The following is a 66,584-nucleotide window of genomic DNA, read 5'->3' as shown; positions in this document are numbered from 1 at the left end:
CGCAAGGCCACACTAATCTTCAATTATTGTAGAGTCAATGTCAGTTTAGTCTAAGAAATTTAGCCGTTATTTTGTTCATGACATCTGATTCTGCGTAATGTACAACAACTATGGCAACTATGGCAAGTGCATTCACTCATCCATCTACATCCAGTGAGAGTCAGACTTCTTTTTTAAAGGGAGCCGCAATTAGTAAAATTTTATATATAATATATGAAAATTATTAGAGAGGAGATGAAAGTTTTTAAAAGTCAGGGGTTTTTCCCCCTCTCCCAGGCCGTATCTATACCCTTTTTGAGTTCGGAAATTTAGAGTTGTTTATGAATAACTCGAGTTCAATTTAGAAAAAGACTTGTTTGTGTTTGACTGTTTAGCAAACAAGTCAAGCTCAATTTCAAACCCAATTTTAGGCTCGACTATTAAACAAGTTAAGTTCAAATATAATAATATGTTTGTGAATAAGTTTGTGAAGTTAAAACATTTTAGTTATGATTTTACTATATATGAAAAAATAATAAGTTAATCAAGTAACTCGTCTTGTTCAACAAAAAAATGAACTACGCTTGAATATATATCTTGTTTCGTGGTAAACTCAAACTCGTCTCATATTTGGCTAGGCTTGCTTAAGGTCTTAGGGGAAGTATCTCTTACCTAGTCACATGAGTGAATGCCATGAAATTTTATCTTACACAATTTTGCTGGCATTGGTTCCACCAATTTCTTATATGGTATACACTCATTATATTGTTACATAAATGATTTGGCATAATGGTTATAAGTCTAGTCACAATGTAGTAAAATCTCTTATAGTCAAATAATGGAACTAAATTTAAATTCTACTTGCATAAAAAATAATATTTTCTTGGCTAGCAATGAAGAACAATCATATATATAACACACATTAAAAATTCAAATATTCTTTAAAAAAACAAAAAGAAAAAGCATATTTTGGAGTGTCCATATCATAGTCCATATCGCTTTATCCATTGTCAGATTTCGACAGCCCTCCAATCTTGAAGATTTTCAATAAATTGGCCACATATATGAAAGTTGAATTAAATTTTCCAAATTTCTAGACGGAGATGCTTTATTTCCAGTGGTTCTTTTCAGAGGTTGCAAATGAAAGGAGATGAGGTTCTAGGCAAGTCTACAGGGCTCTGAATTCAATCTTTAGAGCACTTGCAGCAGTGGAGCTAAATAGCTATATAGCTATTTTAGCTCCACCAAAACACCAAAAAGAAACATGTAGCAGTGGAGCTAAATCTATATATTTTTATCATTGCTACAGTGCACATCTATAGATAGATGTGCACTGTTCATGAGAGCTAAAAAAAAATTAATTTTTTATTTTGTGTTCACATTACCTTTTTATTGTGGTGTTTTTATTGTAGTGAGATGTATTATTTTATTGTGATAGATATATTATTTTATTGTGATGTTTATATTATTTTATTGTGTTGAAAGTTAAAATAGATCCACTGCTGCAGCATGTGTGTAGGTAAAATAGATAAAGTAACTTTTGGTGGAGCTAAATTGCTAAATTTTTAGTTCCACTGCTGTGGATGCTCTTAGCCACATTGATTGTGGAATTGTGGAAAGTAACAAAGCTTGTAGTTGTGGTGGCCCGCCTATTTCATTAATATGTGCAAGTTCGTTCTAATTTGTGGTACACATCTTAGTCGAGCAAATTTTCTTCTTTTCTGTATCACAGAAATTTATATTATCCTTTTCTGCAGCTACATTTATTTCCATACTCAATTTAATTTATTTTATCTTTTCCCTCGTGCATGCATTAATGGTATGAAACGCTACTCTTGCATGCACGGCCATGAGCTATTTACATTTTAGATCACTCACTCACACTTTCAAGAACAATCCTTCATCTTAATGGTTTTGAAACAAAAAAACAGGTTAAATCCAACAATGACTGCTATAGCCAGCTAGATGCTACAAAATATGGCTAGCAATAGAATATACTTATTAGCTAGTATTATCTATATAGGATTTTACTAACGTGTGCCTTAAGAACATACAATAGTATATTATTTTTAAAAATAGTCTTATCCGGAATTGAAAAAGTTTTACAGTTTTTTCAATTTTTCATAAAATATTCCAAAAATAGATAGATTTGGGCACACATTAACCGGACCCATCTATATAAGATAATATTGTTGAAACAGTATTTAAAATACACCACATGAACTTGCAAATTCCATGAATATAGCTATTTCCCTCTTGACACTCAAAGACAGTTTCTTTTCAACATTGCTGGGAAAGTAATGGAGCCCGAGCCGCCTAGCACCATTCTTTGCTTAGTGATGATGAAGATGATGTTAATGTGGCGTGATGTGTGGCTTGAATTTTGCCACAAGCCCATAAGGCCAAACCAAGCCCAATTCGGTCATAGGAATTGACCTAATACTTGTTGTATTAGGAGTCCAAGGCAGCCGACCTATGACACACACACACACACACACACACACACACAATATATATATATATATATATATATATATATATATATATATATATATATATATATATTAGGTTTGTGTTGAATGAAAATAGAGACAATTCCAATTAACCTAGTGAGCAGCAGCTGCATAAGAAGAATAGAGTCTTCTTGTCTTGTGGGTGAGAGAGAGTTAGGGTGTAATTGAGATTTGGGCTTCTTAAGAGTATTCTTGTGCACTATTGTATTTTCTAATTTTTTATAGTGAAATTTCTCCGTCATCGCCGTGGAGGTAGGCAGTTTGCCAAACAACGTAAATTCTTGTGTTCTTTGTGTATGTTTGTTATTTAATTTCCGCTTATTTACTATTATTGATTTGAGTCCTGGGGTGCTATCCGCACAACAAGTGGTATCAGAGTTAGGTTAGGATTCAATCCTTTGAATATAGTAAAGATGCCAAGCACAAAGTATGATGTAGAGAAGTTTTGTGGTAAGGGAAATTTTTCTCTTTGGCAAAGGCGGATGAAGGATCTCCTAATTCAACAAGGAGTTCATAAGGCTTTGCTTGGGAAGGAGAAGAAACCGGAAACAATGAAGGATGTAGAATGGGTAGAGATGGATGAGAAAGCAGCTAGCGCTATTCATCTCAACCTAGGTGATGAGGTCATTCACAACATCCTAAAGCAAAGACTGCGAAAGAGGTTTGGGAAAAGCTAGAAAGTCTTTATATGAGAAAAAATCTAACAAACAAGTTGTACGTGAAGAAGCAACTGTATAGTTTGCATATGAAGGAGAGTTCTAATCTATTGGAGCATCTCAACACGTTTAACATGTTGAACACCCAACTGTCAAGTTTTGGAGTGAATTATGAGGACGAAGATAAAGCGTTACTTTTATTAGTGTCGCTTCCTACTTCTTTTGATCATCTAGTGACTACGTTGATGTACGGGAAAGATACTATAGTACTCGAGGAGGTGACTAGTGCTCTCTTGTCACACATAAAGATGAAGCAAGATGGTGATGGTTCTTAGGCTAATGAACTTATTGTAAAGTCTGAGTTAAGCAATAGGGGTAGAAGCAGGTCAAGAGGATGGAACTCTAACAGGAACAGATCAAAGTCTAAATCACGTGCAAAGAAATATGTAGAGTGCTTTTATTGTCACAAGAAAGGGCACTACAAGAATCAGTGTAAAAATTTGAAAGAGCATTTAGAGGAGAAAAAGAATGGAAAGAAGCCCCTAGAATCAGCAATTGTTGCTAAAGAAACATCAGATGACAGTGAAGTTGATGCAGATTTATTTTCAGTTTCATCAAGTAACAATGTTCTATTCTAATCTTGGGTTTTAAATTCAACATGCTCATATCATATGACTCCATTGAAAGATTGGTTTGACACGTATAAGCCTTACAACGGTGGTATGGTCCAAATGGGTAATGATGCTACATGCCCAGTTATTGGGATTGGTACCATGAAGATCAAGATGTTTGATGGAGTTATGAGAGTTCTTAGTAATGTCAGACATGTTGTAAATCTTAGAAAGTATTTAATTTATTTAGAAGTATTGGATGATTTGGGCTATTCATACTCTTCAAAGGGTGGAATCATGAAGATTACCAAATGTGCTTTAATGGTAATGAAGTGACCAAAAGTAAGCACGCTTTACAGATTGATTGGGAACACAGTTGTAGGAAGAGTTGTAGTCACCACTCTGGTGGAGTCTAGCACTGATAACACAAAATTATGGCATATGCAACTTTGCCATATTGATGAATGTGGTATGTTAGAGTTGCACAAAAGAAATTTATTGAAGGGGGTGAAGAGATGCAAGTTAGACTTCTGCAAGTATTGTGTGTATGGGAAGCAGCATAGAATTAGTTTCAAGACAGGCTCTCATATAAGTAAGGGTGTTCTTGACTACATTCATTTAGATGTTTAGGTCCAGTATCAGTTTTTTCTCATAGCGGTGCTCAGTATATCGTCAGTTTTATTGATGATTACTCTAAAAAGGTGTGGATTTATTTTATGAAGCATAAATCTGATGTATTTGGCATATTTAAAAAGTGGAAAGCATAGGTTGAGAATCAGACTAGCAGGAAAATAAAATACCTTAGAACAAATAATAGACTAGAGTATAGAGATAAAGAATTCATAAGATTTTGTGAATTAGAAGGCATTACTCGTCACTTCACAGTTAAAGGAACTCCACAACAGAATGAGGTTGCAAAGAGAATGAAGAGAACCTTAGCAGAAAGAGCCAGCAGGGTTGCCCAAGGTGTTCTGGGCAAAGACCGTTAACACAGCAAGCTTCATTATTAATAGATCTCCATCATTAGCCATAGATTTTAAGATTCCAAAAGAGGTTTGGTCAGGTAGACCAGTTGATTATTCGAGTACAAAAATCTTTGGTTGTCCAGCTTATGTGCATGTGTAGAGTGGAGAGCGTTCTAAATTGGATTCAAAGTCAAGAAAATGCATATTTCTTGGTTTTGAAAAAGGTGTTAAAGGCTGCAGGCTTTGGGATCCAATCTCAAAGAAAACGGTGACTAGCAGAGATGTCGTATTTGATGAAGCCTTTCTATTGAAACAAAATGAAGCAAAGACATGTGACGATAGTCTATAAGAGAAATTAACTGTTGAGGTGGAGTTTGACGAGAATAGTTCACCCAATGATAAGGGTGATGCTGAGATTGACCCACAACAAAAACAAGAAGAGTCTTAGTCAATTGCTAAAGGTAGAGAGAAGCGGGTTCACGAAGCACAACAGAGATATGGCTTTGAAGACATGGTTAGCTTTGCTCTCATAACTAGTAGTGGAGATCCATTGTCTTACAAGGATGTAGAAGAGATGGGGTCACTACAGAAGAATAAAACTTGGGAATCCTCTAGCATGTTGACAAAGGCAGTTCCAATAGATAAGTTCAAGGGCTACTTGGACTTAGTTGATTTTTGCAACTTGTGAGCCCTTAAGGGCTAAGGTGAAGGCGATGAAAGAGTTTGCTCGTGTAGCTTAATCAATTCAAGCCAAGGTGGAGATTTGTTAATGTGGCGTGATGTGTGGCTTGAATTTTGCCACAAGCCCAATTCGGTCATAGTAATTGACCTAATACTTGTTGTATTAGAAGTCCAAGGCAGCCAACCTATGACATATATATATTAGGTTTGTGTTGAATGAAAATAGAGACAATTCCAATTAACCTAGTGAGCAGTAGCCGTATAAGAAGAATAGAGCTTTCTTGTCTTGTGGGTGAGAAAGAGTTAAGTTGTAATTGGAATTTGGGTCTCTTAAGAGTGTTCTTGTGTACTATTATATTTCCTTATTTTTTATAGTGAAATTTCTTCGTCGTCGCCGTGGAGATAGACAGTTTGCCGAACTATGTAAATTCTTGTGTTCTTTGTGTGTGCTTGTTATTTAATTTCCGCTTATTTGCTATTATTGATTTGAGTCATGGGGTGCTATCTACACAATAGATGATGATGATGATGATGATATAAGAGCAAATAAACCTTGTCAAATACTCAAAAGTTACCTTCCAATGCTCTTAATCCTATAGCTATAAGAATAATATTTTATGGCAATTGGGGTTCATTCTTTTTATGCATTTCATTTGGAATTTCTTGTTAAATATTAGGGTCCATTGGAATTTCTTGTTAAATATTAGGGTCCATCCCTTGATAAGAAACTTAGGTCTCTTTTGGATGTAAAAAGAGTATAAAGTCTTCAAATTTCCAAAGCAACTTGTGGTACAAGCAAAAAAATGCAAAGCAACAACATGCCGTTAACAACATTCAATTTGTGGTGATTCTTGATAATTCTCTTTTGGTGCTCCATTTAATCTTCCATCAAGCAAAATTTCCAATCAGCTGCCTGAAGTGGCTGTGGATAAGCATGTGCCTAATTTTCTTGTGGAAGCAATTCTTTCTTCCAAAAAACACCCATACAACAAATAATCAGTTACAGACAAAGTTTAACTACAAAATTGGTTATAGGTTAAGACTACAAAATTGATTGTAACTTAAAACTATAACATTACTCAATATCTTTTTATTGAAGGTGAATTTTGACAAATCTACAATTGAATTACATCTTCTTTTTACGTCCTTTATGCTTGCAAAATTTCTAAAAAATTAAAAATCAATAGCTATACCATTAACAAATTGTTTAAATTGCATGTTTTGTAGTTTAAAATTATGCATAAAATTTAAGCTTATAAATAATATAGTAAACAATATCCGATTAACACAAAATTTGACATGTGTATTAAGAGCATAAATAACATGTAATTTAACTGTTAAAATTTTAAAATATATAGTAATATTTATTTTATTGAGTAAGATTGTGTTTTTAGGCTACAACCAATTTTATAGCTAAACTCTGTCCATTAAATATTTAATAAACTTAAGATCCAATAAATTAGTTCCAAATTGGTAAAACTTCTCCATTACTAATAGGTTATGGTTTCAGAATTTGTACTAACTTAAAATTAATTTCAATATTTCCTTTTTGTTACTATTTTTTTTTATTGCCAATGAGATCTTATACTACTCAAAGCTTATTATGTTTTAGTGGGTGCACATGGTTAAAAGAGAGAGAGAAATAGGGGAAAGAATTTTTCTTATATTTCTATATGTTTTTATGTACAAATAAAGACCTATATTTATCGGCACACTTAAAAGCGATGAAGAAAATATACGAGTGTTGTACAAATAATAATATTGGGTCCTTTGGGTCGACAATTAACCAAACTAATATTCTAATAACACACACTAAATATATCCATGCAAAAGCATCCTCAAAAAAAAAAAAGATATATCCATGCAAAATGCTTAATTTAGCTGGCGAAATATATATATATATATATATATATATATATATATATATATATATATATATATATATATCTCACAAGTAACTGCAAAATCTATTTTAAGGTTGTAGTATCATGTTAAGATATCAAATTGTAGCTTTGGATAATGGGATTCTTATATCTTGTGGTAGATCAAAATATTTAAACTGGAATAAAGAGGAAGATGAGAAGTCCCAAAGTATTGTACTCCACCCTTAATTGGAGCATATTAGTAGTGTTTTCATTTCATTTTATTATGAGAATGGATCTTCTTGTTTTCTAAATGTGATTTATATACGTGCCTTGATTGCGTTAACTTCATTCTACAAATCAGTGAGTGCAAAACTACAAAGGGAATATATATGTTAGATATGTTATAGTCAAGTTCTCTTTATTAAATAAACCCATTGTAATTTCTCAAAAAAAAAAAAAATTCATTGTAACACAAATATTTAATATCAAATTATGGCTGTTCAAAGACTTTTATATTGTGGACGTAAGCCATCAAACCGAACTACAAAAACTTTTATATTCGTTCTATTTTTTATATTTCCGCTCATCATTCAATTACCCACTATCACACAACAACTTTAACAATATACATCACAATATAGAGCATGGAAGGAGCTCGAAGCTCGTAGCATGGGACCCTAATGACTGAATTTTGGCTCAATTCAGTGTCACATGAAATTGTGGTGGTTCAATACAGACATATACATATTCGCATTGCATTCACACGAAATGAGAACGATCACTCTTTTGAAGTCCCATTTGGGTCCCAATTTATAGCGTATATTTTTCGTATCTTACCTAAAAAATGTTAACGTCTTGGAAGAATCATCATTGCCGTTGTTTTCACAGGGAAATTATAGTGAGAAATTGAGTTGATTTGGTGTGGACACGACAAGACAATATAGGAATGGACCAAATCATGTTACTGCCCATATCTTATCTTATTATGGCACAGTGTACAATGGATTTAAATGACAAGTGCATCGAGCTTCAAAACAAAAAAAGAAAAAGAAAATCACATGTGCATTCAGATTATCTCTTTATTTGATTGAAAACAATGGCAATGAAAATTAATCGTGTTTTGGAAGACATAATGATCATATTAGCATATATGTGTGTATATATATATATATATATATATATATATATATATATATATATATATATATATATATATGTGTGTGTGTGTGTGTATCAGATTAATAAATACTAAATGATACCATGAACCTTGGATTCCATTCCAAGTATTAATTAATCCCCTTAAAATATTATATACTACAACAAAGGAAAAGAAAAAAGAAAAGAAAAAGAAAGACATGCATAAATGTCATGCATTGGAGATGGTATCTCATGACAAGAGCAGCTCAATATACTTTGAGATCTAAGACAATAAATTTAAGTGAATTTATTTAAATATTAATTCATTTAATAATCATTAGTCTTTTTTTTTTTTTGCAATTCAAAGTTTTTATTATTTAGGTTTTATATAGTTAATCCACTTGAAATTATATTATGACAAGAAGATAATAAATTTTAAAGTTTAATTAGAACGATAAAATCTATTTTATTAAAAGCATTGTAGCAACTTCACTTAATAATATAATCTACCATGTACGAGAATGATTTACAAAAATTAAAACCTCAAGTTGTTAGGAAATATAAATTGTCAATGATTATTAGGCACATTCATAACAAAAAAAAATTTCAATATTTTTTTAGTGAAACTATTTAAGGTTTCAATTGGTTTGAATTTTTATTGACTCAATATTTTGAAGGTCTTCTTAGTGGTGGGGGAAAAATAAAAAAACCCACCTATATATTTTTTTCTTAAAAAAAAAATCCAATTATCATTCTACAATTTTGAGATTTTTGGGTACAATTTTGAGGGTCTTTTTGTTTATGTGATAAGGAGTCATAAGATCCTTTCTAAATTTTGGGGGGAAAAGGGGTTCTTAGGCCAGGCCTTGAGCTGGCATGTCCCATGACACCACTCTCTTACAACATAAGAGACTCACATATATTATAAGAGAAATGTCATGTAAGAGACTCACATATATTATAAGAGAAAGGTCTCGTGTGATCATTTCATATATAATTTTCTAACAATGTAAATGACACATTGTTTCATATATTAATCTAACCATGTAAAAGACATTTGCAAAATAATTAGGAATCTACTACTTTTTTAAAACTTGACTTTCATAAACTCAAGTTCCATAAAAAAATAGCCACTAATTTTTTATGTAACTAGAGTTCCATAAAAAATAACACAGCAAATTTGCAGGTTATTTTTTCAAAAGACTCAAGTTCCCAGAACTCAAGTTACATGGCAAACTCGAGTTTCACAAACTCGAGCTCTAAAAGAATGGTAAATCTATATATATTTCCAAAGCAGTAATAGATTCCTACATTTTTTGTCAAATAGTGGTATTTGGCAATTTGGGCCAACAACTTACAACAGCAAACGACAAACACAACAAAAGGACCAGCGTCCTTCTCAAGAGCACCCTCCAAGCAAGGAGGGCAAGAACCAACGCCAAAAGACCCCACAAAATTATAGCTCAACGACCATTTTACAAAACAATGAGCCGCACCATTTGCAACTCTAGAGACCCCACTAAAAGATACGTAAGGAAAATATCTTGAACAATATTCCTAATTCTACAAGGAACAGTAGAATCTGAAAGGCATAAAGCCTGATAGCAAATGAGTGAGTCTCCCTCCAAAACAATTGAGCCAATATCAATTTTATGGGATGAAGATCTAATTTGTTGTTGATTTTATAGGTTAAAATGGCCAAAAAAATAGAAGCCCACATGCCATGTCAATGTTAATTTTTTTTAAAAAAATGGACTTATTAAAAACAGAAAAACAAAAGCCCAAAAATAAAAGCATGCTCTATCTAATAATTTATTGATGAAAATTTTGGGTTAAGCATTATCTAGAATCTCTAATTCGACAATAATAAATTTTATCAATTGAGTTAATTAGATTTCATTAAAATCATAAAATTTTGTAGTACTCTTTGTCTTAGTCAAAACTCACAAGCGACAAAGTAAAACTTTTTGCTTTTTGAGCACAGCCACAAAGTAAAATTATTGTAGTCTAATATACTTTATCTAGAACCGCAGCCTCAACAATGACATCGGAGCTAATTGGTTTACTTCTTTTTTTTCTTTGTTGATAAAAAAGCTTTGGTTTTATTTATTTAATTTTATTTTATTTTTATAAAAGAAGCTTTGGTTTTCAATAGCACGTGATTGACTAACTTCTTCTCAAAAAAAAAAAAAAAAAAGTGATTGACTAACTAACAAATTAATATGCAATAATCATCACATTATTATAATCAAATATCAATATGCAATAAAAAAAACAATTACATATATATATATATATATATATATATATATATATATATATATATATATATATATATATATATATATCTATATCTTTGAATTTCAAGTAAATATGTGATAGGAATTGAATGCATAATCATCGCATTATTATCTACCTATTGATTTTAGTCGAATGAAACTGACATTTTTATTCTTGTTTGTTGAGATTAATAATGGTATTTTTTCTTGAGAAACAATTAATAATGGTATGTTAAAAAGGGAAGCATGATGGAAAACATTTTTAATTTTGTTTGTTGAGATTAATAATGTTAGATTTTCCCTTTTTTAAAGGTTTGATTATGTATTTAATATTCTAATCCCTAACTTTTACTTCATGTTTCAAAATGATCTTCATCCATTGAAATGTTCCATTTTGGCCCTTATACTTTTAAGTTTGGGTAAAAAAGGTCCCAACCATTAACTCTTATTCTAAATTTCTCCATCTCCAAATAGATATAAGAATAAAAAGAGTAAACAAGTATTTGAATAAGTAATCTCTTCCCTCCTTTGCTGCTATCAAAATCCATGAAATTTCGTTGAGCAATCTCAGTCTCAACTCAAAATCATAGCAAGAATAAATGGCAAGGACCTTTTTGACAAAAAATTAAAAGTATAAGGACTGAAATAAAAAATAAATAAATAAATAAAGGATAGGGACCATTTTGAAACATGAAAAAAAAGAAAAGAAAAAAAGATGCAGACTAAATATGTAATTAAACCTTCTTTTTTTTTAGAATTTAATATTGATTTATGCTTTTGGTTTTACTAATTTTCATATGCCATAAAATCTTATGATTCTCAGTTCAATTCTGAAGACTTCTTTTCATTCGAAGTAAGATCCTGATTTGTAACAACCTTACTTTTATCTGATAATGAAATGAAATGCTACATGCATTTGATGCTGCAGAACACAAGTGCACCTCACACAATATTAAGCTCACCTCTGCTTTGGCTAAAAAATTCAACAAAAGAGATTCTTCCCACTAAAATTTTTACTCCCTTGGTTTTGGATGAAGAAACGCCAACAATGGAATCTTGAGTAGGATTGAGAACATTGAATCAACTAATTAATGAAAAAAGAATCATTTACAGATTGAATGGGGGAATTTACTCGAGGGTAAGATCACCTAATTATATGTACAAACTATGTACACAGACTTCTCATCCAAAAAATAGAAGAAGAAGATGCATGTACAGGTACTACAGATATCTAACCATCTGAAGAGGAGAAAATGAACAAAGCAATTTAGTTGCTGGCATCAAAGTATTTTGGGTCTGAAGGAAAATGATATTCCACATGTAACTGCAATGTAAAAACAACAACAACAACAACAATTGTCATAAGGACATGCTAAAAGAAACATTCAACCTGACATATATGTATGTATAGTCAAGAGCATTTGCTGTGACTCTTTATTCATATTTAACTCTCAATAAATTTTTATTGAATTAATATTTTAAAAATTCCACTTTTTTTAATATATGGATAGTGGGGAAGAGGGAAGAAGAGATTCAACCACATACATCAATCACCACAAAAGATGTTACGACCACTATCAATTGAACTTTGTTCTTATTTTATGTTAATCAGATGTTAATTACTATTCAACCCATAATCTCATGTTCTATGTATAATTTTAAAACACAAAAAACTTGAAATTTAAAAATTTTATAGATGAGATAACCATTCATCACTAATCATCTTAGAATTTTGCAAGAATAAAGTACAGTGGTGGATTTTTAATATACATATCTAATAAAATATTGGTTGGTGTAGCATTATTAAAAGTTGCACTAAGTATATTTGAACCTAATCCTATATATAAATGTATATATGTATGTTTGTATGTACGTATATATGCATGTATGTATATATATAGTACCTTGCCCTCATCAGCATCTGTATGGCGTTGGGGGAAGACCACCCTCAAATCATTATACAAGTAGAAGCGTCGCTCTACTTCGACACTCATATTCTTCATTTGGCGCTTTTGGACTGACCTTGAACATTTCTTAGGTAAAGGGCAACAAATACGGAGCTGCAGAGCATAACGCAGAACACCAGTACCAGTGGCATTGTCATTGATCTTTGGAGGGCTGTGTTCAGATTGGCTTTCAGTTATGTGATTTCTATTTGATGGAAAATTGTCCTCCCTGCCAGTCTTTTTATTTATACCACTGTTAAATCCACTACAATGCAAGGTCACAGCATCAAACCCATTTGAATTAGCATCACTGTTGCTAAGCTGCATAGTATAACTAGTGTTTTGGATCAACGAGGGCTTGGCATCATTTTTCGAGTCAGGACCTTTAGGTCTTCCATTCACAGACACAGATGTTGGTGCAGAAGGTGCTAGAGAGATCTTTTGCCGCAGGAATGTCTTTCATTTTAATCAATGTGAAGAAGGAAAGGATCGTCATAAGAATGTTAAGTCACAAATAATAAATAAGTTTAGAAAGAAAAGGCATATTCCACATAAAATTTGAAATGAAATTTTAGATTCAGGTTTTCACCCTTTGTTTTCTCTTGACAAAGAAAAGAGAACTCCTCGATTCTGCAACCATGAGGATGCAGATCTATATTATAGTCTAAGCATAATTTTATGATTAATGAAAAAATGCAGAGAGTGGGCTATTTATGGTATGGAAAATTTCAGGTAGAGATCTGCTCAGGATCAATGACATTAGTGATACATCATATATCCTTTGTTAAATTACGAAATATGACATGACTTTATTCAAATCCACGTAAAAATTCCAAATACCTGTCAATATAGTTGTTACTTAAACCCTATGAAGCACGGGTGCGGGTGCGGGTGCGGGACTCGGCAATTTTTGAAAAAGGTGGGTGCGGGTGCGGCGGGACTCGGCAATTAAAAAATTATTAAAAATATTTTTATTTATATTTTCTATATATTTTTACTATTAAAATATTCTTAAAAAACATATTACTAATTTATTATGCCTTGATTCACAAAACAAAGAAAGAAAAAAAGTAAGAAACACAAAACACAACACAAAACCAAAAAGAAAACACAAAAGAAGCAACAAATATTCAAAATAAAATTAAGAAAGGATAGATTTAGGGTTTTTGGGTCTCATTTAGAGCCGATTTCGGCTGTTGAAGCATGATTTTCGGCCTGTTTCGGCCATTTCGGGCATGTTTCGGCCGTTTCGGTCGCCGGCCGATACGGCCCGATATGGCCGAAACAGCCGAAACAGACCGATTCTGGCCGAATCGGCCCGAATCTGCTCGAATCGGCGCCGCGTCGGCGCGAGTCGGCTGGAAAAAAAACGAAAACACGTGCCCGACGCGGCACCGACGCGTGAGCAGCGGCGTCCCTCGCGCGTCGCCGCGTCGCGCCGCGTCGGACGCGGGTGCGGCACCTCCGGTGCCGCGTCCGTGCTTCCTAGCTTAAACCATATGAAGATAATGGAAAAATTCAATAGTAACTGAGTAGAAATCACATTGCAATTTTTTTGTTTGTTTGTTTGTATTGGAAACTACCTTGGTACCAGCTGGCATGTCACTCAAATCATAATTGCATAAGAAGGTGTGGATGGGTGTCTTTTCCGGGTTGCTGAGAACCTGCCATAAACAATTCAGTTCAACAGTTTATGATGGTTTCTCTTAAGCTGTACTGTCATCAGATATCGTCCATTCTATGCATTAATGCGCAAATAACATAAAGAAGTCATGATGGTAATCAATTCTCTTATAGTTCGAATCTCATGTGAATAGCCATTGTCTTTTATGAAATACATGGACACAAGTAGCTTGGCAATATATCTTGCTGGCAGACAGTTTTGGGACCAATTCTTGCAAATAAAATCCTTGTGTAAGAAACTTCAATTTGGTGGGACACAAACAAAATAAGTGAGTTGCATTTAATCATATAGAAGTTCAAGCATTGGCCACAAAGAAGCTGACAGCATACTCAATACCTTTACAATCTATAGACTCAGAGCCATGCTAACCAGCCCATGTATTGTAATCAAGCAAGTCCTACATGTGTCAGCCTCAATTAGAAATCTTCGAAACCTCTATGCCTAGGTATCCATGTTCATTTCCTTCTGAGAGACTTTGTTCTTCATGCGCGGTTTTTACATACTATTTCCATTTGATAACTGTTTTTCACACATAGAAGTCAGAGCTCCATGCAGAATTGACAAAGGTTTTTTTTAGGGGGGGGGGGGAGCAGAATTGGAGGGATGAGAAAGTAATTTTCACGTCATTAAACAACGAAATTTCAGATGTAACCTAGGATTATGGTGGGACTTAATACAAACCTAAACCCAATGTTTCCAACACCGAGACTAAAAGTTCCCCGCCCTCTCTGCTGCCAATTATAAATATAATTGTAACTTTCTGCCAGATTAGGAACATATAGCTCAAAACAAAGAGATCAAAACTCTCTATGCCACATTGTCAACTATTTCCAATTTCCTAATAAATCATAGAGTATCAAAACTATTTTAATGATAAGGAGCAATTGAACCTAATTTCAACGCATTACTCGGAAATTATAACATTTTGAGGGCTAGCCACTTACTAGCTGTATACATCCTCTGATTGGTATACGTAGGCGGCTCTTTTCTGCTCGTGGTTCATCAATGTTAGGGCTCCTTTTCATTTTTGTGCTTCTGCACTTGTTTGCCGCTTTATTAGCAGCAAGATCAATTGTTGAATAATACAACAAATAGTTATCTCCTTCCACACTTGTTACTGCAAACGGAAGTTTTTGTGATTTTGGTGAGAAGTTCCCTCCAGTAACATTCAGAACAGCAAGGAAACCATCGATCTTCTGAAATTATAAATGAAAAACAAGGAACTAAAATTATAAACAGATAATGCTAAGTTATAAAGTATAGTAAGTCTAATATGAATCAAATGCAGAAATAAGGCCATATATTACAAGACTGAAGGTACCGTAGCCAACCTGACTAATTTTTCCAGATAATAACCGACCAGACAACAGAGACTCCTCAAATGAACCAACCAAAGACCTTCTAACCGGCTGTCCACTCAAAGATCTAACCAATTTCACATGGGTAAATTCAGAATCCTGACCCCAATGCTGTCCCATGCCAGTGGTGTTCTGAGGAATAAACAGGTCAAACTTCTTCTGCAAATTATCAAAATCTTGTGATGATTTACTTGGCACCCTAAAATAGTTTTTCTCAGAAGATAAACAGCCTAATACAGTTCCGTCAAGTGACTGTTCCATGTCCTTTAAAGTTATAATGCCATCATCTATCTCTGTTGTATTAACCTTACATCCTCCTGCAGATTTCACTCTTTCATGGAATTTTGGACCAAGGGGAGACAAAGACAAGGGAGGTGATATCCCCTTTTTTGTATTTGGAACTATGGCTATTGCCCCAGTTTTGGACTGGACCTTGGTTGATTCTACCAGGTAATTAAGCTCAGGAGATGGTATAAAATTATTATGACATTGTGGCTCCTGATTTTCTAGCAACGGACCATCAGTGAGTAAAGTGGAGTTTGCTCCACAATTATCATCCAGTGAATTCTTCCACTGGGGGAAGCATGACAGAGACCAGATTGGAGAACTGAAATAATCAGAGTCGCCTTTATGAGCTCTCTTATGCTCTTGTGACATGGAAAAATTATAAGGATCATTATCACTACTGAAATTACTTTGATAAACACCACTGCCAATGTCTTGAGAATCACCATTGAATTGATCAGGTAGAAGCATTCCATTCAGAGGTGACAATAACCGCTTCCTGGCCACTGACCCAGTGGTCTCACTTAGATTATTATTGACACTAGCCACAGTAGAACATTGGTTTCCACCAAGCACATCAATAGGAGAATTTACAGCCCTTGATTCAAAACCAACAATCCTAGGAACAGGTTTCTGAATTTTCCTTTCACTTTTACCAGGAAACCAGCCATGTTGTTCCATAGAATTAATCTTCAACTTATGCATGCTGCTTCTACTGTCTTTATGCATGTTTAAACAATCCAGCTCCTTTGGAAGGTCCACAATAGTTCTCCTTTGAGCCTCTCCAGAAGAGGCGCATGGAATATCCACTTGCATTCGATTTGCTCCATGCATCCCACTCAAGTCACAACTTCTCATGCCAACAATTCTAGGTTGACTTTGCACAAATGTGCTCAGTGATGCTGCCACTTCCTCAGCAATACTGCCAGAGGACACTTGAGGAAAGCCCATTCTACAGTTGAGTATATTTTTCTTCTGAATATTCAAGATGGTCTTCTTTTACTTCTCCTTCCTACTTCTACACTCATGTATCAACTTCTACTTTCAAGTTCCAGTTAACAGCTACAATCAAGTTGCCTGAAGCTACCGATGCCAACAAAGAAAATAAAACTTCACATTTCCTTATCCCCACTAATAAAATAAGCAAACTTTGACAAATTTGATTTCATTTCTAGGATACCTGTGATGGAGACTATGAAATCTATTTACCAAATGCATCTGATTTCAATCATAGCATTTTGATCAGATTGTATAGATTGGTCAAAAAACCAGGAATCCCAAAAGTACACTTGGGAATCTACATTTTGCCTCCATGCCCGGAAGCAAAGAGCAAAGTTTTGTTCATGGCTTTCCAAATATCAATGCACCATGCTGCAATAATAGTCAAAAGGAAATCAAGTCCGTAAGTTTATACCGATAGACAAAACAAAGACAGCATGAGAAAAACTTAAGCAACTTCACTATCTATTTTTAAAAGATGGATACAGAAACTGACATCTTCTTTACCTTATATCCATGATTACAAAGATGATTTAATAGAACTACAATAGTAATCACATAATTTTACATAAATGCTAAATGATATTTATTAGAAGCAATTGTTCATCATGCATTTACTATTAATAGGAAAATCATCAAATTTGATCAGTTTGGATTCATAAAATGCAACACCCATCTACTAGACTACTATCTCTAAACCAACAACAAATTGTGAAACACTTCAACATAATGGCTGTTCAACAACAACGTGACTATCTGAAAACACATTTCATAGCAACCTCAACAAACGAAACCCAGATCCCAACAATGCTCCTGACACAAACACCAACCACAAAGAAAATTAATTGAATCATGCCATTAAAGAACCTGATCCTCCCCTTTTCAAGGTACCTTTAAACCAATGTAAATAACAAATATCCAACCAACTCCTGCCAGAATCTCCTTCAGGTCCTTTTGATTGGTTAGTAACTGTAATAAACAACAAAAAAATAAATGTTCATTTTTTTCAAACTAACACCCTGCCCCCAGTCCCCACCCACTTAACTAAGGTTATTACAACTATTAGTTTTCACTTTGAGTTGTTCATTTCTCTGAAACCAGAACAAGAAGAAGGATAAGACCCAGTTTCCATTTCCCTTCTTTTCTTAAATTTCTCCCCAACCAAACAGATTGCAACATTAAACAAACCATAACCATAAATTCGCTACTTAACCAAATAATGTCCATGACATCAAAGCTGCTTAATTTTCATTCACAAAAACAACAAAAGGGGGTGTCTTTGTGAAATTAAAAAAAAAAAAAAATACGCACCCGTAAAGCTTGCGATCATACATAAACATAAACAATTATCAAGCAAAATCAAAAACCCATTTCTCTCTCTCTTTGTTGCTAGTCTAAAGTTTTCAACTTTTCTTCTTCTTCCTTCTCTTTCCAGTCTCTTCTGTTCCGATTGAAGTTCCTCTCATTTCCATATCTCTCTCTCTCTCTCTCTCTCTCTATCTCTATCTTTATCTAAAACTCTGTGCGTTTGTTTCTTTATATGCAATGAATGAATGTTCAATGTTTTATTGGTATTGGGTATTGATGGATGATTTGTTATTATAATATAAGCCTTCCAAAATTGAAAATTTAAATGAAAGAAAATGGTGGGTCATGATTGTTTTTCCTTAGCTAGAATTTTCTGGCTGGCTGCGTTCGAAGTTTGAGTACCACACTTTGCTATGGGAAACATACATGTCCCCATATGACAACATGCGTTTCTATTTATTGTCCCAAGTTGCGGCTCTCTTTTCTTCTTTTAACATTTTCCCTGTCCACGTCAATCTCTTTTAAAGGCCATTAGTTCACTTGCCCTTGCCTTCACCTAAAAACAACAACATGTAAGTAATGTTAATGTACCCCTCTTTACCTGTCTTCTCTATTACTTTTACTTTTTTTTTTTACTTGTTGGAGAATCAAGAAAAGGAAAAAATTACTTTGTGGGTGAAAATTGCACTAACATGAATGTTAGGATATCTACTAGGTATGATTGCTTTTAGTTGAAAATGACAGTTTGTCTCTACTGTCAATTTTTTATGTACCATTTTCCGCTTTCTTGAAAGGATCATTTATATAAAAAAAAAGGTATTTTTTATACTTTTTGACAGATTATTGTTAAATATAACAAACTTATCCAATATGAGTATATATGGAATTTCAAGAGTCTAAGGTGTGAACAACTAAAGGTGATACGGTTTTTAGTTGACTCAATTTGTAAAAATCAACAATTAATTAGTATCTTGGATAACGATATGCATTTATATCTTATCATATTATTTTAAGGGTGGCAATTTATCTTCATAAAAAAAATGTAGCAATTTATCCCACATGAATAAAGCTAAACCCAAAGTTAAAGAATATAAAAAATAAAGTATATTCAATTTTAAGTCGGTATAAATATTCAGTTAGACAAGAAATAAACAAGTGTCTTGAAACTTATTTAATTTTTTTTGTTAAGAAAAAAGTCATGTAACTTGGTGGCATTGCCTAGTCTTTCTCATACGGAGAACAAAAGTTCGAATTCCCCTTTTCCACTCATTGTAAATTGAGAGGGGATAAATGGAGTAATAATTAATGACTAGTTATTATTTTAAATCAGAAAACAAGAATTGTTATATACTAGAATTAATATTGAAAAGCAATTGTTCTCAATATAAATATAAATATATATATATATATATATATGTTGCTTTTTTCTTTTCTTTTTTTGTATAAGCAACATAAATGTGTTGAAAAGCAATCCATCAATTCAGACCAATGCCTCGTTCAACTTGCAGGGTATAACTATTAATACCAGAAAGCAAGCGATCCACCAACCCGGTGCGACCCTTTGGTTGAGCCACCCTTTTTCTTGGTGGAATTTAATGAAAAAGTACAACATGATGGACCTAGACACTTGAACTATTAAACTATTTAGGTTCCAAAACATTGAACCAAGTTCTTTTTAATCATGTGTGCAAGCTTTCCTTTAGGTATAAGCAAAACACCTAAATGATTGTGTTTTTTCCACCGTTGATGGATAGGGCTTAGTGTGTTGCTAATGAAAGATTAATTACATTCATTTCGAATTAAAATCATAAAATAAAAGTCAAATTATAAGGTTACTTGTACCGTACTAAGTAATTGAGTCCATCTTTAACAAGCAGGGTTGTAATGCATCGATTGTATACATCCCTCTTATTTGTGTATGCCCCAGAATCATATGAGATCCGCACGCCAAGAGGGAGGATACATATATGTAATGCATGAGATAATTTCCCTCCTAAAGGAAAACTCCCAAAGTTAGGTATTTATCTAGCTTATCATCAAATCATTAGTTTATTAAAACAAGGTGCTGAACATAAAACTTCCTTCTTGAATTTTGAACACTTCAATTGCACTGATAGTTATGGCAACTTACAGCAAACGTTGCTTGACAATAAGTGAGTTGCGTTACATCAGAAAATAGACATGTTTGCAGAAACATAGTATGCAAGGAATTAAAAGACAAAAAAAAGAAGTCCTAGGCTAGATGAGGCAACTTAGAGATCCAAACTAAACCTTTGTATTTGTATAAATTCCAGCAATACATGGTTAATGGTGCATAAAAGGTTGAGGAGCACAACATCAGCACCTGGTGCACACACTAGCTAGAGATCAGCTTTTCAAGAGCCAAGTTTTCATCACCACCAACAGCTTCCAGAGCACTTCTCACATGAGGTTCAGCAAAGCCCATCTCCACAAGTTTTTGTACCTGCAGCTTATCAAGTTGCCATTGATTAAGAAAAATTACAAGTTGCAAATGCATTGGTTCAATTCAAAAGAAAACTACAGATAAAAGTACCAACACGTGTAATACTAAAAGCGAAATTCCACATCCAAAACCTTTTTCACTCATGAATATACTGACAGAAACTCACACAAGTATATGCCTTCTCCATCCCATAAAAATATTTAGTGAGAGAGAGAGAGAGAGAGAGCACCACACCTTTTCCTCAACTCCAAGAGATGATGCCTTCGCAAAAGATTCTGTCCAGTAACGAGCAGTGCCAAGAAAGGTTTGATATTCCCTAATGTACTGCATTGTCCACATACAGACTAATTTAGAATGGGACGAGAACCTAGCAAAACTAAGAAGCATTAAGGCAAGACTGACAACAACGAATTAGCCACTGAATATTAGATACCTGTTGTGCTACCACGGCATCTTGAGGGTCATCAGGTTCAGGGGCAGAGAGCAGTGCTTGTACTGAAAGAAGTGCTGTCTTCAGAGTTAATGCTGGACTCCATTGGTCCTTCAAAATGTCAAGGCAAATTGCTCCACTTTGACTGCTGATATTGGGGTGCCTTAACAGGTAAACATCAAGGATAAGTTATCCAGGCATTAATCATCTTGGATATGCACTGGGGAGCTGGATAATACACTCCAAGAAAGATAGAAAAAGGAAATAGAAAGTTGCAGTAGATAACATCAACTAGCACCAAGGACTCAAGTTTCACTTGAAATTGATGATTATCAAGTTCGACGCCAGCCTAACCACAGATTTAGATACTAAACTACAACAGATACAGAGTTTTACATCTTTTTTTCTTGTTTTGAACATGTATTAGCAACAATTAACTGCAAATTTGCAAAGAAGCACTGTACACTATCTTAGTATTAGCATTAGAAAAAAAATTTTGATAGCTGAGTTTTTTAAAAAACACACACAAAATGCATGGATGCATTTGAGATCCACACTGACTGGCACAAAGCAATGGATCATAAACCAATTTAAGGATCATTCACAAAGAGAGAGAGAGATGTTCTACATTGGGAGTGGTTCTACGTAGCCCATCTAAGAACTACATGTGCCAATTCTCAAAACTTGTATTATCTTCGATAAACCTTTGATACAGTACTTTAATGCAGTACATGAGGTTACTCAATTAGATTCAAATGCATAGCTGCATTGAATTGTCATTGAAAAAGATAAACATTATTTGTCTTTTATAGGTCAATGCAACCATATATTTGAATTTAATTGGAAAACCGAATGTAATGGACCTAAGGCACTATACCTAAGTTTTATCCTATAATATTCTATTCCTGGTTTACACAACCAAAATTGTACTCTCCTTTCATAAGTAATAAAAATTCTAAGAGATGAGATTAAAAATTTGTACAACAGGGTGTGAGTATTACATCCTTCCAAGAGATTACAAATGAAAATTTATTGGAGCAGTGATTCCAAGAAAGAATTTCAATGGACACTGCCCAAAGCATGTAGACAATTGAAAACAAAGAAAGTAGGAAAATGGATAAAAGAGTTCCCATTAAGATTTTTGTAATTCAAGGTGCACAGCCAACATGCAGTTTGTTTTGGTGCTTCCTTGGTTCTTTCTTCCATATCAATGGTAGATCTAGATGTCTAAAATTAAGTTACAGAAAATGGAAAAACCCACACAGACAAATCATTATCATATATGGTCGTGCATATTTACTGTTCAGTAATGCATGAGATCCTAGTATCTATACTAAAGAAAATAGCACACAGTCACAAACACACACACACACATACACACACACACACACACACACCCTTACTAAATGGAATAACTTGACAATTTTCTTCAACCTCTGCAAGCTCCATGAAGATATAGAAGCAGAAATATAGTAATTAAAAGCTGACATTCCAATCAAATGTATTGCTCTATTTATTAATCTCATTCGGTTTATTGAGTATAGATGTTAAACCATGGCATAAATAAAATATTCAACATCTAAATCCTAGGGTTTCCAATTTTCTTTAGCTTGTTGTAGAACAATTTCCAAAAGCACCATTCACTTCATTTAATCAAATACCCATCATTGTAACATTCCATAACATTACATGGACAAGCTTGTTTGAGAAAAAAAAAATTGCATATAAAACCAAGTGCCACCAAATGAATCAAGAAAAAAACTATAAATATTGAACAGAGAAGATCAAACCACATAATAATTTCCTACCAAACTTTGGTTGCAAACTGCATTTTTGGAGGCTCAAAGGGGTACCCATCTGCGAAAAGAAACCCACCATCGGCACAATGCAAAGTTAATAAGCAAGTCCCACATCCTCCTCCATCATTAAAACACAACTAACAAATAGTCAAACATTATCTTAAAAAATAATCAATCCCAAAACTTTTAAAAACTTGTACCCTACACCTGTACATTTAGATGAGCTTATTTGGTGTTTATTGCATTCTTATCTAGGTGAAACTAAAGCTCAAAAACTAAAAACCCCACAAAGCAAACTCAAAATTCTGTCTTTACCCTCAACACATATCAAACCACAAAGACCAAAAAATATACATATGACAAATTTACACCTCTTTTTTTTTTTTTTTTTTTACAATTACCCCCAAATCACACACTAATTACACAATCCACAGCCAAATTAAAGCTTCAACCTTTACAAACCCCACAAACCCAGGTCAAAATTTCTCACTTTGCCCACTAACCTAACCTGAACAACAAACAAAAAAAACGACCCCGTTTATGAAAACAAACCCTAAAAAAAAATTACATTACAAAATTGACAAAAAATTGAAAATTTACACAGAACCAAAAAAAAAAAAAAAAAAAAATTGGGAAATTGGGACCTGGCAAAGAGATATCGATTTGGAAAGTACCCCCTTCATAAGGAGTACCAATGGGTCCAGGAATGGTTCCAACAAGACGAGCAAGATTGTCGCTTTTTGGGCTCACTTTGATTCCTGATGCTGCCATGTCTCTGCTACATTCTTGTAGCTCCTTTTGCACTCTTCCAAAGTCTATCATCTTCAACCAAAAAATCAGTCTCTCTCTCTCTCTCTCTCTCTCTCTTTCTTTCTTTCTTTCTTTCTAGCTTTTTCTTTCAAGCAATACTAATAAACACACAGAGCAAGACAGGGAGAGTCACACAGAGAGTCACAGTTTTTAAACTTTTTTTTAAATGAATAAAAAAAACTAATAATAAAGATAAAAACTTTTTTGTGCTACAATCTCAGTCCCACTGTGATGCTTTTGCTTTTGCTTTTGCTTTTGGATTGGAGAGAGAGTGGGTGTGAAGGAATTTCGTTTTCAATAGGTGGGAGAGAGAGATACAGTGGAGTAAGGAACATAGAACATGGTGGGGTTGCTTTTTTTTTGGGTGAATCTGAACCGTTCTGGAGAGTAAAAGTTGACTCATTTTTTGATCATCAACTCCGATTTGGCGCCAGATTATTATTATTATTATTATTACTATTATATTGATAGCTACGTTGTACATGACATCCTCGTCCATCAGCATTGGAGTACTCTTCGTCTTTCATGGAAAATTCTTGTGCCACGTTACGTTACGGGGTGTTTGGGAGAGTAGTTTGAGTTATGTTGTTTTGATATTTTTGATATATGTAAGTGAAAAAGTGTATGAAAAAAGTGTGTAATGTTGTTCAAAATGTAAAAAAAATTACTAAAATTAATCTACCAAACAGGTTATAAGTAGCACAACATTAGTCATAACTCGCTCATGTAGCGAGTTGTGGTTGGTGGAGGGGTGTCTCCACCTAGATTCATCACACCTCTCCACCAACCACAACTCACCACATGGGTGAGTTGTGACCAATGTTGTGCCACTTTGCGTAGCACAAGAATTACTCTACTCTTCATAGTCAGTTTGATTACTTTAGTTTACTACTCAGCCAAGTTTCACATTTATCTAATTACAAAACTTAAATACGGTACTTTAGGTACTGTTCGTTAGATTTCTCTCTTAAAATTCAGTTATGTAATTATATAAGTAAAAAAATATACTTCCATCTCACGAGGAATAATTCACATGGCAAAATCTTAAAAGGTAAATATAAGGAACGGCACCTAAGTATTGTATCTAAATCTTACCCTTCATTTAATACATTTTAGTTAAGAATATTGTTCGAGGTGTTTGTTATCGACAACTATAAAACCCCCCATGGGTTTAATGTCCAATTATGAAACGCTTAGAAAAAAAAAAAAAAAGGTGTTTGTTACAACAACCATAAAACCCCCCATGGGTTTAATGTTCAATTATGAAACCCTTAGAAAAAAAGGAGGTGTTTATTACTGAAAACTATAAAACCGCCATGGGTTTAATGTCCAATTATGAAACCCTTAGACAAAAAGGATGAATCGAAATTATATAGCTGATCTAGTGGATAAACCAGGATTGCAGAAACAAAAATAGCAATTGGAGCAAAGAATGTGATTGCATTATAAGGTCGCAATTGAATAGATCGAGTAAGTTCAAATTGACATAACATGAATACTATTAATCTAAACGCTACTTAAAGAAGAATAACTCTAGTACAACTGAAAAAGTTTTATTTTTTAATTATCTTATATGGCAGACTATAATTAGTTGTAAGTTATTTTCACATTGATTCATTATTTTTTTCCCATTACTTACTGTTTGTCAATTGATAATTTATGTTTTTTTTTTATGTGGTTTTTGAATTTTTGTTTAAATATTATAAATTTATAAATAAACTTTTGATTATCACCTTACATCTTTTGCCGAATAATTATCACCTTATTTAAAATTTTGAATATATGTTGTCTATACACACACACACACATATATCCAATTAAAAATATAAGAAAGAAAATATTAACAATGAAATGTGCTATCTTTATTTCAATTGAAATTGAGGGATTTTATTTCCATGCGTTTTGTCTTCAAACAATCACTTTACTCTATAAATTTCATGACTTCGAAGTTTCTTTAATAGCCAAAACTTTGTTTCTTTTCTTATTTGGAAGCTTCTTTGTATTTTTCTGTGCATTATTGATTGTGTTAATTTAGATTATGAAACTGTCAAAATCACAAATTGTATTTTCTTTGGATTGTAAACTCTTGTATTAATAATTATTAAAGTTACTTATAGGATGGATAACTCAATCTTTAAAGCAATTCAAAGAATGTAAAACTATCTTAAAAGCGAAGCATGAAACAATCCCTTTATTGTAATTTTGAACATTATTAAAAATTATATGAACTAAATTGACACAATTGATGGTTTATAAATGAAATTAAAAATTTCTTATCAAAGGAAAAAAAAACAAATGAAATTTTAAATTTAAGTGCATATGACTTCTTTCTTCTTCTTCTTTTTTCACTTTTGATATTTCCACACAAAAGCTTAAGCAATAAGCCCTCATTGCAGGCCTTTTTTGTGTATCTATTGAAAGAAGCTTCTTGTTATTGGAGTAGAATTGGGTTAGGATTATGCATCCTTTTGATGCACTGCAGCAAATATTGTTATAAATATTTGATGTGATGAGATTTTTTGTATTTCGTAGAACTTGTAGTCACAGTTTTCTAGAGCAAATAACTTCGTTCTACACCAAGTTCCAATTAATTGATGAAATGCACACTAATACGAATGTTTTTGTTGCATGGTTCTTGGTTTGTTTAGTTTGAATCAATTCATTTTATGACCTTTGTTTGACATTTGATTATTCTGGGTAGTAGGTTTGGAGTGATTTAGATTGACCTTCAATGGCTGACAAGGATTTTGCAGAATAGAATAGATTTCACCTGCTTTGCATATTCCTAATTCTGGATAATGTAATGTATGCTTAAAAAATAGATTATTAAGCTGCCTCAGTGCTCACAGAGTCACAGTCACAGTGCATTTTGCTTGGACCATTCTACAAGGCTAAAAGTCAATACGTGTGGAAAAAAATACCCAACCTTTGTGCATCATATTTCATGCTTTTGGGTCTTTACAGATCAGCCATTTAATAGCTTTGGCCACATTACCTTGCCGACATCAATAGACCATTGGAAAACATGACTCTCAGACCTTTTATTTATTAGACAAAATATACAAAAGGTTGCATCAAATAAAAGGGTATTGACAACCCTCTTTAAATTTATCATTAAAAAAAAATCCATGATCACATTGAGCACTCAACTACACACACACACGCACACACACAAAAAAAACCTATGCAGCAAGAGCATGCGCAACAATGATACAAGGGGTCCAATTCCAATTCAACTCTAATCGATGTATGAGTTTAAACGAAGAAGATGTGGAGTGTTTGAGATATTTTAGCAACTTCCCAATCCACACATCAATGCTCTTCTCAATTCTCACTCCTTCCACCTTTTTTTTCAACCATCTTACACATTGAAACCAAAGGTGAAAAAAAAAAAAATGAAAGAAAGAACTGTGATGGGCAGCTCCATTTTATTAATTGAATACACAAGAAAATAGATATATGGATAACTATAGTAGAAGCAATAGTACAAACTATTTCACACTCTAAACAGCATAGTTTGTTGAAAGGAACGCAATTTAAAAGGAAGTAAAATAATAATAATTAAGAGCAATGGTACATAGTTACTCTTCTTGAAGGAGGGGGCTGACAGATTGCAAAGAAGACCATTGCTAAGACCAAAACCAACACCAACCCTAGCAGCATTTCATCACTAGAGTGTGAGCAGCAAGACCCCATTTTCACTTTTGGATGTCCTTACACAATCTCTCTCAAATTCTATGTTTAATGACCAAAAGTGAAGGTAGCTATAAAGAACAATGGACTACAATAATTCAAGAGCCTTAAGTGGTTGTTAAGACTCGGACTCTCCTATCCACAGAGCTGTTAACAACAAATGGGAAGCTGACACTTCAATTCCAAATGTGGTTCTTTTACTTGCTTTAGTTTTTTTTTTACTTATTTTGGTCCGTCTAATTGCTTGTGGCTATGATTTGATAGTAAAAAGTTCATAAATTATATATGTACTTATTTGGTAACAGAACAATAGATTATACATATATATTCCTTCTCAGAAAACAAAGAAAAAAAAAAAAAGTATACATGTACTTTGAGGCCCAGCCTACTATTTTATTTTTATTTTAGAGACAAACACACAAATAGGCCCAACCCACCTGGTCCAGAGGGCCTTTAATTCCTGTGCCGAAACAGTTATAGAATCTGTGTAGAGGACCATTATTAAATGACAATTTTGCCGTGCAAACACAACTTGATCTGTAACAGTCCAAAATAGAAGCAACCAACACAGAATTGGGACCATACTGTAGAGGTACTTGGTGTTGGACTTGTTTGAACCACTTGTCAAGAGCAAGTCAGAAGGGCCTAAAACTTGTAGCCTAACAACTTATATGAATCCATGTACTTCGGAAATGTTAACTAGCACCGACCAATGCTTGTTAAGATGTAAAAAAGACAAAAAAATGTTAGAAAAAAGTAAAAAAAAAAAACCAAACAGTTTGTATTTTTTGAAAATACGTGTGGGTGAAAAAGTGTGTGAAAATACGTACGTGTGGGTGAAAAAGTGTGTGAAAATATGTGTTATGTTGTTTAAAAACTGAAAATGTTGCTTAAAATGTCATACTAAAAGACCCCTATAAATCTGAAAAAATGAGATACGGCTGTAAAAAAAACTAAAAAATTATCAGAAGAAATTCAAAAAAGTTGTCGTTAATGGGCACCACACAACCATACTGACATGTTGTGTGGTTGGCCTAAAATCTACCACTCATTCCTTTAGGACATGTTGGTCCTATAGGGCATGTCATAATAGTGGTGGGCATTTTATTTTGAAAGAGAGAATATAAATGAATAATTACCCTAGCTATTAAGGGAATTGAATTGTGTGACAACATTCCTCTAATATTAGGGGGGCTTGAGCTTTCTTAAAAGCTGGGGCTTGTTTTAGAAACTCCACCTACTTTGAATAACATTAATCCTTAACTTTATAACAACGAAAGGTTGAGGTTCCTTTTGCTTAATTACTAATCGACTTGCAGGTAACTTTAACTTTCCAAATGATTGCATGGGGTCACAGGGGTGATCATAAATTGTTTATGGGTGAGGGGTTGTGGGGGACTCGTAGACCCAATAAAAATAGAAAATTATCTTATGAAGCGACTACACGAAGATACTGCGGAATTTACATATTTGTGGATACAAATACAATTAATCTTATGAAGCGATTTTGTAAAATCATCATCTCATAACATGTGAAACCTGCACATTTATAGTTTTTAGATACCATAAAATGATGGTAATGGTATTATGAAACTGTTCCATAAGATGCTGCCTTGGAGACAAGGGAAATAATTGAGTATTATGGGGGTAAGTTGACAAGTTATGTGTATGTCAAGCTTTTGGTACAGGGAGATAGATATGCATTTAAGAGAGAGAAAGAGAGAGGTCAGCACATTAAAGAGGAGACAGGTGAGAGTAGTAATAGCAATGGAATCGTAGTATTAAATTTCAAAGCATTCAAACTATATAAACGTGTTGTGAGAAGTTTTGACACACTAGAAAAAAATTGACTAGTGTTTGTTGAAATTGATCAATCTGCTTTGCTTTTCCCCCAAAAATCAAACACACAAGTCATAATAATGGCGTTCGCATTTCTTCAACCGTTAATTCATGCAAAGTCATTCTTATTGCCTTTTAAATCACGCCATTTTTAGTAGCTTACTTTGACATTTGGATTATCTTGTCACCTATAATATTCTTCATAGGGTGCCTTTATAAACTAGGCTTGGCTTTTGCTTAAAACTTCGAATAAGCCACAAGGAAAGTTGGGAAAGCAAATATATTTTAATAGAAACGGTCCTCTAAATCTAATCCCAGAGTCAACAACTTTTTAAGGGGGAAGAATGGTGTATCACTCAATAAATTATAGCAATAAAAAATAGGGTTAAAAAAAAAAAAGTTACCTTCTCTTTTTATTATTGTCCACTAATGACTCTATCCATGTGAAAGAATATAAGCATCCTTACAATAAAAGAGCCAAGTAAAGGATCAAAGTATCTTCTTTTTTTTTTTTTTTTTGGAGAGAAGGATCAATGTACTTTTAATTTAAGATTTTATTTTAAAAAACTATGTTTGGAGTCTTGAGAATTTTTTCCTCATTCAATAAGTGAGAGAGAGAGACCTTTGAACATAAGTTTCTCCTATGAAAATCTCTAGACAATATTACTAAATCAAAAGGATTTTAATGAGAATTCTCTAAAGGTTGAATAAGAGATTTGAGGTTTAATCTCCGTCTACATAAAAAATTGATTGGTGTCTTAACCTAATAATAAAGAGCTATCATTAGGAGCGGATGCCATAAATTAAAAATCTCTCAAAAAAAAAAAAAAAACTACAGGATGCAAATATTGTGCATATAGTGCCCAAAGAAAGAAAAATGTTAAATCACAAATTACATTATCTAAGTTAGACATATTTTCATATTCACCACTAGAATTTCAACATTTTACAATTTAAACCCGTTTGGTAACGTTGTTATAGTAACATTGTTTATATTTTTTGAAAATAAATGTTGATGAAAAAGTGTGTAGAAATACATGTAATATTATTTAAAATTTAAAATTTAAAAATTATTTCTCAAAATCTCATACCAAATAGTCCTCCGGTCTTTTAGCTTTGGTTTTGTTTTTAGTGTTGTCCTTTTGTCTATCTCCGTCCAAACTTTGCCATTAATAAGTCCACCAAAACTACATCACTTTGCTAAAATAGATAATTTCTTTTATATGATAAATCATTGATTAATTTATGTCCAAATATGAAAAATGATGTGGCCTAAAACTGGCCTTCAACCGCTAAATGCCGCCACTCACCATTGCCCACTGAAACCCATCATTCTCACCGGGCCGAATGCTAGTGCCACACCATCCTCTTTGGAGGGGTTACATTGGAAACATATATGGAAGTTGAAGAATTTAATTGAGAAAATTGAAGTTATAAATATGGAAATTAATGAAAACATATAAAACTTAGAGTGTAATTTTTTTTTTTTATTTTAAAAATTGATTATATAAAATCTAAAAAAAGAATTTATGTTCTTGGTGGTAGATATATTACGGAAAAAAAAAGTCTTGCGTGTGTGGTCACCGACTCTATCTACTTAAACTTGAAGTCAACATGGCATCGAACACCCTTGAATATGTTAGGGCTATCAACATAACAACATGACATTTTTTTTTTTTGCTGAAGTGTATGATTCGAACGAACACACCTCTAAAAACATCACGTGATAGCAATCCGAAACTCCAATTAATTGACGCACCACACCCTAGCACACCTCTAAAAACATCATGTAATGCCAATTTGAAACTCCCACCAACGGATTGACGCACCAGTTTGAATATATTGTCAATAGCCATCATTATGATGATTAAATGCTCATATGCTCATAGTCATAATTTTTTTTTTTAACAAGTCAACAAAGACTCAACAAAGCCATAATGAAAACCCAATCATAAACTGCACTACCTAATGAAAACCAATGGTACTTAGGATGTGACAAACCATTATTTTAGCTTTTTTTAGGGTGTTACGTTAATGCAAGAATCTGAAACTGTGTTCAGCTTAATTTACCTCATATTCTTTCACCCACCCCACCATAGCATAGCTAGCTAATTAACTCTAGTATTTATTCTTGTCCTTCTCGTTTCAAGTTGGATTACTTTGAATATGAGAGAGGAAAAGTTTCACTTACGCTCTGTTTGTTTCAATAATGATATTTTCTAGAAAATGAGTCATTTTCTAAAAAGCATTTTCTATAAAACTATCTCATTTTTCAATGTTTGGTAACAACTTTAAATAAGTTAAAAAACAACCTCTTAACTTCCCTTATTTAGCTTACTGTGAGATAGAGTTATTTTCAAAAAAATTTAATGGAAAACAATCTCTAAAAATAAATCATACTTTTTATATTGACCAAAGATAATTTTCCTTTGACTCATATTTTTTTATGCTACCAAATATTGAAAAATAAGGAAAAATATCTTTACACGAGGTTTTCCATTGAAACAAATGGAGCGTTAAATATGGCTCAATCAACAATAATCAAAATTGACATCTTATTTTTGTTCAAAGATTGTATTTTTATGGACTAAATAGAACAACTAAAAGCCTTTTTTTTTTTCTTTTTTTCTTTCAATATATTATATAAGGCAAATACAATGACCATTGACAACAAAAAAGGGACTTTGAAGTTTCAAAGGTGTGCGTTGAAATGTGACAGACTAGTAATTAAACTCTCTGTGATTAGCAAGTCAATCACGGAGATGAAAAACATGACAGTAGCTCCTTTAATTTATTGTCTGCGTTGAAAAAACACGAAGCATTGTTGAATGAGGGCAAAGGACATAAAGATAACAAAGAAAATATATATAATGACAAAATATAGGCTTGATTCATTAGATTGTGTATTTAAGTTTTTTAATTAATTAAATTTAATAATGTGGTTGTATTGATTAATGCGAATTTAATTGTTTTTTTAAATAATATATATAACATCTTTTATGTTGCATTAATTAATATAATTTTATGATTTAATTTAATCACAAATTTTAAGATATAATAATTAAGAAAATATACCTAAATCTATCTATTAAATTACTTTTGTAGATATGAAACAGTTCAAATTTCTTAATTTACATTACCTTAATTTATTAAGAAACTGCAATCAAATATATATATGTTTAGGTGAACTTAATTTATCATAAAATGACTTATTTTTTAAACTATTATTTTTACCATTTTTTTATTAGATACGATAGAATTTTAACTAATAAAATTCATTATTATTATTATTATTATAACAATAACATTCATTTTTACGTTACTCAATTTATTAAGAAATTGCAATCAAATATATTTATGCGACTTTTTTTTTTTTGAAAATCAATTTATATGACCTTAATTTACCATAAAATAATCTTTTTTTAAATATTATTTTTACTGATATAATAGAATTTTAACTAATAATATTCATATTATAATGATTACCTTTTTTTCTTAGATTAAGCAAGGCATCAATTAATTTGACAAAATTTAAACACCTAATATTTTATTTCTTTTGATGAAAAAAAATGGGTAGAGGGGTGACCAACATGGCACTTTTACCTACACGTTACTATAGTAGCACTTTACTTACTGAGTCCGAGGTTCTATTGAAGTGCAAGAGAACCACAGTGAACCATAGGTTCCCAATCTCACGAGAGACACTAGCAATCCTAAGCTCCTGAGAGAAGTAACTCAAATGCTTCCAAATTCAAAGTCATACTTGGGACCACGTACTTAACGTATCTTATGCATCACCCAATATCATTAAACCACACGCTCCGGTGATACACCTAATATTTTATTTGACTATAAATAACTTTGCCAATTGATTATTTTTATGTTGTTGTTATACACTAGGATAAAAATTTAAATTTGTTGCTCCCTTATTTTAAGACCCCAATAAATGTGCAAGTCAGATCCCTTTCTGAGTTTTTGCAATAAATGAAAACCATGCCCTTTTATTAGGTTCGGCGTGGTAGTTGTTAGATTGATATGATCCACCTGACAGTTTATTTTTTCACCATTTTGTATACCCACTACTTTTCTGGGAAAAAGGACCATCCAATGATCCAATTGCACTTGGAATCCAAAACTTTACGGTCCCAATTAGTGAAGAGTAAAAACAAGTAATAAAGGAGACTTGGTTTTGTTTCTTTTATAATTGGCATTTAATTCCAATAAGTGTAGTAGCGATACAAAATTATTAAGGACGCTATTACTGCATTTTTAATCAACCATATTAGGAAAGGAAAATTTCGTTAAATACTTTTATAAGAAATAAAATAAAGTTAAACATTTGTAAGAAAAAGGATAAAGTTAAAGCATTTATTAATAAGAAAAAAAAGTTAATAAATGCTCTAAGAGAATTAGTTTAAGAAATATTTGTCAAATTTTTTTATAAGAAAATATAAAAATAACTAATTTTTTGACAAATTTTTATATTTTTCATAAATTTTTTTCACAAAAATAGTAATTTAAGGACACCTGTTAATAGGATATTGATAATATAATATGTTGCTATTGATGTGATTTCAAATTTATAATTATAGCAACATTTTTCTAATATGAAAATATAGCAAGAATAAGTACGCATTCTCATAAATGTGTTTGATCTGTCATGTTTGTTTATTTAATATGGTTTGAATATTGACTCAACTGTGATCTTTTCGTGTCTTATCTAACCAATCAAGACAGTATTTCATGCGCCCAACCTATGAGACATCTCTCTCACTAACAGATAGACTCCATAACTATAAAACCCACTTGTCAATGAAAGAGATAACTCATGCACCAAATACATACAAGATTTTTTTCTAGCCCAATCTTCCTATATAAATAACAAATTAAAATAGGTGAGTTTCTACTTTAAAAACTCAATTGCATGGGGGTTAGGAATCCTAGAACCAACAATTGGTTCCGAGAGAAAGAAAAAAATAAAGGCAAAAGGTATTCCCGAAAATTTTACCAATTAAATACTGTGCAGGAAAGTCATTGTACGGTACAACCAAATTGAAATATCACTGAGATTGTACTTGATGAGTCAAATGTTATGTGTAAAAGCTTACAAATAAACTTGACCCCAGAGGTATCAAAACAAAGTTAAAAACCTTTCTCTCTTTCTTCATCCACTTTTCACTTTTTATTAGTTTCTACTTTCTAGATCCTATGCCTTCTCCCCAAAAAAAATAAAAATAAAAAAGTCCTACACCAAATATTCATGACGTCATGATATCATGTGGGTTTAGATTTAACCACATTTATTTTTGGGTAAAAAAGACCCAATGTAATTTTAGTAAAATTTAAATAGTAATTTGACTTTTAACCTAGTGCTATTGTTCTAGAATTTGAAAAAAATGGTGAAATTGCTTCTTTGGCTCTCTTTGGTCAGTTAATTATGGATGGCAAATGATCATATGCACCCATTATTTATTATATTTCTCTCTTAATAAACTAATTCTCACTTCCTCAATTTTAAGTCAATTCCTCTCTTCTATATGAAAGAGACATCACTAATGTAATGTGGAATATCGGAAAACAATAATAGTTAGTTTTGTTAGAGATATATATTTTAATAATTACAATGCATTTAAATTAATTGCATTTGTTGTATCATGATTGTTCTTTACAATCAAGCGATATCAAACTTAAATTCATTATTTGACAACAAAAACCAGTTCTAGTTGAATAAACTATAAACTAAAGTGATTTTACTAGAATTTGAATTTTGATGTAGTTTGTTATATCTTACATAATTTGTTTAGGGATAATAATAACGATAAAAAATATTAAATTTTAAGCAAAAATTACACTTTATCATCTTAAATTATATTCCAAATTATAATTTGCACTATAAACTTTCAGAATGCATAGTTAGCAACTTAAACTATAAACCATATCACACTTTGCACCGTGTCGTTGATTTTGCTATTGTCTTTAATGGCACCAAGTGAAAGGACTCAATTACCCCATCTTAATCACTTAAAAAAAAAAAAAAATTGCACTTTACATTATAAACTTTAGTTTTTCATCTAAGATAACGACATAATTGATGACGGAATACAAAGCATAAAACAAGTTATAATTTGGGATTTTAACCATTCATCTTGAAAAGTTAAAAAAGTAAAGTGTAATTTGAAGTAGTAAAATAGTAATTACTCCAAATTTTAAGACTAGTTTTTTTAAAAAAGTAGAAATATGCATTAAAAAAAACATTTAAAATTTAGAAAAAGCAAAACTAAAATAAATACAATAAAAAAGTGGTAGATTCGGTCACGTGCAAAAGACAGGTCTTGAACTACTAGAAGGTCTATCCCTCCCGCGGGTAAATACTTACTGGGTTAATACTGCACTGCAATAATTTTCACAGTTTTTGCTGCACTTTGCTTACGTGGCAAATTATAAAGATGAAAATAAAATAGTGGGTTTATGTAAGTCTATAATTACACCACTCCTTAGTCACCGTATGGTAAAGTTGTAGCAAAGTTTTAATTTATAGCGTCCGTTTCTAATAATAATCATTTATTATCAGACTAAGATACTAATAAGTTTTTGATGGAAGCGAAAATTGAACCCTAGATCTCTTATGCAACCATCAGGCTTTACTAGCTGAGCTAACTAGAACCCATAAGTTATAGCAAAGTTGTGAAATTAGAATATAGTGAAATAATACTTTCTCTTTTCACATTCACGATAAACCCTATCATAAATTTAACGAGCGAATTTCACCATAAATATGAGAGAAGTGAGTATCATTCTTCGTGTTCCAAGAGTACCGTACTTAGACTTATTGGCAGACCGCCACGTCACTAAACCGTGGCAATTTCTGGTAAATAAAACCAAAAACCACGTCCCATTTCCCCTCGTTCCCATCAAATATCGAAACTGTGATTTCATCTTCAGTGTTTTCACTCCTAAAACTCACTCTCTCTCTCTCAACTAACCTCAACTCAGCTCTCTCTCTCTCTAAGAAACCGCCATCTCTGGCCGCAGTTTCTAAGCACGACGTCGTTTTTGGTGTCAAACATAAAGAGCAATCACAGCTCGCAGTTTTGTTTTGTTTTGGTTTTTTTTTTTTTTCCGGTAACCGGAAAACGCAACTCATTCTCTCTGTGAAAATCTCCGATGCGCCGCCGAATTCGGTGACCTGCTATGGGTTGCGTTTTAAGCTCACCGTCGACGAGCGAGTCGCGCAGCAAGAAGAAGCCATCCTCCTCCACCTCCGATGACAACAACGGCCGCCGGAGACGGCGCCGGAGCTCCGAGGAGCGTGCCGCGGCGGCGACCGACGTTGGGGTTAGGAATGGGGCAGCCGAGAAGGAGAGGCGGAGTGTTATCAACAGGGCGAGTCACTCCGCCGGAGCTGACTTTCCGGCGAGTTCTACTGTGGCAGCGGCGGGGATTGATCGCCGGAAGCCGAGAGTTGAGCCTTGCATGGTTAGGAACCAGCAAGGGTGGCCGGCGTGGCTCGTGGATGTCGCCGGCGACGTCATCAAAGACTGGACTCCTCGCCGGGCCAACACATTTGAAAAGCTCTCTAAGGTTCTTAATCTCTCTTCAAAGCCGAGCTTTCAATTTACGGTTTCAAAAAAGATCATATTTTTATTGTTGGGTTTTGTTTGGTTTTTTTTTTTTGTTCACAGATTGGGCAAGGGACTTATAGCAATGTATATAAAGCTAAAGATCTAATAAGTGGGAAAATAGTGGCTTTGAAAAAAGTTAGATTCGATAATTTAGAGCCAGAGAGTGTTAAATTCATGGCCAGAGAGATTCTAGTTCTGCGAAAACTTGACCACCCCAATGTGGTTAAGCTTGAAGGCTTAGTCACTTCAAGAATGTCTTGTAGTCTTTACTTGGTTTTTGAATACATGGAGCATGATCTCGCCGGCCTCGTCGCGTGCCAAGGCCTCAAATTCACTGAACCCCAGGTGGGTTTTTTAGTGTTTTATTAAACTCTTGGTTATGAATTTGATTAATTTGGAACTAATTGGATCTTGGGTGTGTATGCATTTCAGGTTTGGTTTTTTTTTTTTTTAATGTTTCTGGGTGTATTGTAGATTTTGCTAATTTCCTTGATTGGTTAGTTTATGGGGTTATTGGGAGTTATGTGGCTGTGTTTGTCTTTTCAGTTTTGATTGATTGTTGTGAGCTTTTGATGTTACTGATAGAGAGCTATCATGGGGCTGTATATGGGTCCCTTTGTCTTGCAGGTGATGCATCCAAATTTTTGGTGTTTCATATGATTTTATAATGCTTGAAACTTACATATCGTGTGGTGGCTTTGTTTGTATTATTTCGGGCGTGAAAATTTCTTCGAAATTTCCTTATTCATATAACTCCATAAATTTTATATTAAGAAATTTGTTTTCTTTTATTGAAGAAAATAAAAATGTACCCCAAGGGGTGGCTCAATCAGCTTGGAGTCATGTTTCATGAAGTAGAGGTTGTTACTTGTTAGTGCAAACTTAGTTACTTAAAAGAAAAAGTAGTTGTTGCGTGAAGAAAAGAAAATGACTTTTAGTTTTTCATTATTGTGCCGTTAGAACCCTTCTCTCAATTTAGCATAATCATTTTTTTTTTTTTGATGGGTAATAAAACTTTTAATCACCTATTTAGCTTGATCAAATTGGGCTTATCATTTTGTTGAAGCGAAACTGAACTAAATATGTGATTTTAATTGCTATTCTTGTCCTGTTTTTTATTTCCTCAGAGAGTAGAGGTTATGGCTGATAACTAAAACTACTTGATGATGCATAATTAAGAAATTGCTCACAAAGTTTCTGCATGACCATTGGTGTGTTCTTACGTCTTCTTTTATAATTGCCACTCCCTGCATATTACTATCAGTTTGAATCCACCTAGTTTTAAATTATGGATTGAATTATTGAACTCTTTAATGCTGCTTTAGTTGCTGAAACCCATTGTTTCTTGCTCAAATTTAACTCTATATTCCAACAAATATAAAACAATAAGCACTTGCCAAGGAACAGAACCTCAATTATTAGTGTGAAGACTTGGCAACGAGTGGAAGCTAATTCTAAAATGGTTTTACAGATTTTTTTTGTTTGTTTTGTTTTTTGGTTTTTAAAAGGTAACACAAGACAAGCACCTATACTGGGTTAAAAATACCTTATGAAAAATGATTAAAAAAATTAATGTTGATGCTTTATACAACATTGTCTCACCTCAGTTTTTATTGGGGTAAAAAGAACTGCCAAATTTATAAAAAGAAGAAAATGACCACATTTTGGGAAAGGGTCATGTTTATTGTCAAACAGGAGATAGTTGTGTTAACTCCAATGCTCCTGAGGGCTGATTAATTTTTTCAAGAAAATTTCATTTTTGATGTGGGAAGTTACCAGTGATGCTGTGCTATTTACGTGTACTTACTAGTAAGACTGACTAATGACTATTATATATTAGATAGGTCATCATGAAAGGAACTTAAGATAAATGGATTATGAGCTTAAAATTGCACCTCACAAAAAGTAACATTGCATATTCCATAGTAGACCCTTTACCGTTTGCCTCCCTTTTCTTATCATGATCATCTGGCTCTTCATTCCACATAGCAGAAATATCACAGTAAGAGGCTGAAGTTTTCCCCCCTGCTTGCAATTTATTTCCTATGATAGGTCAAGTGCTACATGAAGCAATTACTGTCTGGACTTGAGCATTGCCACAGCCATGGTGTCTTGCACCGTGATATCAAGGGTTCCAATCTTCTCATTGACAATGAAGGAGTTTTGAAAATAGCTGATTTTGGACTGGCGACTTTCTATGATCCAGGTAAGAAGCAACCTATGACTAGTCGAGTTGTCACACTCTGGTACCGGCCCCCTGAACTTCTTCTTGGGGCTGTGTTCTATGGTGTTGGTGTGGACCTCTGGAGTGCTGGCTGCATCTTGGCAGAGTTACTTTCTGGGAAGCCAATCATGCCGGGGCGAACAGAGGTATTGGTTTTGTATTTTTTTTTTAAGGTTTCTCTACTCTTCGTATACCAGTTTCAAGTGCATTTTCTGTTCTATCCATTCTTCTGGAACAATAATGTAATGCTAATAGATTTTTTGCCAACAATTCAGGGTTTGTGTCCATGTTGCTCATTTTCATCCAAATGGGCTTAAATCATTTGGCCCTGTTCATCTCAAGATTTGCCTGTTGAATTTTAATAATTAGGATACAATTTAAGAGGCATGTACATATTGATTAAGCCACTCAGGTTAATTATTAGTAGATGTTAAAAAACACAATGCTCAAATATGGACACTTCAATATGCAAAAAAGCACATAAATACTATGTATCTTTTCCCCAACTGATAAAAAAGCAAAGAGAAGTGAAGCAGAGAGTGACCCACCCTTATATGGTAGACATTGGGTGGAAGTTCAAATCTTTTTTTTTTTTTTGATTAGTAAAATATGTGAAAAGAGAGAAAATTCAGATTTTGTTTGGTGGCATTTTATTTACTCTTGGTTTTGGTCTATTTTAGCATTCTTAATTGTTCATTTGTATTTCTGGTGAAGGTTTCTAGCCATTTTAGTGCACCAGCTGTGGGAACTTATTTTAATCATAAAGCCCACATGTAGGAGTATGTATTGTATGCATGTGCATAAAATACAATTTCTTAAATCTTGTGATAGTAGATTCTTGTATTAATTTTGGGCTATGGTCGCTTTTGTTGACTTGACAGTGTACTTCTATTTGTTTATAATCTTTGTTGATGTTATTGTTGTTTTTAGCTCTAAGCTTCTAACTTTCACGGTCAGATTGACATTTGACTCTTGGATTCTTTTTCTGCTTAGGTTGAACAGCTGCATAAAATATTTAAATTATGTGGTTCCCCATCAGAGGAATATTGGAAGAAATATAAATTGCCAAATGCAACACTTTTTAAGCCACAGCAGCCTTACAAACGTTGCTTAGCAGAAACCTTCAAGGATTTCCCACCTTCTTCTCTACCTTTAGTTGAATCTCTTCTTTCGATAGATCCCGATGGGCGACACTCTGCCACCGATGCTCTAAATAGTGAAGTGAGTATTTATTTCTCTGTTTTTGCTTAGCATACATATATGTTTTTGTATCAAGTGAGAATTTCTCATATAATTTACTAGTGTACCCTGAGGCTTTCATGAGATGTGCTCACTTCTGAAAATGGTCCTGCCCCCCCACCCACCTCTTTATCTTTTTATTTTTAAATCACAAAAGAAGAAAGATGATCCTCTGGTATTTAACAAATAACAATTGAACTCTTCCAAGTTCTGAAGTGGAAGACAAATTCAATGCGTGTCAGATAATTTTTATTGGGAACACATTGACTTCATATAGTGTGGACTTTAATCATACATTTGGTTTCTTTTTTTTTTTTTTTTTGAGATACAGTTCTTTGCCTCTGAACCTTTTGCTTGTGAGCCATCAAGTTTACCGAAGTATCCACCAAGCAAAGAAATGGACGTCAAATTAAGAGATGAAGAAGCGAGAAGGTTAATTATCATTTTTCTTCATGTCTGATAGATCCTGGGCTGGTCTTAGGTAAATGCTGACAGATAATGTCTCATTTCCTCTGCAGGCAAAGAGGTCTAAGTGGGAAATCTAATGCTGTTGATGGTGGTAGAAGAGTTAGAGCTCGTGACCGTGTTGGTCGGGCAGTTCCGGCTCCAGAAGCCAATGCAGAGATTCAAGCAAACTTAGATGTATGTGAGATGAGTTTTCTGCTTTTACTTGTCCTTTATTATTATTATTATTATTGGGGGTGGGGGTGGGGGTGGGGGGGGGGGTGGGGGGGTGGGGAATGAAAGAAAATCCTTGAGTCAACCCTGAATCCCGCCTAACCTTTCACCTCAGACAGTTGCTGTGGTGTCAAACCCCTCTGAACCAAAAATTGCCAATGTGCCTACTTTGTATAATTGTATTTACCAGACCAAGCTGTGAATTGCTAACTTCCCCTTGTTTTAATTTTCTTTTGGATAGCTAATAAATTTCATTAAAATAGCACCAAAGAGGCGCAATCCTAATATAGAGGATGTATTCAAATTATTTATTTATTTATTTTTTGATAATCCTAGAGGATGTATATAAGAGGGGAAATTATTGTGTACTCCTAGAGTACTATAAATGCGTACTTCCTGTTCTCACATGAATGATAGGTCTCACTAATTTAATTCATAGTAGGATCTACCATTTATGTGAGAGGAAGAAATATGCATTTATGTATTTTGGGAGTACCTAATAATTTTTCATACAAGAGAAAAAGTAAATTCCCCTATTTTACTTTTCGGTTGTTAAAAGGTTATCTCTCTTTGTTCCTTTTTGCTTTTCTTTCCTATTCTTTTTTTCTACATTCTGTGTACTAGGATAGTGCTTTCTTTTACACTTTTTAAAAATGAATATCTTTTAAAAAGTTTCATCAAGATTATGCTACCTGAGTTTGTCAAATATTATTGTTATATATATATTCAACTCATGCGATCAGTAAAGATTCTCTCTCTCTCGGCATCTACTCCCTTTGATTGGAATAATAATGCTTGTGATGATCTTTCTGGGCTGTCACATGTCACATGTCACATGGCTTTTAATGTTTTTGAAAGAACATGGACTGTCTGATGGTCACTATCATCTGATAAAGTCATCTTTAACCTATAGATCTCTTTAGTGAAAAGTTGTCGGAATTTTCAGTTATCCACTAGCATCATTAGTAGCCTTTACTTTTATCTGTGGCTGCTTCGTGTGGTGGCAATCAGAACTTTTGGTAATTTTGGCCCCTTCAAGATGCATTTTTTTTACTGTCCACTGGTTTGTCAATTTAACTTTTGACATTGGTGATTATTTGTTTACTGCAGAGGTGGAGAATTGTGACACAGGCAAATGCCAAGAGCAAGAGTGAAAAATTCCCGCCTCCCCATCAGGATGGAGCAGTTGGATACCCACTAGATACATCACATAAAGGCCCGGTATCATTTGGGGCACATGATGCTTCTTTTGGCTCATCAATATTCAATCTGAAGCCATCAGGACCGGTTAAAAGTACTGGGGTTACGGGAGGGCCTTCTAGAAGGAAGAGAACGAGTAAAGAAGACCCTCACATAGCTTCATCTCGGAAGTTTATCCGTGGTTTCAAGCCATCCTCAATAGGGCTCTCAATGGATCTACTATTCAGGTCTAAATAATCCATTCTAAGGTCTTTGGAAGCTGGAAGTAGAGGTAAAGTATCATAGGATAATATCAATTTTTGCCACTAGGTTTTCTGTCAAGCTTAGCTTGGTTTTGCAATATGCTTCCCCTCATTATTTCCATTTTTTGCACTTCAATCATTATAAGCGTCTGGTGTATAATCCGCAGAACAGCAACCTGAAAACTTGTATATTCAGAGGAAAAGATAAAAAAAGAAAGAAGTGGAATCCCACTTCTGTTGTACAGCTTTTGGAAGCAAGTTCTAGCTCTACAAGCATTGAAAGTGGTATCAAAAATATATATAATCTTGGAAAATCATAGCATCACCGAATTGTCTTTATATTATGGTCTTAAATCTTGGACTCTTTTAACTCCAAGGCAATACAAGCAGGGAAAACACTACAAAACAAAAGGGCAAATAGGCATTTACAAGGAGTTCATGTTATAGGACACTACTTTTGGAATGGTCAGCACGCTGGTGTAAAAGTAGAGGGGGTGAAAAGAAAAAGTTGGGATGAAGTACATGAATTATAGTTATCATATAGCGCACTTTCAACCTGGAAATGATTAGAGCATATCTGGATTTGTCAAATTGCTAACTGATGAAGAAAAATACAGCTCCCTCGGATGCCTATCGTTTACTACTTGACTCCATGATTCTATGGGTCAAGGACGGTTATAATCAAGACCCTGTTTGGTAACGTGTGTAAATAATAAAAATTATTGTTTAAACACCATATGTATTCCCATAAAAAAAAAAAAACCATATGTATTTTCACTATTTTTTATTTACACGTATTTTCATAAAACTTAAACAACGTTGCTAAAAATCTCTTACAGAAACGGGTCCTAACTTATGCATTTGATTATTGATATGTGTCTCTCTTCCTATGATACTTGTGGGATTCACAATGTTGAGAGAGATGATATATATATAAAATGCATGGGATATCTTCTCTAAGGTTGAGTGTATTTAGGGACGGGCTTAGGATTTTAAGTTAAGATAGCGGAGGCCGAAGTATAAAGAAAAAAAAAAAAAAAAACTCTAAATAAACATTTATATATCACTTAAAAAAAATTATAAATTCACAAAATTGTTGTTTTTAAATACACGAAGATACAATCATTTACCAGTAAAGATAAATAATAACAATATCATGTTTTTTTTTTAATACTAGGCAGGTTATGATTTTTTTTTTGGAAGTTAGAGCATTCATAATGGTAGTGCTAAAATTTTTAGCTTTTAGTACCTCAAAAAGCTACTTTATTTATTTTACTATCTCACTTTACAATACACCTAATATTAAATGCCATATATTTTTTTATCACTTCATTTAAAATAATTTAAACAACTTATTAAAATAATAAGGAAGAGAGAGAATTTGAGTTTTTTAATTGAAGAAAGAGATATAATCTTAATAAAATATTGTATTTTATTTTTAACAACTTGCTATAATTAACTGATATTTATACCAGTTTACTATAGTTGTAAAAAATTTAACTTTAGCTTCTCTAATAACACATATTTTTTATTTTGGTGGTAAAACAAATCTTTCTTTTTTTTTGTTGCTAAAATCCAATCACCATTGTGAATATTTTTATTATTTTTGTTAAGTTTTTTGGGTTTAACCGTTGTTATTTGGATAAGGCTAACTACACTGGCTGGGAAAAAAGATAACTACAAAAATGAAATATAGAATGACAAAAAAAAAAAAAAAAAATTGGACACGGGGGCAGGCCCCTTGGGCCCACCTGGATCCGTCCGTGAGTGTATATATTACATTTTGTGTGAATAGGATGAGATAGGATGAAATATATACCCAATATACAAGACAATCTCTCTTTCTTTAGATTGACATTCCGAATTCTATCTTCCTAACAAGTTTTTACGAGGATACATGGAGAAACATATTTTCAAACTCAAATGCAGATTGCTTGCATATCAAGAAAGTTTTCATTTTGCATTGAGAAACATACCTCCAAATTTGACATAGGTCACTTGCATATCAAGAAAGTGATCTCTTTTTTTTTTGGTAGGGAGATGAATTAAGAAAATTAAACTCTTGGTGTGCATTGCAAAGAGCATTGTTTTTATCCATTGATTTGTTTATTTATTTTTTTGAGAGAGTTTCAACTTATGGTAATCGTTCCTGACGATAACTCTTTATCATCAGATCAAGACATCAATCAACTTTTTAGTGTAGGTAGAGATTAAATCCCAGATTTTCTATACAACTATTAAAAATTTTACCAGTTGAATTAACTGAACCCACGCTTATTTATTAAAAGTTGGTTAAAGTAGAGGTGTATTTAGAAAAAGTAAAAAAAAAAAAGTAAAGATTTAAAAAGCTGTAAAGAAAAAACTATTAAAAAACAGACAAGCATATCTTGGTGGTTCCTGCAGTGGGACTTCAGATTATTTTTCAACTAGATAAAAGGACAGGTGAAGAAAAAGAATGATGGGTTTGAAAATGCAAAGAAACAAGCACCTTGGATACACTCATTGACAGGCATTTAGCAACCCCCACTCATTGACAGGACCGTCTCGGGGGCCTCGGTGTTAGCGAGGGTGACCTACCACATCCCACAATTGAAACTGGCACTGCAGCAGCAGAGGACAGTGGAGACCACCGTAAACCATACCAAACCACTGTGATTGCTATTAAATTTTTCAAGACTTTCTTACTCTATCAAACTCTTATTTATTATACACAACCACCATATCTTTTGGTCCTACTCATACTCCGACTTAAAAATTGTAACAGAGTCAGAGCACCATGCTGTTGTAGTGTGCCATATTATATATAGAGTTGTATGGGAGAGATCTATATCATATTATTGAAGTTTTAAAGGGTTAAGTTGAATATCAATTTATCCCATGATTTTATAATATTATACTAAATCCTAAGTTCTAAAAGTTACCAAACTATTCCATTCTTTGTTTATGAGACAACTTGGAAAACTTATGGAATGATAGTTAGATTATTGATTTTTTAATTAACCGAGGCATATATGTATCCATGGCTTAGTTTTTTAGATGGAGTCTTTCAAATTTCATGGAACGATAGTTAAATTATCAATTTCTTGATTAATTGAGGCATATATGTTTCCATGGCTTAGTTTTTTTGATGGAGTCAGCTAGTAGTGTAGAACAAAACAAACTAGTTTTGTTTTTCTGAAATGCACAAATACATTATAGGGTTAGTTAATTAACAACCTCTATGCTGGTATGCATTTCGCCATGGCTCCAAGGGTAGGAAATAAGGTCTTCTTTTCTTTTGGCCTTCAGAAGCCTTGACTAGCTCCTCTAATCCTTAAGCACATATTCATGCTCATTATTGCAACACAAGTTAACTCTACCCATATGCCACTAGGGGCCGAACCAAGAATTTTTGTTTGGGGGTAGAGACTGAACTTTCGTATTAGTTTCTAATTCAAGAAAAACTCAAAGTACCACATTCAATTCGTACATACATATGTATGCATGTATATATCTTAGTACATTAGTTTTTATATTTTTAAGTCATAACTTTTTAATTCCAAAGTGAAATATATATATATATATATATATTTATTTATTGTATACAAAATTTATATGTCTACAAGATTATCTTATTTGAAAACTTTACATCTTTCTAAACTTTACATAATATACACAAATTTTCTAATTTGTTATAGATAAGTATTACAAATATTCAAGATTGGTTTTTCCAATTGTCAAACACAAAGACAATTTGAGTAGAAGCCAATATGGAATTCAAAATAGTGAATAAAACCTATCAATTGGGTAAAATAAATTAAAGGAAAGAAAATAAAATCATAAACCATAAGATAAATAAATAGAAATGAAAACTGAGAGAGAGAGTTTTATACCTCTCAAAAAAATCTATGTTACCAATACCTTTTTTTATTTTGGCCTCTCTTAAAGGGTATTGGTAACCAAAGATAGATATTGAAGAGAGCTTAAGCTAATGATGAGAGATTTTTTGGGTGGCTAGTAAGGAAAATGAAATTGAAAAAAGTGGTAGTGAAGGTGATGAGGTTTATTAAGGAATCTATTACTAAAAAAAATAAAACTAAGCACTGACTAACGTGTTGGGACTTAGGAGGGGATGGAGAAAGTTTTACAAAATTGAGAGGTGGACAAGGACAAGTCATAGGTGAGGGGCCCAATATTTTTGGTTTGGGGGCCTAGCTAAGTCTTACAAAACTAAATCTCAAGTTTTACCTATTAAAAATCATATTTTAGTAATTTTGGGGGGCCTTGGCCCCCACTACGTTGCACTTAGTTCCGCCCATGCCACAAGATTAGCCCCCTTCAAATTGAATTGAAAAAAGTCCATATGTACGTCGAAATATTGAGGGTGTTTGTTAAGAGAAGTTATTCTGTGTTTCCGTTGAATGTTTCTTCTTCCTCATATGAGAGTGGACCTTACAAGTGTAGGGTCCATCCTTATGTAAGGAAGAAGAAACATGCAACGGAAACAGGGTGAATTTTTCTGTTTGTTAAGTTTATTTAAACAACAGTTTTTGTTGTTTAAACAATAAAACACATATTTTTAAAACACCTTTTCATACATGTATTTTCATAACAATTAAATAATGTTACTAGAACAATATTACCAAACGGGCCATTGTGTTGGATTTTAAAAGAAAGTTTGTCAACTTGAACCATTAATGGACAATTTCAAATTGACCCAGCAAAGGGAAAATGACCGTAAGATGTGTGGGTTTGAAACGGAACCGCAGCAGACGAATTATATACATGGATATGGCTGCGTGTGTATATATGTATATTGTGAAATTCAAGCATCTCTTCCACAAGGCAAGATGAGGTATGAGGTGGTCAAAAGAAACTTTCTCCTTTGTTTTCTCGTACTCACCACCCTATTTCTTGCATGGAGCTTGTTTTTCACCGGTAAGATCGAGCAGAAGCTTTTTTTTTTTTTTTTTTTCTATAAATTTTTATATTGTTTGGCATGTATATAAAGCTCTAGCTTGAAGTTTTGTGTTGTTTATTTGTGTGTATGTGTGTGAGATAAAGAGAGAGATATGGAGAGCCTTTTCATTCAGTAGCTTTGTATACACCTCCATATTAGATGCAAATCAATACCTAACATGTGTACAGAAAATACTAGCAGCAAAACATTTTTTTACCACACCTCTCCATTATATTCAATATAATGGAGATAGAGTTCAAACTTAGATTACTTGTTCTAATACAATAACAAATTATCATTTGTTTTAAAATTTTAAATTACTATAAAATCATGAATTTAATCATATAGATATTATTTTAACAAGTTTAATTTCCATAAGAAGATACGATGATCAACGTTTGTGATGCATGATTTCTAAATTTTAACTGAACTATGAGGCAGACTAGCCTTAGAACCAAATCGATGTCCTTTTTACTTCCAAATTGACCGTGATGAAATTGCAATTGACACCAGTTTCAGCATTTTTTTATTTCATCAGCTTGTTAATTTGCTTTCTGAATATGTTGTGGTGATTTGATTTCTTTGATGCAAGAACCAGGTGAGAAGATGGAGAAGTTAATTTACGCAAGAGAAGGGGAAAAGTTGTATGCACCTATCAGTACTATAAAACAAAACAAAGGTCGAGTTTTTGACTTGGCAAAGCTAATGGCATCAGTAGTTCCTCAACCACCACCACCGGCTCCTGCAGGGAACATAGGGTCACACCCCTAATAGTCTACTTATTTATTTATTAATTTATAATTTCTTATGAATCAATTCCTTAATAGAAATTCCTTGTATTTTATGCATGTCTATGTCATCTCATAATGTGATGTAAATGTCATCAACACTCAATAGGAAAATTACGATCTCAAAATAATACAGTTTACTGTAAATGTCATTTTAGAATTAACCATTTAATTAAATAGGGAGTTCCACTTAAGTAAAAGAAATCCTAAATCAAGTAACCAATGAAAAAAAAATTATAAAAATAACCATTAATTTGTTTGTTTGTTTTTTTTTTTTGTTACCACCAAATAAAATCACATCCAAGAGAGTATTGCAAATTTGTTGTCACCATGTTTAACCATTAAAATTTTCAATTCTTTCATATATATATATATATATACACACACACACACACTATATGTTCATAAAAAAAAAAACTATATAATAGCCAAAATGTTTAACTAGCCTGTATTTATTTAGACTCCCATTGGGGATTGTTTTTCTTAGAGTGGTGTGTAGTTAAGTATTTGACTTGCTTCCAAAGCATGTTTATATGCAATGCAAATTCCTTTATAGTAAAGGATGTGTAGCTGACTTACTCTCCTAAAACTCATATACGATATAAAGAACTAGGCTAAGCTCGACTCATACATCTATATAAGAAGCAAGAACCCTTAAAGAAAAATTAAACAATATTGTAGTTGTAGTTTCAACTTTCAAGCTAGGGGGAAACTCACCATGGAAACATTATAAAGACAAATAAAGAAGAAACACACCATGACCAATTAAGTAGAGAAAGATCATTCAATCTTCATATGCCAAATATGTGTAGAGCCCATACTATCAAACCAGAAATTCAACTACAATAACAACTGCGTTCACCATTTTTTATGATGCCAAATACATCGAAACTCAGATTGACAATAAGTAGCCAAACATTGAATGTACTATATTTATTTATGATGTATGAATTTTTTGTTTAAATAAGAATTAATAAATAAAACTTAATATCATATATATTCTATATATGTTTACTACCTTACTTTGAAGACTTCACAACATCATTATTTTATTTATTTTATTTTTAAACCAAATTTTACCACTACAAACGTGTTTCTCTTATATTTATGTTGTGTACTTCAGCCCAATTTGGTCCATTTAGTCATACTCGGTCCATTCTGTCCACTTTGGTCTTATTCGGTCTCATTCTATCCACTTTGGTCTTATTCAGTCCACATTAGTCCGATTCGTCCAACTTTGCTTCTATTCGGTCCATTTTCTCGACTTCGGTCTTATTATGTCCAGTTTGGTCCTATTCAGTCCACTATGGTTATATTAGGTCCAATTTGGTCCTATCCGGTTCATTCTGTCCACTTTAATCGTATTCTGTTCATTCGGTCTTATTCGGTCCCCTTCCGTCCTATTCAGTTCATTTCGCCCTAGTCAGTCCACTTCGGCCAGCTTTAGTCTATTCAGTTCTATTCAGTCCAAATTGATCCATTTCGGTCCCTTTAGTCCAATTCAGTCTATTTGTGTCCACTTCTATTCATTCGGTTCATTTCATCCCAATTCGGTCCATTTTAGTCCATTTCGATGTATTCGGTCCATTTTTGTGCACCCACTTAATGAGAAAAGATAGGTTTAGATTGAGAGCACTGATTCTAAATCTAAATTTATTAAAAAAAAAAAAAATACTCGAGATATTATCATGTTTGATTCATTATTTGTATAACACATTATGAGAATAAATATTATATTATAATATAAAGAGAATTACAGTACCATAGTTTATAGTAACTAGACGATGTCCTGCGTGATGCATGTGTACTATTTTCTATTATTGGTATTGAAGTTATTGATATCTATTGAGTCATAATTTTGTTTTTAGACAAAACTATGGATTCAAAAATTGGCTATGGTATTGGGTGTGAAATATGTATTTCTAACTGGATATTATTTGATGCCTGTTCAAGTTTGTGGCATAAATGAGATCTCAGCCTCTCCTTACATGTATTTTTCTCCTGCCTAATATATTCTGGTTGAGTCTGAGCTTAACTCTAGCGGAATCATTCATATTCAATCAGAATTCTTATGAGTTAGAGCATCAACTGGTCAAATATGTATATGTTTGATTGCATATTTCTCAATTTCATATCTAGCATAACATACTGGATCTAAAATGTATGTTTAAAAATGATTCCATTATTGGTGTCACCAATGAGGAACAAATATGCTAATTCTCTTTAATTTCTTCTTTTGGCGACAAAATGGTTACAGATCTAGTTTGATTTTATTTGTTTACTTATTCCATAAAATTTTATATATATAAAATTTTTCGTATATGAGATCAGATGTGTAGGAATATTGGATTGCCCCTTCATACCATTACTAATTCTACGGTTGGCAGTGAGGCTTTGAACTTTTGGAGTCGTAAAGTGACTATGGGAGTGTGGAAGAAGCACTAGAAGAAAAGTTCCAACTAAACCATGATCAATTGAACTCTGGTTCCTTTTAAATAGAGTCCTCAAACTAGAGTCCCCAAATTATATCATGTAAAGAAAATAAACTTATAATGAGATTATATTATATTTTGAAATAAAATTCAAATGACAATTAAATCTCTCTAAGTGTAATAGCATCAATGAATTTCAATCAACATCAATCACGATCAATTAGGTTCAACAAAATTAATTAACATTAATAGGTCAAAGTTGGATTTTAGATGATTTTACTTGATAGAGTAAAGGAAAAGGAAACGAAAAAAATGAGGTATGTTATGAAAATACAAAGAAATGATCACCTTAAATGTGTTAAATTATTGAATCTCTCAAAAGTTTAAGCTGTTAGAAAATGATGAATTTAATCACTTAACTACAAATCTAACAAGATGTGTGTTGCGATTTTCTACTTCTCAATTTACATTATCGAGCACCATCGAAACATAGACGATAGATTTCTTTACTAATGCATATATGCAGCCATATATGGTTTGGTTTTGATGGACTGAGTGTATAGTGCAGAACAAAACAAACTAGTTTTGTTTTCTGAAATTGACAAATAAACTAGTTTTGGATTGTGTAACTAAACCTTTAGTGTCATAATCCTGTTGTTAGTCTTCTTAATTTGTATTGGCCTTAAGAAGTCTTACCTTCTCTCATTTTTAATTAAGCACGCGTTCATGATCAAATACCACAAGATTGGCCACCATCAAATTGAATAGAGATCTCTTGGACTGACCATATCTTAGTGGGATACATATGTTATGTCAACTTCGCCAGTTAAAAGGCAAAGTCTAGGACTAAAAATGCTCCTAACACACAAAGATAAGCACTTTTTAATATTCCTATGCTGGGTGCCTGGGTTTGGTGGCATGTGTTTGTGGCCTATTGAACTTTGACGCACTAATAAAAGACAAGGACTAAAGAAACTACAGAGAAATTAAGAAACAAACATATATGGCTGCGTATATATTTTGATAGAGTATACACACACACACACATCTCTTCCACAAGGCAAGTCAAGTCTGGCAAGATGAGGTTTGAGGTTAAGAGAGGCCTCCTCCCTGTTTTTCTTATACTTATCATCCTATTTGCTGCATCGAGCTTCTTTTTCACCGGTAAGAAAACTACTATTCTTTCCACTCACAGCTCCATAATATTAGGTGCTTAGGTGCAAATGATAATTAATATTAGAAATGTCTCCAGAAAGATACTAGAGCTACATTTTTATTTATTTATTATGTCTCCAAAAAATTGTAGTGGAATTAATGAAGTATAAATTAATTATAAGGCCACCAGCTATAGAGATGGATTTCCATTTTACTTCCCAGCCAGTTATGTTTTTGATAAGTTAACTTTTGCAATAGATGAAGAAGAATCATCTGAAGCTATATATCTTTATAAAACAATGCAATAGCCCACCTTTATCTTGCGCTTATCTTGCGCAAAATCCTCACATGAGAGGAGATAAAAGAAGCAGTCTCAAAAGGCATTAAAAACTTTTAACAAGCAAGCACTTTTAGTAACTACAATACAAGGGTACTAGGGATCGATGTCTTTTTTTTTTTTTTTAAACTTCCAAATCAATTTTGATGAATTTGACACCCTTTATTTTATATCTACTTTCAAACTATTTATTATATATTTTAGACGTAACTTTGTATCTATTTCTTCTTTATTTTCTGATTATGTTGTGGTAATTTATTTGATGCAACAATCAGATGACAAGATGGAGAAGTTAACTTACGCAAGAGAGAGCCAAAAATTGTCTCGAGTTGTCACTGTAAAACAAAGGAACAGCCCACCTATCCGCTTTGCAAAACTAGCGAAAGGACGAAATTTTGAATCACCGCCAACCCCAATATGGAACAGATGGTCACACCCCTAATATGTATTCCTTGTACTTCATGTTTTAGTTATTTCTCTCTCTTAATAATCAATAGTTGGAGGAGAGAGAGGATTTGAATCCTAAATGTTTCCATTAAGAACATCAAGAGTTGTTATATAGTTGAATAACAAGGCTCTTGATCTTAGTCATCCCTTAAATGTAATGTAAATTTCACCATCTTTTTTTGCGATATATGCAAATACTAACATCAAAATATTGTAAATTTAATTTTGACATGAACAACCTATACTATATATGATAATATGGAATCTTTCCATTTACTTTTGCAAAGTTCTTGTTGCATCACGACATCATCTGCTCTTAGAAAGTTTCCACCATTTTTTTCTTTATTGACAATGAATGACTTAATTCTCAATTTTGTTTCCTTTAATAATTTATTCAATTCTCTTCTTCATGATATACAATATTTAAAAGCTAAAGAATAACATTAATTGTTGCTACACTTCTGTTTAGCCACATTAGTGTAGTTTCAGTTTAGTTCAATCTATTAGGTCTATTTTGGTCTACTTCAATCTATTCAGGCCAGTTTGATCCACTTTGGCCCATTTTTGTCCAGTTTGGTCTACTAGGTACGGTCCAATTTAGTCCATTCTGGTCCACTTTGATCCAATCGGTCCACTTCATGCCATCCAATCCATTTGGGCCACTTTGATCCACTTCAGCCCATTTCAGTCCATTTGGTTCAATTCGGTTAATTTAATCCATCTCGGTCCAGTTTGGTCAAATCAGTCCATTTCAGTCCATTCGGTCTACTTCGACCCATTCTATCCATTTGGGCCACTTCGATCTACTTCAGCCTATTTCAGTCCGTTTGGTCCAATTTAGTCCTGTCAATTTCAGTGAGCTTACTTAAGAATGGAAAAAGATAAGTTTGGGTTGAAAGTACCAATTCTAAATCTGAATTTATTAACAAATATAGATCTCAAATTCATTCTAAACTCTATTAAATTTTAGCAATTTAATTTCAAATTTGTTTCACATATATTTAATGAAGAAACTTTTTTGGCTACATACATGTTTGAAGTCCAATGGTCCAACCACCAATAAAAAGTAAAAAGTAAAAAGTAAAAAGTAGCACGTGTTTCATCATGTGCATTGCATATGACTCACTTAATTAGTTATTTGAGTTAAGTGAGTTGTGCATTGCACATGATAAGAATACGTGTCATTTTCCTATTGGTGGTTGGAACCCAAAACTCCAAACATATTTGGAGCCAAACTTTATATTCAATTTATGTTATTAAATTGTCGGAATGACTAAATTTTGAGAATGACGTAAATTGTGGGAATTTATCTTCATCTCATAATTAATGATAAGATCTAGGAATCTGGTTTAGGCCCAAATTTATTATTAATCAATTGCATACAATAGTGTTCAAAAAATAAGAAGCATACAATTAATACCTTTTAAGAGTCCCCAAATTACATCAAACATATAGAAATAAAATAAACTCATAATAAGATTAAATGAATGTGATTGATGGTCTCAAATCACACTAGTATTCTGCAGTTGGATAATGATTTTCAAGTTGATTGGAAAAAGGAAATGGAAGAAAAATGAGGGATGTTAGGAAAAATCAAAGAAACAAACAACTTAATTGGATACTGGTGGAAAAAGACCATCTCTGGTCTTCAGTGTTATAAAGTGAGTGTGACCTCCCACTTCTCATCATGTATTATTCACAAACACCCCCACCTATTTGTCTCACTCATCAAAAAAAATTGCAACGGAGCTAGTGCCAGTGCACTGTGCACTATGCTGGAAGAGTGCCATAATAAACTAATCAAGAGTGGTAAAGAAGGAAATTTCTTTATCACAATATTAAATTTCTGTCTCAATCTCTCAATCTATATTCATGCATGATGCGCTCTCTCTCCAGAGTAATGATGAGCGTATTAGTGGGATGTGTTTTGCGTAGTCGATCCGTAAAAATATTATTGGATCTTAACATGAAAGTTTGTCAGATTTGTTCTACTGGCCTTTGGTGGCATGTGTTTGTGGCCTTCGAACTACCCACTAAAGGCTTTGTGGCCTTTTGAACTTTGGCCCTGCAGCAGTAAAGGAAAATGACCGAAGAAACTGCAGAGAAACTTACAAACATATCTGTGTATATATCATGATATTCTTGTGATGACCAATTCTCTTCCACAAGGCAACATGAGGTTTGAGCTGAAGAGAGGCAAACTCATTGGTTTTCTTGTACTTACCGCCCTATGTATTGCATGGAGCTTGTTTTTCACTAGTAAGACTAAGTGTAGAACTTTTTTATTTTTTAATAAATTTTATATTGATTGGCATGTATATAGTGCAATAGCTTCAAATTTTGTGTCCTTTATTAATTCCTGTGTGTTGTTAGGGTTAAATTCTATTAGTGTTGGCAAGTCGTTTTCATAATGTTGTCTAAATGTGACTTGAGTTTTAAGTTTTTAGTATCTAATTATGTGATTTACCATCTACATTGAAAGACACAAGCTCATGAATTGCTTAGTTTGCTGCCTCAACTGCATGCTTGACTGTAGCTTAATCAATCGAGCATGCTTAACTCTTACTTTGACTCTGTTAATTTAAACGATCAAACAATGAGATTACTGAATTCTCAAATTTAGGCCCATGCATGATGATCCAAGCCTTGGGTTTCGTGCCATAGACATCCAGAACATATTAAAGCATTCTTAGGTCATCATAAACATAGAGAGAACATAAAAAGAAGAAGATTTCTTGTAGTGACTATTGTGGGTCAGGGATTTTGTACCAAGCATCATTATCTCCGTCACTGTATTGAAGATCAAGAGGTGTTCCAAGTGAAGTTGCTACCAAGACCTACTTTAATCAAGTTGTTACTTTAGGGTTAGACATGAATTGTTGTATTTATGCATTGAAGAGATTCACAAGTAGAACAGTCTCTTGGAGATGTGTCGGTCACGTGAGTAAGTTCTATAGGTAGCAACACTAGAATTGAGTTTATATTCTTATATTGTAAACTTTTATTCTAATTAGTAAATTATTTTCTTTGATAATGATCAATAAACTTCCATAGGGGTTTTCCCGTTAGGGTTCTTCCTTTGTAATCATATTATTGTGTCCAAATTTATTTTCCATTGCAATTTTTATGATATAGTTGTGCCCACTATACACTAAATTGAAATCCATTGCATAATTGATTTAATTAATTAAACTGGTAATCTAGATTAAGAATAATCAACCGGGTCTAAATTTCCTAACTTGTGTGAACGATGAAGAGAGGGGGATCAGAGCCTTTTCATTCAACTTCCTTGTGCACACAATGATACATGTCTCCAAAAAATACTAGAGCTTTTGATCTTTAGTTTTGTTAACTTCGTATATATCTCTTTTTTATTGTCTGAATTGTAGTGATAATTTCTTTGCTGCAAATCAGGTGAGAAAATGGACAATTTAACTGCAAGAGAAGAAGAAGAATTATCTGAAGCTATCATTATAACACAAAGCAACAACCCACCTTCACCATGGGCAGGAGCAATACACCGGCGAGAATTACCCAGGATAAGTCAATCACCGCCACCACTTCCTAGAGGGAACCCAGGGCCACACCACTAGTAGGTGAAAAATACCAATGTCAAAATAGTTGAGGCATCGTTATATATATGCAAATTATGATAGAAATGATAATCTTTATTAGTGAGAATAAAAAATGTTATAATGGGATAAGTATTTATATTCATACGTTTGATTGTAAAATATGAATATAGCTCAAGATTTATATCTATGAAAAATCTTATTTATAAAATAATTTCCTAAAAAGGAATATATTTAAATTTGACACCATTTCTCATTAAGGAATAGCTATGGAAATATATATTTTTGATGATTTTTTAATTTTATTTTATAATTGTATGTGCATATGAGAAGTTCATATTTTTGGAAATATATTATATTATATTAAAAATTTATTTTATATGAACTTATTGCATATATTAAAGAATAACTATTATATCGCTTTTAGAGAAGAATGACTATTCTTAAGGAATAACTATTTCTTGTAACAAAAATGCAACCAAATAACCAAATAGTTATTCCCACATTAATAACCATTCCATTACAAGATTTTAATCATTACAACATATCAAACATGCCCTAAGAGAACAATATTATCTTATATAAAAAATGGAGCAAGGATTTTAATTAAGGGAGGGTCGATGTATGAAAAATATTCATGAAAATCAAAACTAGTATCCATTTAGTATTAACAAACTATCAGTAAATGAAAAGATATAGAAGAACTGTTTCTTAAAACATTGCAATGCAATTATTTATCAAAATAAAACTCCACACTGTTTTAAATCTTGAAAATCATTTATGATTGATTGCATACTAAATACAATAGAAATTTCCCTTTCAAAGAGTTTGTAAAAAAATCATCTTCTATTTTGTTGTCAAGTTTAGTTTTGATAACATTTATAACTGAAAATGCTCACTTTGTAGTCACAGTAGAAATTAGAGGAGTAACCAGTTAAGCATAAGAATAACTATTCTATAAATAAGGTGGTAGGTTCTTGATTTTCAGGTTCTCACCAACCATTGGCATACCTTACAATCCGTGATGAATTGCATACAATAATGAACTTTGTTCCCTTTCAAAGAGTCCCCAAATAACAACAAAAATGGAAAGAGAATAAACTCATAATGAGATTATATCATATTTTGTAATAGAATTCAGGTAACAATTAAATCTCTCTAAGTCTAATAGTATCAATAAGTATTATCAATAAACTTGAATCACAATCAATTATGTCCAACAAAATTAATCAACATTAATAGGTCAAATTTGGTGTCCACACTATTTATATATTTTATGCACTTGGATTTTTAGGTGAGTTTCAACTCAACAGGGTAAAGCACGAGAAAAGGAAGAAAAATGAGGGATGTTAATTAGGAAAATGCAAAGAAACAACCACCTTGGATACTGGTGGGAAAAGACAATCTCTGAACAAATTTTTCTATAGCTTTTTATTTTTATTTTTATTTTTTTTATTTTTAGAATTTCAATCTATGGCGTCTGCTCCTGATGATACCTCTTTTATCATCAGATCAAGACACTAATAAGTTTTTGGTGTAGGCGGAGATTGAACCCCAGATCTCTTATACAACCATCAGAGATTTTACCAATTGAGTTGACTGGAACCTACTTTCTATAGCTTTTTATACTAACAAATTTATTATTCACAACAACCTCACCTATTTTGCTAGCCTTTAGTTTGGTGGCATGTGTTTGTGGTCTTTGAACTACCCACTAAAGGCTTTGTGGCCTTCTGAACTTTGACCCTGTAGTTGCATGTGAAGGAAAAGAAAAGAAGAAACTGCGGAGAAACATACAAACATGTCTGGGTATATATCATGAAATTCTTGTCATCAGTTCTCTTCCACAAGGCAACATGATGTTTGAGCTGAAGAGAGGCAGTCCTAGGTTTTCTTGTACTTTTTATTGCATGGAGCTTGTTTTTCACTGGTAAGAGTAATTATTGTAGCACCTTTTTCCATATAAATTTATATTAATTGGCATGTATATAGTGTAGTTAGCAACACTAGGATTGGGGTTATATTCTTATATTGTAAACTTCGACTCTAATTAGTAAATTCTTCCATTCGATGGTGATCAATAAACTCCCAAAGAGTTTTTCTCGTCAGGTTTGTCCAATTGTAACCTATTGCTATGTCAAAATTTATTTTCCGTTGTATTCAATTTTTTCGATATAGTTGTTCACAGTGCCCACTATGCACTAAATTAAAATCCATTGCATAACTAATTTAATTAATTAAATTGGTAATGTAGATTAAGAATAATCAACCGAGGTCTAAATTTCCTTTCATGTGTGAACGACGAATAGAGGGGATAAGAGCCTTTTCATTCATCTTCTTTGTGCACAACTCCATGATACATGTCTCCAAAAAATTCTATAGCTTATGATCTTTAGTTTTGTTAGCTAAACTCAAGCATGCAACAAATGACGAAGGTATCTCGTATATCACACACACACACACACATATATATATATTCCCTCTCATAGCATTAGAATAGCCTTAGGACCAAAAATTGCAGTGGAAAATTATGAAGTACGATACAAGGCTACTAACTAGCGATAGATCTCTGTTTTATCTCCCAACCAACTCTATATTTGATCTTTTAAACTTCGTATATATCTCTTTTTTATTGCGTGAATTGTAGTGATAATCTCTTTGATGCAAATCAGGTGTGAAAATGGAGAATTTAACTTCTGCAAGAGACGGAGAAGAATTATCCGAAGCTATCATTATAAAACAAAGCAACAGCCCACCTTTACCACGTGCAAGAGTCCTACGAGTAAAGACAACCATGCGACAACGTATTGCTCAATCACCGCCACCACTTCGTACAGGGAACCCAGGGCCACACCAGTAGTAGGCATAAAGTACTAATGTCAAAATATTAGGGTCATCAGTATATGGTTCACTCCCTTTTTTTTCTTTTTCTTTTTGTTAACATGAGTGTTTAGAGTTTGCCAAATACCCTGTATTTTGGTTCATTTAAAAGAATCCAACTACTCTAAAAAATGTGAAATATTATTATTTTTTGAGTAATTACATTCTAAAAATGTGAAATATTATTATTTTTTGAGTAATTACATTCTTTTCTTTTGAGATTTTGGAAAATGACACTCTTTCAATTCTTTTTATGTGTGTTAAGTGGTGTGTAATAAGCACCACTCTATTGCAAAACCCAATCAGAACTTTTAGCAAGCAAGCATTTTTAGTAATCTTAATAGGCATTCAAAACTTTTAGCAAGCAAGCACTTTTAGTAAGTACAATACAAGGGTACTAGGGATCGACGTCTGTTTTTTTTTTTTTTACCTCCAAATCAACTGTGATGAACTTGGCACCGTTATTTTATATCCAATTTCAAACTGTTTATTATATTTTAAACTTTGTATCTATTTCTTGTTTATTTTCTGAATGTGTTGTGGTAATTTATTTGATGCAACAATCAGATGACAAGATGGAGAAATTAACTTACGCAAAAGAGAGCCAAAAACTGTCTCGAGTTGTCATTGTAAAACAAAGGAACAACCCACCTATCCGCTTTGCAAAACTAGAATGAGGACTAATTTTTGAATAACCACCACCATGCCCGATGGGGAACAGAGGGTCGTGTGTGAAAAACCGGAACATTGAAACAACCGACCGAACCGTGTTCAAAATTTCGGTTTGGTTTTGATTCGGTTCAGTTTCCCATTTCTTGAAACCGAAAAATTCGGTTTCGGTTTCGATGGCAGGTATTCATGCACTAAACCGGCCGAAACCGAACCAAAATAAATATATAATTTATATTATATTTTATATATACATGGGCCTTGCAAATATATTGAACAACTTGGGTTTGGCGTTTAGGCTTGGCCTTGCCAAAATTACTCAAGTCCACTGCCCCTTAGATAAGTTAGATTAACTAACTAAAATTAAACTAATTAACTTAAATTAATTAAGTTAAAAAGAAACTAATTGAAAAAAAAAGAAAATAAAAACCCTACCATTACCCTACCTACCCCACTTTCACTAACATGCCTCTATCATTCCCTCACGCCTCCATCACTCTCTCACACAAAGTCTCCATCACTCCTTCTCACACACACCAGCCTCGCTCCATCAGTCGACATTTGCCACTGGCCTCCACACGCCGCCCCCCCACACCGTCCTCTCCACACAGCTTGATCTTTTCATTCTCACGGTGACCCTCTCTCTTTTTAATTTCTTGATAACCTTTTTTTTTTTTTTTTTTTGTATTTTGGGTTTTGTTTGATATTGAATCAATGCTATTTTTTGTGAATCCGTGACTGTGATGTTGAATTGTTATTTTCTTATTAAAAAATCGATAACTCAATGTGATGCTGAGTTGTTATTTTCTTTTTGTGACTGTGATGTTGACTTAGAGTTTTGGAAAAATCAATAGCCCCATGTGCTTAACCAAAAACCGACGGAAACCGAAATACCACTGAAACCGATTGATTTCTAATTATTTTGGTTGGTTTTGGTTGAGAATTTCAGAAATCAAAAATTTCGGTTTCGTTTGTCCAAAACTAAAAAAATCGACCGAACCGAACCGATTACACCCTTATATATGTATTCCGTGTACTTCATGTTTTAGTCATCTCTCCCTCTTAATAATTCAATAGTCGGAGTAGACATGATTTGAATTTTAAATGTTTCCATTAAGAACATCAAGAGTTGTTATATAGTTAAATTACAAGGCTCTTGATCTTAAATGTAATGTAAATGTCACCAATATGCAAATATTGACATCTTTTTCTGTTATATACACAAAAACCAATATCAAAATATTATAAATTTAATTTTGGCATGAACAATCTATACTATATATAATGATATGGAATCTCTCCATTTAGTTTTGCAAAGTTCTTGTTGCATCACATCATCATCAGCATGTTTTCTTAGCAATTTTCCACATTTTTTTTCTTTATTGACAATGAATAACTTAATTCTCAAAATTGTTTCCTTACATACTATATTCAATTCTCTCTATCATCAATATAATATTTAAAATAGCATTAGTTGTTGCTACACTTTTGTTTAGTCACATTAGCGTAGCGTTTTGGTCTAATTCAGCCTATTAGGTCCATTTTGGTGTACTTAGGTCCAGTTCAGTCCATTCAGGCCAGTTCGATTCACAGTGGTCCATTTCTTTTTAGTTTGGTCTATTAGGTATAATATGGTCCATTTTGGTCTAGTTTGATCCAATCAGTCTATTTGGCCCACTTCCGGCCATTCAGTCCATTCGGGCTAGTTCGATCCACTTTAGCCCATTTCCGTCCATTCAATCCAATTTGGTTCATTTGGTCCACCTCAGTCCAGTTTGGTCCAATCGGTCAATTTTAGTCCATTCTGTCCACTTGGACCCATTTTGTGCATGTGGGCCAGTTTGATCCACTTCAACCCATTTCTGTCCATTTGGTCCCCATTTCAGTCCAATTAAGTAGTCCACGTCAGTCCAACTTGTCAATTTTGGTGCACTTACTTAAGAATGGAAAAAGCTAAGTTTGGGTTGAAACTTGAAAGTACTTATTCTAAATTTGAATTTAGTAACAAATATAGATCTCAAATTCATTATAATTATACTAAATTTTAGTAATTTAATTTCAAATTTGTTTCACATATATTTAATGAAGAAATTTTTTTTGGCTTCATACATGTTTGGAGCCTAATGGTCCAACTACCAATAAAAAGGTACTAAGTGTCTCATCATGTGTATTACACATGACTCACTTAGTTAGTTGGGTTATGTGTGGTGTGCATTGCACATGATAAGAACACATGTCGTTTTTCTATTGGTGGTTGGAACTCAAAACTCTAAACATGTTTGGAGCCAAACTTTATTGTAAATTAATATTATTAAATTGTGGGAATTTCCCTTCATCACATAAGTGATAGTACCTAGAATCTGGTTTAGGCCCAAATTTATTATTAATCAATTGGATACAATAGTGTTTAGTCAAAAAAGAAGCATACAAAACCTTTTAAGAGTCCCAAAATTACATAAAAAATATAGAAAGAACAGGTGCAGATTTGGGTTTGGGTGCAGTTCAGCCACTCGACAATTTTTGAAAAAGTAGGGTGCGGGTGCAGTGAGATACGTTTATTATTAAATTATTAAATATATTTTTATTTACAAATTATTAAATATATTTTCATATAATGGTAAACACATACCAATTTAAGAGAAATAATAACTACAAATAATTTAGTAATTTCAATTTAAGTTATTTAATCTACAAATAATTTGATAAATATATAATAAGTTAATGACTAAATAAGAAATCAACTCAAGTCTATTTTTATTTTTTTTAACATGTGTTTTGGCTAGTTTCTTGCCCAGTTCGGCAGGTTTCAGCCAGAATCGGCACAAATTGAAAAAAAGAAAAAGAAAGAAGAAGTGGCGAATTGGTGCGCTGACGCAAGCCAGGTGCCGGTGCAGCGGCCCTGGAGCTGCACCAGTGCTTCCCAGATGATTTTCAAGTTGATTGGAAAAAGACAAGGAAGAAAATTGAGGGATATTCGGAAAATGCAAAGAAACAACCACCTTAATTGGACACTAGTGGAAAAACCGAAAAAGACCATCTCTGGTCTTCAGTGTTATAAAGTGAGTGTGACCTACCACTTCTCATCATGTATTATATACAACCCCACCTATTTGTCTCACTCATCATAAAAAATTGCAACGGAGCTAGTGCCAGTGCACTATGCTGGAAGAGTGCCATAGTAAACTAATCAAGAGTGGTAAAGAAGGAAATTTCTTTATCATAATATTGAATTTCTGTCTCAATCTCTCAATCTATATTCATGCATGATGCGCTCTCTCTCCAGAGTAATGATGAGCGTATTAGTGGGATATGTTTTGCGTAGTCGATACGTAAAAATATTATTGGATCTTAACATGAAAGTTTGTCAAATTTGTTCAACTGGCCTTTTGTGGCATGTGTTTGTGGCCTTCGAACGACCCACTAAAGGCTTTGTGGCCTTTTGAACTTTGACCCCACAGTAATGGAAAATGACCGAAGAAACTGCAGAGAAACATACAAACATATGTGTATATATCATGATATTCTTGTGATGACCAATTCTCTTCCGCAAGGCAACATGAGGTTTGAGCTGAAGAGAGGCAAACTCCTTGGTTTTCTTGTGAGGAGAGAGAAAGAAGTCATTCTGTATGTACTACTAAACACAAATAAAAGTGACCTAAGGAAAAATTAACATTTACAAAATTAATGAGGGATGGGTTAGTGTGCGCTAATGCTAGGGTTTTCTAGTTCTTATGGCAATTTGGAAGTGAAAAAAGAAATCCTCCAACAGAAGACATCATAAATTGTAGAAAATTAGGGTTTTCTAGTACTTACGCCAAATACATTGTGTGAGGTTGGATGCTTACATCTGTTGAATGTGTTTAGATCCATAAACCTCAAATCCACATCAATGGTAAGAATTTAATGTAGATTTAAGGTTTATGGATCTAAACACATTCAAGAGATGTAAGCATCCAACCTCACACAATGTATTTGGCAGTTTGCACAATACCCTATCTATGATCTATGTAATTTGCTATCGTCCACAAAGTCAATAAAAGTTTTGGGCTTGTAGGTTATGTGCAAGTTAAATTTGGTAGATCTCCTTGGAAAATATTACCTAACAAATCTAATGCTTCTAATAGCTTGTAATATCAAATAAGTTGAATATTCCTTCCACGAAAGTTAAAAACTTAATTCTATCACAGTTGATACTTAATCCTCTATGATCAATGCAACTAGCACAGGTGACAAAGCACATCACACTCTTATATTATATAAATAACAATTTCATTTTGATTAACGAAACATTATTTTTGTTTAACTAGCTAGTTTCTCTTTGGAGGAAAGCAGAGGGCAGTGGAGAACACTGGAAATCAAATCACAGTACGTGATTGCTAATTTGCTATCTAATTTATTATTCACAACCCCACCTCTTTCAAGAATCCCACGTATTAAATATAGAGTGGCCTGTAGCCGAGATTTTTGTGTCAAAATTAAGTACCTTTTCAACCCTGGCGTGCTAAAAGGCAAAGTCCTAACACAAGAACGGGAATAAATTGCTATTCCTGGGCATGTGCTTGTAGCCTTTTGAACTTTGACGCTCAAATAAAGGAAAAGGACTTAAGAAACTGTAGAGAAACATACAAACATGAAACATGGCTGGGTATATATAATGATATTTCTGTAACCAGTTTTCTTCCACAACGCAACATGAGGCTTGAGCTGAAGAGAGGCCTCTTCCTAGCTTTTCTTGTACTTATTACCTTATTTCTTTCATGGAGCTTGTTTTTCACCGGTAAGACTAATAGCAGCACCTTTTTCGTTAAATTTATATTGTTTGGCATGTATGTATAGCTATCAAAGATCAAAGCTTATGTTGTTTATTTGTGTGTGTGTGTGTGAACGAAACAGAGAGAGGGATGGAGAGCTTTTCTATTTTTCTCTCCCCTGTTGTGTGTAGACCTCCATATTTAGATGCAAATGTCTATTAAATATGTCTCCAAAAAGTACTAGAGCTACAATCCTTTTCTTTAATTTGCTAGCTAAATATTCATGCATCATAGAGTGACGGAGAAAACATGACATGCATACAACTATAGAATTCATACCCTATGCGCTTTATACATTGTGAAAGGAATGATGCATATTAGATGCATGAGATAATTATTGCAATCAATTAGATGTCTTCAAACTAACTTTTAAGTCTCCAGCCTCCCTATAGACAATTAGATTGAGATCAATGAATAGTGTATAATGAAGCAAACATTTATCAATTGCACCACTCCAATATTCACTAAGAATATTTCTTCTTGATGAATAAAATTCCGGTGTTCCCATTTTGGATTTTCCATTTTATACTTCATCCAACATAACTTGGCACAACATATTTCTTTCTTTTTTTAAAATAACCGGTGTTTAAAATTGAAGGAAAAAAAAAAAAAAACCACAAACACATGACAACTTGTAATTGTTTGGAGTATAGAATAAAATAACTAAAATGGGACAGACAATTTCTATTTCTTTTGGATGTATCAATTTAACCTCTATAATTTGTTATGATTGACGTATGATGATATATCGTGGGATTCATAAATCTTAACTGATCAACCAACTAGGTCGAGAACAACCTTACAACCACAAATGTAGTGGAATATTATGAATAAAATAAGATGGATGTCTTTTTTACTTCCTAACTAACTGTATGAACGATCTTTTAAGTTTGGTATCAATTTCTTTTTTATTTTCTGAATATGTTGTGAAAGTTCTTTGATGTAACATTCATGTGATCAAAATATGTAGAATATTTTAAGTTTGGTATCAATTTCTTTTTTATTTTGAATATGTTATGATAAGTTCTTTGATGTAACAATCAGGTGAAAATATAGAGAAGTTAACTTACGTAAGAGATGAGGAAAAATTATATGAAGCGGTCATTGTAAAACAAATCAATAGCCCACCTTTACCATGGGCAAAAGACCCACATGAGCGAGGGCTAAAAGTGGAACTCAAGAGGAAAAAACCTCAACCACCATCACCACGTCGTCCAGGGAACCCAGGGCCACACCCCTAGCTAGAATGCAAATACCAATGTCAAAAGAGATTATTGCACATTGGTATTTTGGTTCACTTGGAAGATTACAATCATCTCTAGAAAATGCGAGATATATATTATCATGTTTGACTTGTTATTTGTATAATAGATAACACATTATTAGAATGAAAATTAGGGCTGGTTGAACCCTAGGCCACTTTGTCAATGGCCTAAGATCCTAAATAGAAGAAGGCCCCCTATGTAAGAAATTATATTTTTCTCTATCTTTCTAATAGTGTGGCAAAAAAAATTAAAATAAAAAGCAAGGCCCTCCCCTAGTGGGGGAAAAAAAAGCATCCCCTCTATTGGCCAATAGAATGTACTTTTTATTTATCTTATAGTGTAAAAATTTTAATAGATAAAAATTATTTTTAAATAATTCCCCCTCTTTTTGAATGTTGTGAATTTTTTTTTTTGAGAAATAATTACAGTATACTGCTAATCCTGCAGCTCGAACACTATACCCCTTAAACCTCCAAGCACTTTGTATATGGGAAGGTGCCAATTCAGCTACAAGGCATTTGGCTAAATGTTGTGAACCTTGTTTATATGTTTTACTCTATTTTACGGTAGCTTAAGATTGTAAATATTTTTGGATCTTCTCACAAGGAAGGTGAATAGACATTTCCTTTCTCTCTATTAAAATTAATATAAGAATTAATAGTTTTCCAAATAAATTTATTATTGAAATCCAGTATTCATGACCTAGTAAAATCTAACGTTGCCAAGAGAGACAAGGATCATTTCAAACATGTTATTTATTCTAAAATTGATGATTTAGATTTA

The 66,584-nt window shown here is 33.1% G+C and overlaps 3 protein-coding genes and 2 long non-coding RNA genes across 7 annotated transcripts; 3 read left to right on the top strand and 2 right to left on the bottom strand.

Annotated features, from left to right (window-relative positions):
• Positions 1–11,750: 11,750 nt before the first annotated feature.
• Positions 11,751–18,500, bottom strand: LOC142631656 (uncharacterized). The gene is made up of 7 exons (XM_075805882.1): positions 18,270–18,500; positions 17,140–17,330; positions 15,648–17,042; positions 15,261–15,512; positions 14,216–14,296; positions 12,591–13,088; positions 11,751–12,010 (listed from the first exon to the last, which is right to left on the bottom strand). Exons 3-7 carry the CDS (start codon positions 16,908–16,910, stop codon positions 11,954–11,956), a joined length of 2,151 nt encoding a protein of 716 aa, XP_075661997.1. The 5' UTR covers positions 16,911–17,042; positions 17,140–17,330; positions 18,270–18,500; the 3' UTR covers positions 11,751–11,953.
• Positions 18,501–20,332: 1,832 nt separating this feature from the next.
• LOC142631496 (ubiquitin-conjugating enzyme E2 27) lies at positions 20,333–24,037 on the bottom strand. The gene is made up of 5 exons (XM_075805665.1): positions 23,604–24,037; positions 22,969–23,017; positions 21,164–21,323; positions 20,965–21,054; positions 20,333–20,730 (listed from the first exon to the last, which is right to left on the bottom strand). Exons 1-5 carry the CDS (start codon positions 23,779–23,781, stop codon positions 20,623–20,625), a joined length of 585 nt encoding a protein of 194 aa, XP_075661780.1. The 5' UTR covers positions 23,782–24,037; the 3' UTR covers positions 20,333–20,622.
• A 12,168-nt stretch (positions 24,038–36,205) lies between these two features.
• On the top strand, positions 36,206–43,291 carry LOC142631879 (putative serine/threonine-protein kinase At1g54610). Of its 3 annotated transcripts, none has more exons than XM_075806217.1 (8): positions 36,221–36,882; positions 36,984–37,268; positions 38,976–39,293; positions 40,141–40,368; positions 40,718–40,818; positions 40,905–41,028; positions 42,175–42,535; positions 42,897–43,291. In XM_075806217.1, exons 1-7 carry the CDS (start codon positions 36,493–36,495, stop codon positions 42,499–42,501), a joined length of 1,773 nt encoding a protein of 590 aa, XP_075662332.1. In that variant the 5' UTR covers positions 36,221–36,492; the 3' UTR covers positions 42,502–42,535; positions 42,897–43,291. The 3 variants fall into 3 exon arrangements, with proteins under 3 accessions (XP_075662330.1, XP_075662332.1, XP_075662331.1); XM_075806216.1 differs by lacking the exon at positions 42,897–43,291 and adding an exon at positions 42,674–42,820; XM_075806215.1 differs by lacking the exon at positions 42,897–43,291 and having other exon boundaries at positions 36,206–36,882; positions 42,175–42,820.
• An 8,325-nt stretch (positions 43,292–51,616) lies between these two features.
• On the top strand, positions 51,617–52,890 carry LOC142631841 (uncharacterized). The gene is made up of 2 exons (XR_012843665.1): positions 51,617–51,829; positions 52,433–52,890. It is a non-coding gene; the product is annotated as an uncharacterized LOC142631841 (long non-coding RNA).
• A 1,813-nt stretch (positions 52,891–54,703) lies between these two features.
• Positions 54,704–56,387, top strand: LOC142631842 (uncharacterized). Its single transcript, XR_012843666.1, has 2 exons — positions 54,704–54,863; positions 56,019–56,387. It is a non-coding gene; the product is annotated as an uncharacterized LOC142631842 (long non-coding RNA).
• The last annotated feature ends 10,197 nt before the right edge of the window (positions 56,388–66,584 follow it).

This window comes from Castanea sativa, chromosome 4 (assembly GCF_040712315.1).
Source record: "Castanea sativa cultivar Marrone di Chiusa Pesio chromosome 4, ASM4071231v1".
In the NCBI taxonomy this organism is placed as follows: domain Eukaryota; kingdom Viridiplantae; phylum Streptophyta; class Magnoliopsida; order Fagales; family Fagaceae; genus Castanea; species Castanea sativa.
The sequence above is the reverse complement of the archived record's forward strand: the minus strand, read 5'-3'. Positions and strand labels throughout refer to the sequence as shown.

Bases quoted from the DNA above. Each gene is read 5' to 3' on its own strand.
- LOC142631656 (XM_075805882.1), bottom strand. From the start codon at position 16,910: ATGGGCTTTCCTCAAGTGTCCTCTGGCAGTATTGCTGAGGAAGTGGCA. The intron at 14,297-15,260 runs GTAAGTGGCTAG...TGTTTATGGCAG, and splicing joins TCAGAGGATGTATACAGCTA to GTTCTCAGCAACCCGGAAAA. The intron at 13,089-14,215 runs GTAGTTTCCAAT...TTAAAATGAAAG, and splicing joins ACATGCCAGCTGGTACCAAG to ACATTCCTGCGGCAAAAGAT.
- LOC142631496 (XM_075805665.1), bottom strand. From the start codon at position 23,781: ATGATAGACTTTGGAAGAGTGCAAAAGGAGCTACAAGAATGTAGCAGA. The intron at 23,018-23,603 runs GTCCCAATTTCC...TTCTTTTCGCAG, and splicing joins AATCGATATCTCTTTGCCAG to ATGGGTACCCCTTTGAGCCT. The intron at 21,324-22,968 runs GTAGGAAATTAT...TTACCTGTTAAG, and splicing joins CAGTTTGCAACCAAAGTTTG to GCACCCCAATATCAGCAGTC.
- LOC142631879 (XM_075806217.1), top strand. From the start codon at position 36,493: ATGGGTTGCGTTTTAAGCTCACCGTCGACGAGCGAGTCGCGCAGCAAG. The intron at 36,883-36,983 runs GTTCTTAATCTC...TTTTGTTCACAG, and splicing joins CATTTGAAAAGCTCTCTAAG to ATTGGGCAAGGGACTTATAG. The intron at 40,819-40,904 runs GTTAATTATCAT...TTTCCTCTGCAG, and splicing joins AGAGATGAAGAAGCGAGAAG to GCAAAGAGGTCTAAGTGGGA.